The sequence below is a fragment of the Acomys russatus genome, chromosome 19 (assembly GCF_903995435.1).
Source record: "Acomys russatus chromosome 19, mAcoRus1.1, whole genome shotgun sequence".
NCBI lineage: Eukaryota > Metazoa > Chordata > Mammalia > Rodentia > Muridae > Acomys > Acomys russatus.
In genome coordinates this window covers 23418392-23490480 of record NC_067155.1, presented here as the reverse complement: position 1 = coordinate 23490480, position 72089 = coordinate 23418392, and the positions used below count along the sequence as shown (strand labels likewise).

Genomic DNA, 72089 nt, shown 5'->3' with positions numbered 1-72089 from the left:
GCAGAACCGGCAGGGGTTGAGGGAAGAGCGGTGAGTATGATCAAAGATGTTGTATGAAATTCTCAGAGAGTTAATAAAATGTTACTTAAAAAGAGAGCAAACCTAGGAGGTACACAACAGGAAGTACACCCTGAGGATTCTGTGACCTTTCATCACATACTAGAAAACTTCCTGGGCTATGTACATTATTGAGCCTTGAAGTCTCTCAAAATCTTCAGTGGGTAAACTAATGCGAACTCCACTGTCTATCCTGACATGGGGTGGTCAAAGGAGCAACAGAAAGAAAGCATTTCAATAAATGAGCTTTTCCAAGGTCTCCAAGATTGCACCATGCAAAATCTTGTGCTGAAAACAGAGAGGACTAGTGTATTTTCTCTCAACCTTAAAAATGAGTGATCTGTATGTATAAGGTGGTAGAACCATCTCTCATAGCATGGACAGCCTCTTCTGTTCTACATTCCTGATTAAAAAAAAAAACAAACCAAAAACCAAAAAATCAACACTTCCTCCCACAGCAGCCAATAGCACCTCAGATAAGGTGCGACTTCCGGCTTTCCTGGTCCATCCATCCTGCGATTTGGTCTTGTGCATGCTGTCACAATCGCTGTGAGTTCTTACGTGCAACTGCCCTACTGTGTGTGGAAAACACTACTTCCCTGTAGTCACCCACTGTCTCTGACTCTTACGATCTTTCAGACCCTGCTCCCCTTCTGTGATGGTCAATGATCCTTGGGAGGGCAGGTGAGATATAAACGTCCCACATGGACCTGGGTGAGTGAACCTGCTTTGAAAAGCACAGCTCCTACTAGGAATCATGGTGATTTAGATTTGCTTTTGTTTCTAACTGCTAAGAACTTACTAGTATTTAAGTTCACATTTTTCTGTTTAAAAACACCCAGTTCCTTTGGTTTAGCCAAATATTTATTTAGCATTTACCTTCTTTAATGTCAGAATACCTCTTTCATTTGGCTTTACCTTTATTTGGGGGAAGTCCATCACTCTTGAGTGCCACTGTTTCTTCTCTCAGCTGCTTGTTTTTATGTCTGAGAATGTTGGAATGAGGTCCCCAAGCACAGAGGGTAGGGCTTGCTACCCATTCAGGCCTCACGGTCTTCACTTTCTGTTATCCAAGGAACAAACTATCAAAAATAAATGATAAGATGATAAATGTCTCAGCTATTCAAGTCAGTTACAGCAGTAATAATTTTTCATCAACTTCATATATTTGTAAATATGAATTATTCATGAAGCGCCATTTGGGGTAAAAGTCAGCACAATGATAAATTTGAGCCAGCACCAGAAAAATTGCTAAAGAGAGCTGTAAGAGAGTAGAGCTTCAGGATTTTGTCATGCTGTTAAAAAAAAATGTCCTTGCTTCTCTATGCTTGAATTCAAATTCTTGAAGTAGGTAAGTTAACATTTCAGAGTGTACCAATTATTTTTTCAGGCTGGCATTGATCCTTTTTGTTGAAGTATTGATGACAGAAGCTTCTAGATATTTGCTAAGAAAGAATGATGTACATTGGACTTTGTACAATCTCTGGTACTTAGTACAAAAATTAGTTAACTTTTCCTTTCCTAAGTAGAGAAGCAGACAAAAATGGTGAAGCAATCACCCACTTAGCCCACCAGATGCACATTTAGCCATGATCTAAGTCAGTGCTATATGGGAATGTTCCTTTGGCCTTACAGAGCAAAGAGGTGACTGTTATTCATGCCGTCCTGGAGAGGTTCCATATTCAGACATTGTCTGCCTAAGAACTTGAATGACCTTGAAACCAGTATCACCAGCAAAGGCTCTAGACCTCTCAATGTTTCTAAGCTGCAACATGCTGCATAAACCTGGCTTTATGTTTAACTCAGGTCCCTTAAGGGAAGGATGTCAGGCAAAGGTGCATTTGAAGATGTGGGGTGACCACAGTTGCTCCTAGTTCACGAGTGCAGAAGCTCTGTCCTGTGCAGATACCAGCACCAGCCATTCACACCTCTCCTCCCATTCTTCAACTCTTGCATTCTTTTCACCTCATCTTTCACAATGTTTCCTGAGCCCTGGGCAGGGGTGTGAGGTTTGGTGGGGTGGCATAGCTGTCCCAACATGACTGACCACTGAGAGTAGTTTATTTTCAGCATTTTGAACTGTTATGTCTCTGCATTAACAGTAAAGACCAAGGTTGAGAGTAGCACAGATTGATGGATATAAACATAAATATTTAAAAGTTTGATAACATGATTATTTAACAAACAACATCAGTAGGTTCTCCCTTAGGACCTATAGTCTTCCTAGACATGGATTTTATTATGTTTACAACACTAGGCATGAATTCTCTCCTATGAAATAGGCCTCAAATACAATCAGGAGTGTGGTTGGTTTCCCTACCAACAGTTTTGCCACTATTGCACCAGTGGGCACATCTTGCTACACACATGTGCATATGGTCAGCATTAATGAGACTTAGTAGGTTATAAAAAATAGAAGAAGGACATGAAGGAGAGATAGAGATAGATAGATAGATAGATAGATAGAGACAGAGAGACAGAGAGACAGAGAAACAGAGAGAGAGAGAGAGACAGAGAGACAGAGACAGAGAAAGAAGAGAGAGAGAGAGAGGTGAAAGGAGGGAGGAATGGGTAATGACTGTGACTAAGGCACAGGGATAAAAGTTTCAAAAATTGCAGAGAATTCATAGTAATTTTTTTTGTCAACATATTGAGTTGGAAGTCAGCCTGGGCTGCACAAGACCACATCTCAAAAAACTAAACAAACAAAAATCATAAATAGACAAATACTTAGGTATTATCTTTATAAATTATCCATAAAGTAAACAAGATTTTCTCTTTTTATTTTTTACATATACATTTATATAATTACACTATATACAATAAACTACCTACATCAAGAAGAACCATGAAAGAATCAGGAATTATATAAATGTTACATTCATAGTGTTTTGTCCATTTGTATTTGACAACCTTGAAGAAAACGTCTTTCCTATCTTGGTGTGTCTAAAATTCTGAATGTAAATCAATATCTACCACATCTTATCTTTGTCAACTTAAAACATCTATCCAGACATAAAAACATCTCAACTCCTAAAGAACCAAGCTTAATTGTAAAACTAAACTATCTGGTCTTCAACCCCATCAGAGACTTGAGAAGGAATAAAATTAATTACCTGAATAGACAGGAAGTGCAGATTAGCTTCCAAAATGAGAAAATGACAGAGACAGTTTGTTGCCTGATCAGACACCTAAAACTCTTTATAACATTGGAACATCATCTTCAGCCTTCTGGCCCAATATATCTCACAGACATATTTGTGAGGCAGGAACTATTGAGGGTTTGCTTACCCTGTTTTGGCAAAGTTTGGCCATTGACTCTGCCTGTGTCCAAGCTTGCCCCTTTTTAGGCAAAATTCTGTTTGTGGCTGAAATGAGGACATTTTGCCTAGTGGCTGGTTTGTCACATTTGAAGCCATCTCCACAAGGAGGTTGTTGATGCTCATCATCTTCTTTGAGGTAGGCTGGATGTTGCCAGGAGTTAACCTGTCTTATTGTCAAAGAAGCTTTAAAATAATAACACCATCTTTAAATGCCATTTGCTGTAGGTCTCTGAGGCACACCTCAAACATTTATAATTTTAGGACTGTATAATGCTTGTGAGAAATTATATGTTTTCAGGACAAAAGAACCAGACACTGATCCTGGAGCTGACCTGACAGGATTCATTCCTCTCAGCATGCTGAACATTGACATCCTGAATCCTTCATGTTCTAGAACCAAGTGCTTCAGTTGCTATTCTTCAGCAGAACAGGACAGCTACTAAGACAGCTGCGAAGAAGCTTTCAATCCCAATTGGTACAGCATTTCAGACTGTCTCACACAGGACTTTAATTAAGCCTGGAATTCCTCAACATTTAGAAACTGGGCCACAAATGCTATTCCTGCTTGTTTAACCATTTTCCCCAATTTTATTTGGGTCCCTACAAAGGTATTATTTGTCCCAAATCAGCCAGAAGAAATCTTAAGAGAATGATGCCCCATTAACCTTAAAGGAGTTGGATAGGTTTTTGGTTGCTTTCATAGATGTTTATTTTCATTGGGAGTCAGTTATAAGTTGTTATTGGTCTTGTTAAGAGACAAAACAAGCTTGAACTCAGAGATGTCTCTCTCTTCCTTTATCTTTGTTTCTTAGGTTTGGAGATAGGGATTGAAAAGAGAGATGGGGGAATAAAGAAATATATAGAAATGATAGGACAAAAAGTAGATTATTGAATCTACTCCTCAACAACTTAATGCCTTAATTGTTGCTCACAAGGTTATTTTCAATTCACCGGTATAAAATTTTGTATATTGAGACAAAATAAGTTTAATTTTGATACATTGGTCTAGAATTCAAATTTAAGATTATTCTTGACACACATTATATATATTTCTACTCTAATATGAAGTATTGTGCCTATACAATTCAGCTATAACACAAGGCTTACTCCAAATACGTTGAAAGTGCTATTGCAGACTTCTTAGTATAATTAAGTAATATACGTTAATTAGTAGTTGATTAAACATGGTCATGTTAATTACTAGTCTGTTTTTATCACAAAAATATACATCCTAGGTCAAACAGATAGATATGATGGTGTCTCCCTTTCTGTGTCCTTCCTGGGAAAATGGATCTTTCCCGAAGTCCATAGTGAAAATGGTCAGAGATGCGTGAGAAAAGAATTCTTCAGCCAACTGTAGACAACACTTGCTGAGAGGTAAGCATGCGCCCCCTGGAAACATTGAAAAGGAAATGCAAACAGATGTAAAAGAGGGACAAGCAACTGCCTGGGCAGAAGCCAAGCTTGCCACCCTGAAGCCCCAGCTGATGGACAAAGACAAACAGCCTTGAAACTCACAGTTTAACAACCAGGGAAGGGGACTGAATTGACTTGAGTTGCAGGGAGGTCCTGCATTAAAAGCTTCAAACAAACCAGGCTCATGTCACAAAGCTGACATCTCGTCTCTCGTCCTTTATTTGAAAATTTGTATACTATTCTTCCAGAAAAAAAATGACTTTGAAATAGGATATTTCAGACTGTCAAAGAATGACCTTTCTAGTAAGACCCTCTTCTGTCCCTGAAGGCACCAAGCATGCATATGGCACACATATAAAAATGCAGACAAGTGGAGAGTGGGGTCTGACTTTCACATGAACTCTGGTGCCTCATATTTGACCATGTCCCCTGGATGGGGAGACTTGGTGGCACTCAGAGGAAGGATAGCAGGTTACCAAGAAGAGACTTGATACCCTATGAGCATATAAAGGGGGAGGAAGTTCCCCTCAGTCACAGTCATAGGGGAGGGGAGTAAGGGGAAAATGGGAGGGAGGGAGGAATGGGAGGATACAAGGGATGAGATAACCATTGAGATGTAATAAGAATAAATTAAATAAAATAAAATTTTAAAAATGCAGACAAAGAATCTTTCTCTCTCCCTGTCTCATTCTGTCTCTGTCTCTCTCTGTCTCTGCCTCTCTCTCTCTCTGTGTTGTGTATGTATATATTATATTATATTAATAATAAAGAAATCTTTTTAAAAAGTGACAAAAGATGAAAACAGGACTTCCATCAAAGAGAATGACTGAATAGCAGATGTAAAAATCGCTGTGCTGTCACTGATAGGCATTAAACACGTGTAAATTAAGTCCACAATAGGATACCTCAATATAAGGAACAAAATGGCTAAAATAGTGTAGCAGCCACAGCTCTGTAGAGAGAGAGAAACAATTACTCAGACACCACTGGAGGCCGTGGAAATGGCACAGCCAGTGTAGAAAATTGCTTGTACGTGACTCGTAAAATCAAGTGTGACATGCCAAGTCTACTCAGCAGTACCACTCCTACACATTTACCCTGGAGATAGAAAAAAAATACCACAGTGTTCACATCAACTCATAGATTAGAATATTGATGGCGTCTTTATTCATAGCATCCCCCAAATTGGAAAAATTTCAAATATCTTTCAAGAAGTGAAGTGTTACATAAATCACGTAATGCCCACACCATGGAATATTACTGGGCAATAAAAAGGAGACTACAGGCAATGGCATTGATATTCACAGTGCGGTAGGCAGATGAATGCCCTCATAAAATATATAAGCTCTGCAATTCTTTGGCTTCATGAACACATTGAACTATACAGCTAAAGGTTCTTTCCAACACCAGTAAAGGAAATGGATTTAAAATGGGAAGATGATCCTCTATGAGAGAGAGGAATTCAGTGAGGTTGTTTTCTTTCGCTGGAGTTGCACACATTTGGGACATGAAATTCTAGAAGGCTCCTAAGTGTGAAGGGGCTGTATCTGCTGCTGGAGGCGGGCCACCCTGAGTGTGAGGAGGATGCAAAGGCTAGCTTCCTGGTGACCACTACCAAGAACAGGGACACCCGTCCCCTGATGCGAGACTCTGACTCTCACCAAGGGCTCCAGCGAGCTGGAAGCAGTTTTATCAGTGAAGCCTCTGGAAGGTTGGTGCAGGCTTGGAGAGAGCCTAAGAGGACAGGCCAGTTGAGCCACTCTGTACCCAGCATAACTCATTTATTTCCGTTGGCAGGAAAATAATGCATGCAGCAACTGGGATGGATCCCAAGAGAACTGCGCCAAGGAGGAAGAAACCGGCTTAAAAGGTTATATACTGAATGAGTCCATTTATATTATGTTCTTAAACGGCAGAATCATACAGACAGAACACAGGTTAATAATGGTTGCTGGAGGATGGGGGGAGGGAAGGGAGGGTAGCATAATGAATCCTTGTGAAGAGGAAATTATTCTTGTCACCTGCCTGCAGTGGCAGATGAGTGAACCCACATATGTGACAGAGCCGCACACAGATAACTATGTACACACACCTTTGTACTTACATATATGTACACAAGTGCTCACCAGTGACTGCAGGGTTCCAATAGCTTTCCAATAATTTCCCAATCTCAAGAGCTTCTATTTAATCACACCTGCGCCCTTTTTCTTGTTAGTTAGAGGTGGACATATTTATAATTTTTAAGATATTGGGATGGGGAGTTTGGGTGGGCTGTCATTTTATAAGATGCACTGTCTTATGATCTGTAGGATGTATGCTGACGTATGAGGTTGCCACTGTCACCACCTCTGCACAGACTCCAGCCCTGTGTCCCAGGCAGACTGCAAAAAGGCAACAGCTTTATTATATGTGTTGAATATCATCACCAAGTCACACTGTTTCTGGGTCTGGCCTCTGCGCTGGCCTAATTTTTTTCTACTTGACACACAGTACAGCTACTTGGAAAAAGAGAAAGTCAGTTGAGAATGACCCGAATCAGATTGGCTCCAGAGGGTCTGTGGTGGGAGACTTTTTTTTCCTTTTAATTGCTAGTTGACATAGGAGGGTGCATCTCACTGTAGGCAGCACTCTTCTTAGGTGGGTCTGGGCTTTCATTAGAAAGGTACCTGAGCAAGCCAGGGGGAGCAAGTCAGTAAGCAGAGTTCCTCAGTGGTCTCTGCATCAGTTCCTGCCTCCAGGCTTTTGCCCTGAGTTCCTGCCTTTATTTCACCTCAGTGGCACACTGTTACCTATTAGCTAAAAGTAACCCCCTTTCCTGCCCAGGTTGCTTTTGGCCAAAGTTTTATCACCGCAACAGACTGCAAATTAGGATGCTTATACATAATTATATGGAAATCTTAGCACTCTTTTTTTTTTTCCATGTTTCAATTTGTTGCTTTCCCAACCCTTGAGGTGGATCCCAGTTGGAAGCCACTGACTTAGACAACCACCATGTCATGAATCCTTACATCTAGACAGAAGTACACAATTTCCAGATTGCTTTTCAGAAAGCCCATTTGGAGTGCTACAGCACAAGTGCCACCGATACAGTGACTTCGACAAACTTTCCTTTTTAACAGTTTTAGAACCTGGAAGTCCAAGGTCAAGATGCCACAACTGATTCCAGGATGCCATCCTAGAAGAAGAGTGAGGGAGCCCTCTAGGGTCCTCTCCATAGCTGGGCAGGTGGCATGTGCTTTTATTCCCAGCACTCAGGAGGCAGAGGTGAATTTCTGTGAGTTCAAGGCCAGTCTGGTCTACATAGCAAGTTCCAAACCAGACTGGTTCAAAACACTGACTAATTTCATACTTACCACAGAGATATCAAGGATGTCAACCTATTGAAAGCTTATAAGACCAAGACTCAGCTCAATGCCTAAAACTGTTGTGTTTAGAAGTCAAGATGCACAATAAAGAACAGCTGTATTGGGGACAGGAGAGATGGCTCAGTGGTTAAGAACACTGGCTGTTCCTGCACAGGACCTGGGTTCAATTCCCAGCACCCATGTGGAGGGTTACAACCACCTGTAACTTCAGTCACAGGGGAATCTGATGCCCTCTGCTGGCATCCTCAGGCACTGTATGTACAAGGTGCCTATACATACTGGCAGGCCAAAACACTTGTATACTGTAAAAATAAGTGAAAAGAGATTTTTTAAGGGAAAAGCTGTGCTTCTTCTGAGCATATTTTGAGGTCACAAATAGTTGCAGTGTTTCTACTTCCTTTCAAAGGACAGAGTTCTGCAAGAGATGTTCCTTCTCATTCTGCTCAGAGGTTCCAGAAGACCCGGGCTAATGGTAATTATCAAGTCTTCCGAGCAACACTAGGAAAAGACTCGAGAACTAGTCTCCTTATGGAGGGAACAGATGCATTCTTAAACAATTATGCAAAGAAAGCATATGTCCACAGGGAACCAGGGAGTACAGACATAATTGCACTAAGGATTGCAAAACAGGATATTAGAGGTAGTTTTTGTCCAGCATGCTTGAATAGGGGGGAAAAAAAAAAGGAAACATAATTACTAAGCATGTGTGGCTGGGCCTCATTTGGAAAGGTGGTTTAAAAGATCTCATGGAGAGATTTGAGGGTGGTGGCAATGTTTTGACACTGACTGTGATACTAATGTTGGCTGCCATTGGCCGATTGGAAAAGAGGGAACCTCAACTGACGAACGGCCTCCATCATGTAGGTGGTGTGAGCCATTTTCTTGCTTGGTGATTGATTAGAAAGGCCCAGTCTCCTGAGCACTGCCACCCCAGAAAAAGTGTATTGGGGATTTGATCTGGTGCTATGTTTTCAAAGGCTAAATACTGGCTCCAAAGATCTGGTTGCAGTTGAGACAAGTACATCCTCATGTATACCAGTTTTGGTTGTGTAAACTTTGCTGTACCCAATATAAAGTTAATTGGTTAATTAAAAGGCTAGACGTCAAATAGCTGGGCAAAGGAGAAGTAGGTGGAGCTTAGGCTCCTGGCCTGGGGTCAGATGGAGGCCTCGAGGCAGGAGAAGAAGCTGGGTGAGAAGGAAGTGGCCATGGTGCAGTAAGGACCCTGAGCACGTGGGTGGCCATGAGGGCTGGCCTGATGGAGCAGAGGCAGCCCAGGCAGGAGCCATTGTGGCAATAACTTGAGGTGTGTAGTTGCAAAACAGCAGAACAGCTTAGAGGGTTGATATCTGCCCAGCTCTAGTGCTTTAAGGCTTATTATAATAAATCTAAAAGGTCTCTTTTATTTGGGAACTAAATGGTCTGAAGTGGGGACGAAAACCTAAGTCGATATTTAGGAGCAAAGTTGAGGTGTAGCAACCCCCTCAGATAGTGATTGCTATACAGGTGGTCCTGGCATGTATAAGAAAGCAGACTGAGCAAGCCATGAAGAACAAGCCAGTGAGCAGCATTCTCCTGTCATTACAGGAACTGAAAGCAAACTAAAACATGGACTTATTTTAATATTTAACCAAGTACTAATTTTGGTGCATGCATTATTTCATGTATTCAATCCATTAGTTGGAAGTATTGGTGTTTACTTTATTGGAGAATAAATTAATTAGGCCTCCAAATAGTGACACTAGCTTGCTACGTGTGTGTGTGTGTGTGTGTGTGTGTGTGTGTGTGTGTGTGTGTCACGTTTCAGGTTGTATTTACAAGAACTACATATGCAACCAAATCTCCAAACCAATTTACTTAGCATCGAGGTCACATTACATTAGCAAGAGGAAATGGAAAGTAGAATTAATTAACTTGATCACATAGACTAGAGTAAACAAATGCTGCTTCAATTATCTGCTTCCTTGAGATGAGACTTCCGGGGCTTAAGTGACCTGAATTACATTATTGCATTGTTACCAAATTCTACTTTGTCTGATGTGAAAGACAAATTGCCACATAAAATAGTTTTTTCTACCTATCATCTTTCAGTCTATCTGTCTGACTGTCTATCTTTATGCCTGTTTGGGTACAGTATTGCTGTGGAGTCCACACCACATTGAATCAGGATGAATATTTTTTACTGTTCTTAGAAAGGTTTTGCTGTTTGCAGCAGCGATGGCTTGAGACTTCCCAACTTGATGGTTTTTGAAAATTTTAGGAAGAGTTTGACTGTAAATACCCAGAATCAATGTTTTCTCAGAAGATTGAGGATACAATCCTCCTTCAGTACTCCTGAGGGATTTCTTCCACCTTTGCCCCTGTGAAGTTGTATGATGTCCAAGTCTCCTGTATAAAGTATATTTGCATAGGTTCTATACACACTTTGTCAAACACTTTAACTTACTTCCAGATTGCTTGTATGTGTGCAAGCACATGCGTGTTATATGCATGTGTGTGCATGTGTAGGGTGTGTTGTGTGTGATGTATATAGGGGTATGTTTTGTGTGGTGTGAGTGTAGAGGTGTGTATGTGTAGAGTGTATTATGTGTATAGGTGTGTATGTGTGTAGGTGTGTAGGTGTATGTTTGTGGATGTGCGGATGTGTATATAGAGGTATATGTATGTTTGTGCAAGTACAGGGGTGTGTGTGTGTGTGTGTGTGTGTGTGTGTGTGTGTGTGTGTGTGTGTAGGGGTGTATGTGATTGCCCATGCATGTGCTTGTGGAGACCGTAACTCAACATCGGACGTCTTCCTCTACCACTCTCATCTTTCCTTTGTTTTAAGACTTTGTTATTTTGGCTAGTCTGGCTGACTAGTAAGTACTGGAATCCTCCTGTCTCTGCTCTCCCAGGAAAGGGGTTACAGAGCATGTCATCTTGCCCAGTGTTTACGTGGCTCTTGAGAACCTGAGCTCCAGTTTTCATGCTAGTAAAGCAAGTGCTCTTACCCAAACCACCTCCCAGCTCCCAAGGAGTAAAATATAAGTGTAATGTATTGTTTAGCGAATAAGGATGAGGGGCTAGTCTGGGCATGCTCGGGATAGTTTTTGTTTTTCAAGTATTTTCAATCTGCTGTTGCCTGCATCTGCAGAAATGGAACCCTTGGGTACAGCAAAATGACTCACAACCCAGAAGAAATTCTTTAGCATCTGGCATAATTTCTTCTCATTTTTCCATGGGCTTTTATGTTGGAACTTCTACAGCTGCTGGATTTTAATCTAGTGATATCTACGTACTGGTCCTTAAGCCTTGGGTACGACTGCCTGCTTATAAATGTATAATTCATTTCCATACCTCCGTTTTCTGAGTGAGCATGCCTCTGGGCAAGGTGCTGGGGTGTGTAGTTTTAAGGGAGTCCATCTTCTTGCTTCCCATCTGGGGAAGCCAGATATGGCTTTGCACTGGGCAGGGAGATGAGGAGACTCTCAGTTAGTTCCTTACAGTGATTTCTGTCCCCTGGCTTCAGCAGTGCACATGGCTGCTGCAGTTCTCTCCAGTCCTCTGTCCTCTGGGCAGCTAGAGGAACATCTGTGTCCCCAGCAACTCCCCAGACACTTCAGTACACTACACCACAGCCTGGGTGTTTCCTTCCTGCAGAGCATTCAAACACAGAGAAGAATTTAGCTGATAACTAACTTGACCACTGAATCAGCTCTGCAGATAAGGAAATGGTCTCCCTACTGGCTTGTTCCTTCCTCTAGCACATTCTTATGCTTATATTCTTCAGCATGGCTTTCCCACAACATCTCATATAAGGAGGAGGTGTGTGTGTGTGTGTGTGTTTTTCTCTCCTTCCTTCTGCTTAGCCTTTCCTATCTGGAAGGATGATGGGATTATAAACACTGACATATACAAAGCCATGCCATGGCGTCTTTGGTACAGGCTTAACACTTTCACATCAAATCTGCAGATGGCCTAGGTGGCCAAGTGGTAGCTACTTTAGCATAAATGCAACAGCGCCACCTTGTGCTTTATTTTGGGGATAATGTACCACCAAGCACATTGTTCATTAAACATTGTTCTCAGTGATGATTTGGGTTGTCAAGATCAAGATAACAAATTAGTGGTTCTCTGTCTCAACAATCAACTGGAAAAAAATGCTTCTGAGTTCCAGAAAAGCTTATAGGGATAACAAGTAGCAAATCTTGAGCATCTGGGTTCTATCTGGGAGTGATGCTGTGGAAAGCCCTAGGTAAGCTGTGTGCTTAGATGTATTTTGACTTCAGGTTGTAATAAAAGGGTTTGTTCCATTATTTCAGTATTCATGCAGACCTTATGGTGCATGCCCATAGTGCTAGATAGACTATAAAGATGAAGAGAAATCATCCTGAAAAATTCATGGTCTTTCAGGAGAAATGACCATTTCAGCAGCATGCTTTGACTGGGCCCATTTTCAGAACAATTTTTTTTAAACCATTTTTTATTCCAGTTATGTTGTCACATGATTGGTTAAAAATACAGAGTTGAAGTTATGAAGAGTATATACTACTCAAGTACTAGTCATAAACTTGGTGGGCATCCAGAAACGTCTGGTGACAAATGTGCCATTTCATATCAGTGTGAAGAAAATGCTTCTCTGCCCTCCAAAGAAAGGCAGTATGAAAGACTTCCAGGGGATGTTCACCTGTCTAAGACTCACTTGAGTTCTTTCCCTGATCACTGTTGAGGTCCTGGCCCTTAACCATCTTCACAAGAGCAAATAGCCCCGCTAGACTCCCAACTCTGCACCCCATCAGACAGAGCCAGCTGGCAACACCGTGGCCCATAACACCCTTCTGTTTTTGTTAGACACTCTCTTGGATTTCCATATCACTAAAAATGCCTTCTTCACTTAGCAGAGAACCCTTTATAACCCTCATCAAGTCCATGAACCCTTAGCCCTCAGTCTTTGCAAATGAGTTCTCCTGTCATGTCAATTGCCTGCAGAAGCTAGGCTCTGACTGACGGCAACATGTGGATCAGTTCAAGTAAAGCATAGGAGACAAGGAACTCTCCCTGTAAAGTTTCTACACTGCATTCCATAGTGAAAGGGAGGCATCTCTCACGGCTTCTTCCTTGAGTTGCATGCCTGTTTTGTCTCCATCATGACCATTAACTATCAGTTCTTATCCAAAACATAACTTTGGCATAGATCACTTATAGATCACAACCTGAATTTTTGGATCTCTTAATTCTACAATGGCAGTCTGCATAGATTCCATCCGCACCACTTTCTTTTTAAGGGGCAAGAGATTACCATGATCTTCGTGGGCTGCCATGAGGAAATATCATAGACAATGTGGGTTGAAAGTTTCTTTTTCATTTTTTAATTTATTTATTTATTTGTGCCTATGCGAGTGTAAGACATACGGTGTGTATGAGTGAGAAGGCCACATGCCCTGGGATGGAGTTATAGGCAGCTGTGAGACACTTCGTGTGGGTTCTGGGACCTCAACTCTGGTCCTCTGGAGTAGTAAGTGCTCTTATTGACTGAGCCAGATCTCCAGCTCAAACAGCAGCTTTTTGTCTTACTCGGTTTTCTAGTAAAAATGTGTTTTCCTTTGCCTGGAACCTCCAACTGTAAGAGGCCTCTATACAGACGTTAAAGTGTGTGTTGTGCTAAATAATTAACATAATTTTGTTGACATTTGATTTTGGTGGAGAACATATCTTCTACTCTACACAGACAATGAGACTTTATTAGTTATTGTATAGGTATCAGATTCTCTCAGGGGCTGGGATTCTGAAAGTGAATCAATGCAAAGTAAAGATGACGTGGTGGTGGTGGTGGTGATGGAACCTTTAGTTCTCTCCAGTTTTATTAATGGTTTGATTAAAATATTCTGTGGGATGCCAGATCTCATCAAGATCTCTAGGCACATTTGAACCCACAGAGACTGTGGTAGCATCCACAAGATCAGCACAGGTTCAAACTAGACAAAATCCCAGCAATGAGGGGATAAGAATGGACACAGATTCCTAGCCCTAACCAAGAAGTCATTTGCAATAGATGACTTCTGGGAAAATCAGTTTCTCTAATGAGGTGACACTGGAGATATCAACCACACCCCAGGGCCTGTTGGTAGGTGGGGAGGATCTGGGAGGAATTGAAAGAGGGAAAAGAATATGTTCAAAATATATTGCATAAAAATATTTAAGCTGGGTGTATGTGGCGGCACATGCCTTTAATCACAGCACCTGGGAGGCAGAGACAGGCAGATCTCTAAGTTCAAGGCCAGACTGGTCTACAGAATGAGTTATAGAACATCCAGGACTACAGAGAAAAACCCTGTCTCAGAAAAAAAAGCTTAAAATAAAAAGATAAGTAAATCTATTGAGTGTGCTAGCAAAACAGCCAGACAACCAAACGAACAAACAAAACAAAAGAAAACAAAAAACAAAAAACCCAACAAATGATAAACCCTTAAAATCTCTTGTCAAAATACTTAAAAAAGAATTAATGTTCTTGAAAGATCAAAACAGTTTAGTTCTATGTATTTGTCACAACTTATATCAAGTTGTAATGCCTCAGCTGGAGGTGACTATGAGTGGGGTTGGCACACAGGCCTGTACAATGCACCCTCAGACCATGCTCCAGGGAGCCTTTAACTTCTGAGCTACTGCAGTGAAACCTGGGAACTCAGTTCCTGATTATGGGGAGGTTGGGTGGACATGGGAAGAAATCATCTGAAAAACTGAAAACGTCTAAATATGATAAGAGCAATGAAAATAAAAAGAGACGTAGGTACTTCCACAGAGGAGACTCCACCATTTGTCAAGTATAGCACAATCTTCTCATAGCTTCTAATTTACAGTCCACTCCTGGGGTACCCTTATGTAACAGTGCCTCAAGACCCACCTAAAGGGAAGTTGGGAGAAAGTAGTGACAGAGCATCCTTCTTTCAGTGTGTATTATAGTGCAAAAATGAACCTCTTATACAAATTTCTAAAGCCTAAAGTGCACATTTCAAATTAGCCATGGGTTCATGTCAATTCTTCCTGGACCACAGATCAAATATCCTTATGTGGAAGAGTAGGCATAATGTTCTCAGAAGAAAGGTGGAGAAAGTACCTGTTACACATCTATGATGGTATCAATAATTTCCAAGAGGCTTTGGCTGCTTGGTGGGACAAAGAAGGTGCAAGAGAGACAGACTCCGCTCTTGATGTCAGCCTTTGGCCCCAAGCATGAAGAATCTAACTAACTGAATTCCTGGCTTCTCTCTGTCTAGTCCACCCCCAAATGCTGCTAGCCTCGTCCTTCTGACCTGGGCTTCGCTGGCACAGTTCACCACTGTCACAAGAGAAAGCTGGCTCCTTTACTGATGCACCTTCATCCTTGTTCAGACGAAAGGCACGCTGCTGGGCTGAGGCCATCTTGTTATCAATCCACCTTGATTTGAAGAGGGGGACTCTTTGGCGGAGCTGTGCTTGAAGTGCCTTCTCTGATGAAAGTCAAGCATCATCAGCTGGTGTGTGACTAGATGCTTTCAATCATGCTAAAGACTGTGCCTTCTCAGTGTGAGAGGCAGGGACTGTAAACAAATAGTATGCTATCTTGGTAAATGTTGGGGGCCTCCATCAGTTTGAACCCGTGCACCCACTTTTACTCACAAAACTGAGTTGGTGTTGGCGACCTAGGAGCCATTGGAGATGTTGGAGCTGATGTTGATGATTGGTCCAATTTGACTTCAAGGGCATTTGAGGGGAATTGAGCTTTTAAAAGCCAAGGCTGTGGAGAGATGAGCCTCTGGGCATCGATCCATCAGTCTAATGGCCTGAGAAACACTTGTAACATGGCAAGTTGTAGGATGCATTTGCCTATCTCTGCATAACATACAAGCCAGTCCTTCTGGCCATCCCAGACTTCTTTCTTGTGTCCTCCCCAGGGCCTTTGGGATGTGTAGTGGGTGCCTCTAGCTTTGATGAATATTATTGCCTGCTTGATAATTATGCATTCATAGTGTGACATTTATTTTGATACAGAAGAGTCAATTTTGCCATTTTAGAAAATCTCTCATCTCAGTAACTGCCTGTACAAGCTAAGAGCTTTAGGCAATAAATGTGTGCTATTTCCCTCACCTGCTGTATGTAAGGTGCCTAGTTAACAGCAGCCAGCAGAACATGACCGTATCAATGGTGGGTGGCAGGAGAACAGTATTTTACACAGTGTGTTGTCATTCTGCAAAAGACTGATCTTGATGACATTTGTCTAGTGCATGTTGTGCACCCCCAACCCCCCGAGAGTTTCCCAACTTGATACACTTGGGAGTAAGGACTCAGTTGAAAAAAATGCTTTTGTTATATTGGCCTGTAGGCATGACTGTATGGGGCATTTGCTTGGTTGTTGATTAATGTAGGAGGGTCCAGCCCAGTCTGGGTGCTGCCACCCCTAGGCAGGTGGTCCTGAGAGGTATAAGGAAGAGAGATGAATGTCAGTCTGGAAGCAAGCCTGTAAGTAATGTTTTTCTGTGGCCTCTGCTTCAGCTGCTGCCTCTAGGCTCCCACCTTGGCTTCCCTCTACTACAGAATGTGTGGGGAAGTAAGTAGAAGTTGAAAAAAACCCTTTCTTTCCCCAGATTGGTTCTGGTCAGCTCAGCAACAAAGAAGTTCTGAGTGCAGTGCCCATCACTGTAAAGAGAAAGAATTATAAGGAACAAGACCAACACTCTGTGTTAGCGCTTTGCACAGTCCCTTCACCCTGTTTTGAAACTGAAGCCATGTTAGCTTTCCAAATCTAACATAAATGAAATAAATGCATCTTAAGCTCTATAGCCAACAAACAGCAAAACTAAAAATTGTGCTCTGGGAAGTCTGTCTTCAAATGTACTTTGTTGGAAGCTCCATGCTCTCACCCTATTGAAAAGAGAGCCAAGGAAGGGTCCATGCTACCTTCCCCTGACCATCGACACAGGGTGATACACAAATCAGTCTTCATACAAGGACACATTTAAGACTGAAAGAAGGCTTATTAGTGAAAGACTTATCTAAGACCACAGGACAGACTGTCACTCACCAGATCATACCAATTGAAATGAGTTGGCAACATTTTTAGCTTCCTTGGCCCTGATGCATTATAATGGTGGTGATGATGATGATGATATGGTGATTGGCACATGTCAATCACACATACATTTCTAGTTGTTGTTGAAATTGTGATGTCCTTTCTTGTCATAGTTTCTATCTCCTTGACTTCTGAGACACAGCAGCCTCCTTAAATCCAGTATGCTTAGTGTGATCTTTACCCAACTTTGAAATAATGGAGCCCCTTGTGGCTTCGTCAGACCTTTCTTCCCCATTCTCTTCGTTCTATCTGCCTTCTTTTACTCTCCTCTTCATTTGGAAAAATTTAATTTCTTTCTATATGCTTACTTTAGGAGCGTTACGTTTAAGAACGATGACATTCACAGCCATTAAGTCAACAACATCAATTTTATAAAGCCCAGAAATTTTGGTGGAGGTCAAGGCCAGTTGTACACTTAATGTTGGATTCTTGAGAGTATTTTTGGAAAATATTTACTTTCATTATTTCTAACCATGTGTCTCTGTGTATGTCCGTGTTTGGGTATGTGCACATGAGCGCATGTACCCATGGAAGCCAGATGCATCAGATCTTACTGGATCTGGAGTTATAGGCTAATATGAGCTTGACACAGATGCTAGGAATCTGGATTTGAAACTGAACTCAGGCCCTCTGCAAGAACAGCAAATGGTCTCAGCTGCAGGACCATCTCCCCAGGTCCACATTACCTCACTCTTAGTCAGCCTAAAGCATATCCCTTATCCCATCCCAGCACAGCCCAGTGTGGGAAGGATTGTAAGCTTTGTCACAGGTGAAAGCAGTCTTGGCGGGCTTTGCCCTTGGACACACCATGGATACTCTTTGAGATTAACCTTGAGATAGACTAGGTGGAGCCATCCTGGGCCTGGGATTCAGGAAGGGGACTGAGAGACTCCACCTGGACTATTGTGTTTCTAATGAACCCTCAATGGGAGGCAGAGACTGCCCTTTGCACATGAGAGACAGACAGGCGGAGAGGAGAGAGGAGCAGCAAGTGCAGACCTGGCTTGAGCGCACATGGATCGGGAAAAGGATCAGCGAACAGGCCAGACCAGTGCACAAACCAGAGATACCTAGAGCCCCATCCCATGGAACGGATACTGGAAAGTTCACTCCTTTTTCCCTTTAGCCTTTTCTCCCTCTTATGTAAGCTAGCTGGGTTGTATAATAAAGTTTAATTGTTAAGAAACAGAGCCAACAGCCCAATTTCTCCAAACGACCACCATCTCTAACCAAGTGTTGAAATCAGAAGCATCTGGCTTGACTTCCCTAGACATGGACAACTACCTGTCTTTATTTCCTCTGCCACCATCTTAGTCTAAATCAGACATTTTGGCCTCAATTATGATAGCCTTTTTAACACTCTTTCCTCATTCTCTTTCTGAACTCCTCTTGTTTCGGCTTACTGTTCCCTACACCCCACCCAGCTCTTGAATTGCATTCTTATTTCATTTTCCTTCTTACTTTAAAATCTCATAGTCATCCTTCAGTCTCTGCTTGGACATCTTTTCTTCAGAAAAGCTCTTTAGACCTCTGCCAGTGCTTTATGTGTTAAACATGCTCATGGATTTCTATAATCTTGTGAGGTTTGTGTTAACCTTGTTACTTAGTCTTCATATAATTATTGCCATTTAAGTTATCTCTTTTAACAGCCTAATTCATCCAAGCACTTATATTTTATATTTCTATTATTGCTAGGTATTTTAAAATCTCATTTATGGGTAATTAAAATGCATGTTTACGTTATGAAATCACATATTCTGTTAAAGACATTTTAAGTGTCATGATATAACATAAACATTCTACTTGTACACTGGGTTCATGGGGGGGGTGGCCAGTAAGCTGTGAGATTGGGGAGCCCATTTGCAGCAAGCATGAGGTTGAGACATGTCCAAGTCCTGAAAATCTCATCCTGAGACTGGCATGTCCTGGCACAGGTAGCCTTTATAACCCCCACCACTGCCTCCCTTGAGGTAGTCATGTAGCCTGGTAGCCAGGTTTTAGGTTAAACTTCCTCTCTCCTTATAAGGACATGTCTAGCTAGTACCCAGAATTTGTCTTCATGCAAATGAAGCATTCCCTGAACCTTGGCCCCAGCCAATGACGCACACACTTACCCTGAAATCCCCTACTCTCCATCCAAATTTATATAACCCTTATTCACCTACAATAAAGAGATCTGTATCACTGAAACCATCTCCAGAGAAGGCTGTTTCTCCCACACTCAATGCTGCCAACCCATCTGTCCCAGGCTAAGTTTCATTCCTTCTAGGCCAGCCCCAGTACAGTGAGGCCTGGACACCTTGAGAGAAAAATCAGACCCAGGATAGCAAGTTCATAGCTACCAAAGGTTGCGGTGGTATATAAATTGAGCTGGCTTGATGTTAACATACACCAACTCAGTTTATTCTTCAGAAGGTTAAAGCGTTCTTGTCAAAATTTCACTGAGGATCATCACTAAGGAAGCTTTAGCACTAGGCTTGGGGGTGAGCAAGGCTGGGTGGAGAGTTCATAGATAAAGCCATACTTCCTGGCTGCCCACCGAGTGAAACATAACTACAGCAGAAGCAATGAAGGCAGGTTGAAGAAGGGGTGATTGACATGAAGATCACCTCAAACTGCCTCCATGTAGACCCAGATGCCCCATGAAGAAGCGGGTGCCCTGTGAAACAAAGGGCACCGTTAGAGGGTCTGAGGGTCAAATATAATTTAATCTGTCTCCTAAGGTAAACGGACCTTGAAGAAAACCTCCATTAACCTTGTCACTGTTCTGCTGGAGATGACTGTATGTCACTTTGCTCACCATCTCTCAAAGTATGTATTTAAAATCTTGAGCAAAGAGATGCAGCATTATCTTGGCATCTAGTTGATGTCACAATGAAGTGACTTTTCAGGAACAGTTAAAAGATGACTAAAATAGTCAGTTAAAGGGGAAACACTCTAATGTTGATTAATAGTTAAAGAGATGGGTGAGATATGATCTCATCATAATTAATTAACATAATGACTCTAGTATATAATGCCAATAATTAATTGCATTTGCTGAATAAACTGAACTAATAAGAGTATAAAGCAGCTTTATTTTTTATATCTGTTATCTGCTAACCTTCCTGTGTTCAATGGCATTTTCAGTCTCTCTAGATGAAATCTGGAATTGCCAGCGTTCTTTTTCCAGTTTGGGACAGTCTAGTAAAATACAAGATCATGTTTCCCTTCTCCATATTATGGAGGGCTATACCACCTGCTACTTTCATTCTTTTACCATGTCTCAGGACCATCAGAAGTGGTTGGTACATACATGGCCTAGCTTGTCTGTGATAGCGTGAGAATATATGACTTCAAATGTGGCACCTTTTCATGTCATTCTGACTCCTCACCTTTTTCTCCCTTGAAGTACATCCTGAAAAGTAGGAAGGTTATGACCTTCCTCTGAAACTGGTCCCAAGCACTTCCTTTGCAAAGTGTCCCTGTGTCCAGAGTAAGGTGCTCCAAACATAGAGATGTGAGGAAGGACTGTACACTGGAGCCCAGAAGAAGCCTGTTCTACTCTCTGTTGTAATAGGGCCACAGGTGAGGGAAGAATGGACACCACTCTTGGAAATAATCCTCAGAATTAGACATTTCTGTTACAGAACAGAAACAGGGTGTGTTTGTATAATAATCACCTAATTCCATTTTGTCCTTGTTAAGCATGTGTCTAACAAGTCATTAGGATGTATAGTATTTGATGTTGGTTATTTCTTCTCCATCTATCATTGGGCCACTGCTGATGTTTTAAGAAAGCAAAAACCTGTTTGAATTCCTATTATGTGTAGATGGCTGAAGGCCTTGCCACTTGTCATGGTAGCAGAATTCTCACTGTCCCTGGATCACAATGTTTATTCAAACATCAATCATGGCACTGCTCAAAAGTATGATGACAGTCACAATTGAGATCACTAATCAGCTGGGTTCAAAAGATGTGCTTATCGTGGATTATATAGGTAAAGCCTAGATTCTTAAGTTAGAAATAGGAGGTGGGGTGTCACTCAAGGAGAGGCAGTGGCAGAAGAAAAGTAAGGGAAACTCTTGGGAGCCAGTGTGGGAGGTGGAACCTCAGTCCTGCAGTCACAGGGAATTGAAATTTGTCAGTAATTCAGGCAAGCAGAGTCTTCCCTGGCACATTCCAACAGAAGCCTCATTTGTGGGGCTGTTTTGGTTTTGTGAGACTCTAAGCAGAGAGATGAGTCAAAGCAGTCCAGGCTTCTTAGAAAACTGGAAGACAGTGTAAGTGTGTTTTTGAAGCAGTTAGCTTCATGAATCTATTGTGCACATCCTCTCCAAAGTCATTGGTCACATGCATCTAACATATCTGCCCTCTCTCTCTCCTATAGCTGATGAAAGTTGGGAAGCAAGTGATGAAAAACAACAACAACAACAACAACACAAAAATATCCAAAACCCCCAAACCAAAACCAAAGCAAACCAAAAAAAACAATAGACTTACACATCCTCTTATGTCCTGAGGACAAAACAGTACAATAGCTACACAAACCAGAAAATCCTTGTATGATCCAAACTTGCTTTTTCCTTTCTGTCAGAGACTCTGCTGCCTGTGTATTCTCTTAGGCCTTTGTCTGATGAATCTTCACTCAGAATCAGAATAGAAGGCAAGGGACTTTCTCTGCTTGAAATTTTATTGATTAGGATTTTCAATCCTATCCAGAATGTACCAGAAAGATTAGTGGATTATAGAAAGACTACCTGGGGGAGAGAGAGAGACAGAGAGAGACAGAGACTGAGACTGAGATACACACACACACACACACACACACACACACACACACAGAGAGAGAGAGAGAGAGAGAGAGAGAGAGAGAGAGAGAGAGAGAGAGAGAGAGAGAGAGTTGAGAAATGAGACCTACAGCAAACCCAAGCTGCAGGACAGACAGCAGTCATGTGATTATCAACTTGATTGAGACATGCACTCCTGAGGTGCTCTGAGACAAGTAAGTCAGGAGGGCTCTGACCTACTCAATGGATTAATCTCTGGATGGATTCATAATCTGATGGCATTACCAGGAGTGGGTACCATGAAGAATGTGAGGAAATAGGTATTTGGAAGTATGCTTTTGAGGGCTACACCTTACCCAGTATCGTCCTTGCTAAGACTGCTTCCTCTGCTTTCTTTTTACCTTGATGTGAGTGAGTGCTCTCTTTGCTTCTTCTCTGCAACAGCTTGTTTCTCTGTCAGGTGTTCCTGTTGTGTGCCACAGCTAGCCTCTCTGTCATGTGTTCCTGCTGTGTGCCACAGCTGGCCCCTCTGTCATGTGTTCCTGCTGTGTGCCACAGCTGGCCTCTCTGTCATGTGTTCCTGCTGTGTGCCACAGCTAGCCTCTCTGTCATGTGTTCCTGCTGTGTGCCACAGCTGCCCTCTCTGTCCTGTGTTCCTGCTGTGTGCCACAGCTAGCCTCTCTGTCCTGTGTTCCTGTTGTGTGCCACAGCTGGCCTCTCTGTCATGTGTCCCTGATGGCACAATGTTCTGTGTAAGCCCTTGATGATCATAAACAACCATGAATTATGCCCTCTGAAACATGGATCCAGATGAGCACTGTCATGTATATTTCTTAGTCAAATTGTCACAAAGATGAACAGGAGCTAATGCAATAGCCATTTGGCCAGGGAACCCTAGAGAGTGACTGGAACAATCACAGAAGTCCTACATGGCTTAGGAGGCCTGAGTTCTGTTATGGAAAGAGGAAAGATAAAGACAGGCCTCATTTGAAATCTTACGCTCTCTAACTCTCTTGTTCCCTTTGATAGAGACAAGTGTCCATGATTCCTGATGATCTGGACATTTGGATTTGTTAGGGAATCAGCAAATATTTGCTGATAAACCAATCTGACTGGAAGGCAACCACTTCTCAAAGCCTTCTTTTTCATTGCCCACATACTATTAAGTCAGTGACCCTGACATAATCTCCCAACTACCTACCTATCCAGTATGACACCTTACATTGCAAAAATAGTTTTAAAGTTTCCAGGAAGCTGAACTCAGTAATTAAACACAAAAATGTAAGCATTTCAAGAGGAAATGTGTGAGAATTATCTCATTGTTAATTTCATGTTAGTAGTGTGAAGTAGCTCTTACCAGGACGCCATCAAAGAGAGATGGGCTGTGAGCATATTCTGTTGGCAGGTTGTTTGCACCTGAAGACACCTTTCTACAGCTCAGCAAAGTTGTGTGAGTCTGGCTAGCTATTGCTTCCATTTTTTAATTAACACTTCTTGAGATTTCAGCAGAAACACAATAACAGGAAATTCTGAAAAAAAAAAAATGGAAGATGTTAACTGAAAACGCTAAGAAGTCCACAGGATAGACCTTGGGTATAGGAGGAGAGAAAACCAGCTATGACATTTCGATTTATCTTTCACTGTATCGTTTGGCGGCTATAATTTGGCCACCTATATCGTGAAGTATTCACAAGAAGCTGTCACAGGAGATGTTGGTGGAAACAATGATGTCATCTACCTACTTGCCTTGATAATTTAATGTTGTTCCCCAAAAGAGTGTTATTTAAAGTCTGGCCAAGAAAATTTCCTATGACTCAGTCTAAGGAACTAGTAGGACATTTCCTGGGAAGTTCTTTGGACAATAATCTCCTTTGCTACTAAGAATGCTACTTGAGGTCACCCAGATTTTCTCACTGTTCATCTGGAATACAAGACTTTGGCTCCAATTTTCCTGACCACAACCAAACAAGTGCTATCACTCAATTTATGTGGGAAATACTTTGAGTGCTAGCCAAAGCCTGAAATCTGAGTTCTAAAGAAATATTGGTAGGGAAAAAATATCTACACAATTGGGTAGATGAATAGATGAGGTTCATTCTTAACTTAGTCTCTAATCTTTCAATTTGCCTGCTGAAGGTCATTGGTGGGAACAGGGGTGTAGGAGTGAAGAATGTGATAAAAGACACCTCCATGTTGGCTTGCCATTGTTTGGCAATGACTCTGTAGAGAGACAGTTTTTGAATCATCGGGGAAGAATTAGCTTGCTGGGCTTGTTGTCAGTAAGTACCATGAACTAGGTGGCTACAGCAACAGCAGTTACTTCATAGCTATGGGTGGCAAAATACCAAGCAGCACGTGGACCAGTGTGTCAGTCAGACGGCTCCTTTTTGAGGGCTGTGACAGTCCTTTGCCATCCCCTCCATTAGCTTACAGTGCTTTTCAGGCCATCTTGGGCATTCTTGGGCTGCCAGATGCATCACCCTTGTCTTAGGTTACTGTGATGAAACATCATAACCACAAGAATTTGTGGAGGAAAGGGTTTATTTGGCTTATACTTCCACACTGTAGTCTATCACTGAAGAAAGTCAGGGCAGGAACTTGGATGTAGGAACGGATGCAGAGGTCATTGAAGGGTGCTGCTTACTGGCTTGCTCCTCATGGCTTTTTCAGCCTGCTTAAAAAAAAAAAAAAAAAAACCTTAGGACCGCCAGCCCAGAGATGGCACCACCAATAATGGGCTTGGCCCACCCATATCAATCACTAATTTAAAAAATGCCCTACAGGCTAGTATACAGTGCTACCTTATGGAGTTATTTTCTTGATTGAGGTGGCTTCCTCCCAGATGACTATAGCTTGTGTCGGGTTGACATAGAACCAGGCAGCCATCCTTCACATGGCGTTCTTATTGTGCAGATGTGAATTTTTCCTTTCTAAGGCCACTAGAATAAAGCCCATCAGCTGTGAGGAAAGGTTCCTGTACAATTAACAATATTGGCAATTATGGTTGAATACATAGAGGCCGTTTATCTGAGATGCTTTAAATATGAATATTAAGGTAGCAAGAACTTCAGTGCGTGAGGCCTTCTTCCATGCAAGCCGAATGTTCTAGTCTCACAAGAATAGCCTGTGCAACGTTATGACACTTTCATTAACCTAAGCTTGAGAACCCACTAAGGTTTATCTGGAATCATCCATAATCTCAGTTGCCGAAAGGGGGGCTTAACAGCTTTTGAGATGTAGCTTGAAAGTCTTCAAAATCATGTCTGCCTACCACTAAGACACTTAAGCAGGACTCTACTGAGAAGCAGCCATCCACATTTGGATGTGTCTCTTCCTTTTCCTGAGTGCCTTGTTCTTTCCCCTTGATGATTAACATAAAAACCATGTGTTTTTGGTGGTTTTCATTTCTTTTGTTTGAATCATATAGACATGTAATTTCTATTTTTAGTTATTTTATTTTGTACATATACATTTATATTATTGCACAGATATGCAATATGGCAAGAAGAACCGTGACACAATCAGGAATTACATAAATGTTACATTCTTAGTGTTTTGGTTATTTGAATTTGACAGCCTTGAAGAAGACATCTTTCCTATCTTTGTGCATCTAAATTTCTGAATGTAAATCAGTCTCCATCACATATTGTCATTATCAATTTAGAACACCTATCTAGACCTAAAAACATTTAGCCCCTAAACAATTAAGCTTCATTGTAAAACTAAGCTACCTGGTCTTCAACTCCATCAGAGACTTGAGAAGGAGTAAACTTGATTATTTGAGTATGCCAGGAGAGTAGGTTAGTAGCTTTCCAAATGAAAAGTTGAAAGAGACAGTTTTCTACCTGAATTGTCACTCAAAACTGTCTATAACATTGGAGCATCTTCTTTAGCCTTCTGGCCCAATATGTCTGACAGACATATTTGTGAGACAGGAAGTATTTAGGACTTGCTTACCCTGTCTTAGCAGAGTTTCGCTGTCAACTCTGGCTGCATCCAAGCTGGCCCCCCCCCTTTTTTAGCCAGAATTGTGTTTGTGGTAGAAACAAGGACCTTTTGCCTAGTGGCTTGTTTGCCACATTTGAAGCCTAAGGAGGTTCTTTGATGCTCATCATCCTCTTTGAGGTAGGCTGGGTGTTGCCAGCAGTTAGCCTGTCTCATTGTTGATGAATCTTTAAAGTAATAAAAAAATTTTAAATGCCATATTCTGCATGTCTCTGAGGTTTTTGAAGACCTTGTCTTTTTATAGAGTCATATCTATCTGCTGTACCTAAGATGTATATTCTTGTGACAAAAGTAGACTATTAATTGATATGACTATGATTTAGTCTACTAACATTTAATTTGTATAACTTGTTTCTCCTAAACAGCTTGATAGCACTTTCAAAGCATCGAAAGTGATATATTTATATTATGAAGAGTAGTCTTACATTTTAATTCTCATTTTAATTCTATACCACTGTATCTGGAACTTATTTTGCATCTATATACAAAATTCTATATCAGTGAATTAAAAATATCTTGTGAGTGACAGTTGAAGCATTAAGTTGAAGAGTAGATTCACTAGTCTACTTTTTGTTCTATCTTCCATGTCCATTTCTATATCCCGCTTCCCCTCGCTTCTTTTCAACCACTTTCTCCAAACAGGATGCCAACGTCCAGTATGCTGTCAGGAATGCATCCTGTCAGGTCTGAGCCAATGTCAGTGTCTGGTTCTTTTGTTTTGAAAGCATATAATTTCTCACAAGCATTATACAGTCCTAAAATTATAAGTGTATAAAAGCTGTGAGTGAGGCATGGAACAATTAAGGCTGGATTTCTGCTTTTTGTATGAGCAGGAAAAGAAGACATCTGTAAATCTTCATTCATGCCATATGAAGAATGGCATCTAATAGTAATTCATAGGGCATTCTTTAAGTCAACAAGAATCATTGTCCAAGCCTAGACACTCACATTTCAGCCAGTCTCAGAGCTAGTCCCATATGGTGGAATTAGCAATATAAGTTACCTGCTTGTTCTGTAATTTAAGTTCTTCACATCCCAATTGTAGCCCCCTCCCTCATTCCCTCCTGATCCCTGCTCCTTCCCAGCATGTGATGCCACCTGAGTTTTTGATCCTAGCCATTTGGATAGGTGTAAGATGGAATCTCAGAGTTGTTTTGAGTTGCATTTCCCTGATAATTAGGGATGTTGAGTATTTCTTTAAGTGTTTCTTGGCCATTCGATATTCCTCTATAGAGAATTCTCTGTTTAGTTCTGTACCCCATTTTTAATTGGATTATTTTGTTTGGTGGTGTTTAATTTCTTCAGTTATTTATATATTTTGGCTATTAGCTCTTTGTCTGATGCCAGGTTGGTGAAGATCTTTTCCCAGTCTGTAGGCTGTCATTTTGTTCTGTTGACAGTGTCCTTTGCCTTACAGAAGCTTTTCAGTTTCATAGGGTCCCATTTATTGATGGTTGATCAGATGGTTGATCTTAGGGCCTGAGCTGTTAGTGCTCTGTTCAGGAAGTTGGGTAAAGCCAGCACAGAGAGACTAGAATTTCAAGCTTCCCAGGAAGCAGCAGCGAATGTGGGCTGTGGCCTGCACAAATCTCTGGTCTGTGAACCAAGTGGATCTGGCCAATAGGCTGTAGGTAGGCAGGGTGAGATCAAGGCCAGACACTGCTAGCAGGATTGCAGCTAATGAGTAATGTGGCCCAAGCTGGTCTCTGCTCAGTGGGCTTCACTTGTGTCTTAGCTGTATCTCAGTGGTATGCTTCAGGCGGGTGTGTGTATACAGACTGAGACCTGAAGTTGCTTGTACGATGGCGGCTACCTGGATTCAGCTCCGCCAGCCACAAGGTTTGTTCCCAGCTAGTAGGCAGTTGGGGGTGTTGCAAGAGATCAGGTCTCCAAGCTGCTCATAAGTTCCACAGGCCCTCTTGGGATGGCAGGGTTGTATTTGTCTGTTCTGAGACCTAGCCAGTTTAGGCTAGCAAGCAGCCGGGGGTCTGAGATAGCTCAGGGCTCAGAGGTACTTGGGTGCTGCGCCCTCTTTCCTGGGAGGCAGCTAATGTGGATTGTGTCCTGTGCCAGGACTAACCTCTGCCGGTTCGCTCCCTATCCTGGATCCAGAAACAGAGGACGGAGGCTGGGGGGGGGGGTGGGGTGGGGGAGGAGTGGGGTGGGGGGCTGGGAGACTGGGGGGTGGGACTGAAAGCCTGGAGCTGCAAGTATACCCCACAGTTTTTCTGCCCGGGGCCCCGCAAACAGTAGCCGGTACTGCAGGGATTTCCCACAGTTCTTTCCAAGATGGCGGCTAATGTGGGCTGTCCCCAGGGATTTTTCTGTGGGTTAGCTGAGTGGCCAGGGGTCAGACCCACCCATGCCCCACACAATTTGGATCCTTCTCACCTGAGAATCAGAAACACTGGTGTTTTGTAGTTCTCAGTTTGGTCTTTAGGTCACTGTGCAGTCCTGTATTTCCTGCTAATCAGATGCAGTGTGCAATCGGTGCCGCCATCTTGGAAAATCATAAAACCATGTTTTAAAAAGTCCCTTAATAATTCAACCCTGTGGGGCTGGAGAGATGGCTCAGCAGTTAATAGCACTGGCTGCTCTTCCAGAGGAGCTGGATTCAATTCCCAGCACCCATATGGCAGCTCACATCTGTCTGTACCTCCAATTCTAGGGGATCTGGCATCTTCAGACATACATGCAGGCAAAACACAAAACTAAAATAAAAAAAAAAAAAATCTAACTCTGTTTCATACTAGATGATCCTGAACTTCCTGTCTGAAGCAAAGTAGAAAATCTTTGCTTCACTGACTCTTAGAATAGAGCTCCTTAGACTGCTGCAGGAAACAACAACAGTCCTTGGGCTACAGCTCATTGCTCCTGACAATATGGGTGCCTTCAGACAGGTAGACTCAGATACCAAAGGAAAATGAGTTTATGGGCAATCAAGCAGAAGTACAATAGGAGGAAAAGGATATAATCTAATGATAGCCAACAGGGTGCAATGGTGGTGTTTGACAATGCCTTTTTGTTTAGGTTCCCCTTGGTCTGTCTGAGTGGCATTTAAGGAAGGAAAATTGTCACAGGAAGACAGTCAAAGGAAGAAGCAAGGGCTAGAGTAAGCCTCTGAGATTTTATGGTTTGCTTCAAGGATAGACAGATGTAGTTCCTGCCTCCAGTTCCTGCCCTGACTTCCCATGATGATGAATTGTGACATGGAGGTGTGAGCCAGATAAGCACTTTCTTTCCCAAGTTGATTTTGGCCAGTGTTTACCACAGCAAAAGAAAGAAAATAACTAGAACAGTATGCCAGTATGACATTCTCAAAGGTAGAATAGCAACACTATTACAAATGGATTATTTCATATTTTGTTACCCTTAAATTAAATAGGTAAACAAACAAACAAACAAACAAACAAACAACTGGGTACTAAATATTGAATTCCCACAAAACTCCAGAACAAATGCCTGGAATACTCCACATAGTGCCTTTAGATTTCAAAAGAATGTTTGAAACAAAAATCCTTCCACTGTGCAGTGTGTGCCCAGCTATTCACTGTCTATGTTGGCAAGGCTGTCAACTAAAAACCCTGAATTTATGTTTGTTGTTTGGATTCTCTATATATTCTGATTTGCAAAAAAAGGATATTCAGAACTTTTGTCTCTGTTCCAAGTGAGTGTCTTGGGACTTAGCAGCTGTGTAAACACACACAGTCCAAGGAACTGACACCAGGGATTAATGACAAATACTGAACACACATTTCTAATCTTATTAAAAGAAAGGCATGTGAGCCCACAGAGAGGGTTAGGATGACAGGATACCTGCTGGGAACACTGGGACTCTACCTGACAAAATGAGGAGCATGAGCTCCGCTGCATAAGCACACGTCTTCAGGTCAGCATGTGGTTGGGGAAAAGCCCACATTACTAGTCCACAGGAAGGAAAGAAAAATTATGGCTCCATTGTTGCCTTATGTAGAAATGGACAATTCATGGCCCATTTAGCCAGTCCCACTGCCAGATGCCTTTCAATATTGCAAACAAATACTGAAGAGCTACAGTAGCCAAGGGCATTCATTTGAATACATTCAATCCAGCTGCTGTCCTGGGAAAACTTTCTCACCACACATTTTACACTCTTTGAAACAGCTTGTGAAGATGTTTGGACAGAGGAGTATACTGTGAGACACATTACAGCTTCCATGATGATATGTTTTCTATACGTTGTTCTGTTTTGTTAGTTTTTTTGTTTGTATATTTTTTATTTTGTTTTTTTTTTGTTGGGGGGGAGGTTGCAAGGGTGGAGGGCAGATACGAGGAAACTGGTCAATGAGTGGGACTGGCGTACATGATGTGAAGCTCACAAAAAAATCAATAAAAAGTAACAAGTAAACAAATCACCCCCGCCCCACCCCCACCAACAACACCAACAAAACACCTTTGCTTAAGCCCCCACTTTACCCTTAGAAGCTTATTGCTTTTAGCTGTCATCTCTCGGTGTAAATGTCTTGATGCAGAGCTGTATCCTACCCTCCTTTCTGTGCAATCTGTAAAAACCTTGCAACAATCCCGTTGCACTATTGGTGCTTCTTCTGACCACCCTCTACATGCTCCATTTAACAGGAGGACCTGTTGTATAATAATACTCTCTGCCGATCATCCATCAGCAAATTGCCAAGAACTGAACAAAATGATAATGAGCCACATTGCCATGATGGGAAGAAGTGATAAACCTGTTTTGGAGAAAGGCAGTTGTATAGGAAATTCAGAATTTCATGGTAAATTAGAAGGTCATTGTAGAGGAGTGACCACAATAGCGCTGGAGTTTTATTTAGCATTGCCTGTCTGCAAGATAGGCAGAAATGGTGGCAAATTAGGCTTGGGTGATAGCTCAGTGCTTAAGAGCCCTTATTGTTGTGTACAGGACCCAGGCTTGGATCCTAGCACTGACATAGCCTCTGGAAGAACTGTCAGTATTCTTGACTGCTCAATCATTTAGTGTGTGTCTTCTACCTGCGCTCCCACCCCACGATGGGATACGCCTGTTAATCCTGAAATTTGCTGGAGAAAAAACCCTTTCCAGCATTTGTAGCTAAATTTAAAGCAAGCTTTATTAAATATTAAATACTGACCAGGAATTTCCCAGCTGAGATGGCCTTGAGCCACATGCTACAGGGGTTTATAAGGACAAATCTATAGGCCACTGTACCTTCCATGAGGCGCTGCTGTTTTCCAAGAACTACAATTCCCAGCATTCCAGGAAGTTACCTGATCCCTTGTCAGGTGGGGGCTTACAGGTTAATTTTGGGCATTACAAAGCCAATTCCTAAATTCTCTTTGATCATAACCATGGCAGCAATCTCAGTGCTAGTGAGCCTGACAGGGAAGAATTCACACTACGGCACAGGTAGTGTGCAAGCAATCAAAGTTTTATTAGCAAGTGAGGAGAGAAAGCAGAAAGTATGCCATCCAGAGTAGACAGAGGACCCACATGCCTACCTCTATCACCTCGTCATACAAGGCTTGGTCTATCATTTTTTCCATCTCTTCCCAACCCCAGGTAGATCCATGTTGTCTTTCTTCTTCTGAGTTTTTCCCCCACACTCAAGCCGCAAACTCTCTGTTTTGTTTTACTCAGTGTTCCTGGCCTTGTGCAACACTGGTTGGAGGGTTCTCAAATCTTCTTACTGTTAGATTTCACTCTTCATTTGTGCCATCTCCATTCTTACAGTATTAAACATTATGATACAGGTATTCTGGCCATTGTCCAATTATTTCATAGATATTTCAGTCCACCACAGGAGAGATGATGTCTCCTCCTCTCTACAATTTCTTACACATGAGAAGTGCATTTTAGTTTGGCCATGTGGTTGGTTTTTGGAGGACTTGCATCGATAGCACACAGCTACTTAGCATCTAGATACTAGCACTGGTTCAGACAAACATTTATGTGTCCAAAGCTGTCCAGGTAGAGGCTATCTTCTCCCATTCCTCACATGTCACAGCAGCAAAAGTCCCAAACCTATGTTTCAAATCATTAAACATGAGAAAACAACAACAACAGCAACAACAACACAGGTCCTCGAACACAACTGATCCCAGAACCTAAGCAAGGTCAGGCCTGGCTAGTACTTGAATGGGAGAAAACAAATGATTTAGGAAGACTGGAACTCATTGCATCAAGTTCCCACAGTAGTGTACTTAAGTGGAAGTCTATTTGCATCAAGGTTTGCTTTTGTAGTTTACAACAATAATACAACGATTGCATTGAACTGTGGTTTTGTATTTGTCTGCAGGGAGATCATCTTACTCAAGCCTTTCTAAGTTACTAAACAGCCCAAGAGGCTAGAGCCATTTTACAAAGTTAAAAAAAGCCTTCTTTTTCATACATGAAGGTGCCAACTGGACTGATGATACTCTGAGGAGACACTGTACCCTCCCTTTACCTATTAGGCTATCGAGGCAATGGTCCCTAACATGATGGGATTTTTCCAGGAACATTGTGCTGGGAGAGGGAAAAGCCTGAAGCCTACAGCTGGCTAGAGGGGGAACCTGGTTGTCAGGAAGCAGTTTCACATGTTTGTTAGATCATTCTGTGGGATAGACTGGAGCCAAGACAGAGATCGGTCAATGATGAGCCAGACCACAGCTCAGCCAGAACTACTGAATGACACTACCCTTCTCTACCTAAACCTCACGTGTACAAGCTGACTTAGGGGGAGGAGGAGTCCCTAACTTCTTGTTCCTCTTTCCAGTTGTGGCCACACAGACATAAACTTTTCTCTGATTTTTCACTATTATTTTTCTTTTTGATTGGCCTATTGAGAACAAATGCCTGGGCTCTAGCTTATTAGAACTTCCAAGGCCTAAGTTCTAACCCCAACAACTCTGATTACAGTTTTGACTACTTCATGTTCCAGGAGCAAATTCAAGATCAAAGGAGGTGAGAACTACAAATCCTTGCTGCTTTCAGGTTCTCCATTATATTATATTAATCTCTAGTTGTACTTGGTGGCACAACTGCTGCAAAATGCTCAGGCATAGGTTACTAACACACATTAAGATAGATGTAATATAGATAGAAAATGATATAAATGTGTATTTATATAAAAATGAAGAGTACAGAAAGCCAATATTCCCTGTTAATGTTTAGCTTGTGTTGTATACAGAAATCTAATTTCTAGGAGGTATCATGAAGGATATTTTTTATTCAAGTAACTATTGTGAATTATAACTTATTTGTGAGCATTACTTTTTTTCAACTTCAAGAGTAGTATAAAATCTCATAATAGGCATGAAAAAAATACATATGGCTAACTATGCATTTCTTGTTGAACCATAAGGAAGTCAATGATAGAACATGAGAGTTTGAAATAGGTCATAAATATTTCAGATGAAGCCAAGATGAAATTGAAATCTTTGTAACTGCTTCTTTTACTGGACCCCTTTCCTGGTTCTTTTATAGAAAACTGATATTTTTTGGGCAAAGTATTGAATCATTTTACTCCATGTATATCTAAAAGCAACTTGCATTTTACTTTTTTGTTTTTGCCCCAAATTTCATTATAAGCAAAAAGCTTAACACACAACTACTTTGTTGGGTTGCAGTTGTTCTCAATTTTAGTTTTTTCAGTCTTAAGTTGTTTTCAGGCTAAAAATTAGACACTAAAGAAAGTGAAGTATATTCACATATGCAGTCTAGCTGGTGTTGGTATTAAAACACTGGGAAGGGTGGACTGGAGAGATGACCTGGCTCGATAGTTAGAGAGTGCTTGCTGCTCTCACAGAAGAAAGGGTGCCATTTCCAGCCCTTAGACGTAATCTTTCATAGTTGCCTTTAACTCCTGCTCCATAGGCTCCAATGCTCTCCCACACACTCTGTAGGTACTGTATGCACACACACACTATATGTGTGTGTGTGTGTGTATGTATATGTATATATATATTAAACACCCATACATATAAGCAAACTAAAAAGAAACAAACAAAACCATATGGAAGGACATCACTTTAAGTCTAAAGTTCTATAATCCAGTCCTGACTTTACCAAGGGATGGGACTGTGATTCTGACCAACGCTCATAGCTTTCTGATTCCCTAGGTGCTTATCTATGAAATGAGAAGATAGTGAAAAAAGATTTTTGTGTAATTCAAATGCTGATTTCTGGACATCCTCTCCCCAATTGTCTCCTGATATGCCAACAGGGCAGCTTACAGCCAATTGGTGAGCAGGGGAGAGAATGGGACTGGACTTTCAGCCATGTATTGTTGGAGGAGTTAGAAGAAGAAGTAGGGGACTGAGGCAAGGGCAGATGTTCAGGGCAGACCAGGAGAGAAAGAAAGAGAGAGGGGGGGGGGGGGAGAGAGAGAGAGAGAGAGAGAGAGAGAGAGAGAGAGAGAGAGAGAGAGAGAGAGAGAGAGGAGGGTGGAGTGGTCAGCAAGAAAACCCACAAAGTGTAAGTATTTCTGGGATGCATGCTGGGAGGAAGCCAAATTAGCTTAGAGGGTTAAGAATAGAGTGATAACTGAACATCTATTGTGTTGTGAAGCTTATTATTAAACAAATATAATAGAGTATCAATTATTTGTGTGATAACCAGGTTAAGAGAGAAACTGAGAAAGAAAAACAATATTGAAGTGATCTTTTCTAGGCTCACTCTCCTTTTTCTGAATTCCTATGGCTCCTTCATTAAGTATCATGAGAAACAGGGCTTTACAGTGTAATCTCAGGGATCATAATGGGGTCAATGACAGAGTTTTACAGTTCACAATCTCCGAGATCACACTGAGATCAAGTACCCAGCAATAGGTATTTGATTATTACATCTCAGCTTTAAACAATACATTAATAAGCCAATCTCAAAGAATGTGACAGTTCTCAGTCTAATGGCTGAGATTTCAGCATTTGTGACCAATTATCAGAACCAGAGTAAAATAAAAACTAATAAAAAGGGATTCCATTATAAACACTTGACTCAATGGTTTTTAAAGTGCAAATCAGCCCCAAACCCTCATGCTTTCATGGATAATGGATTCCTTGTGGCTGCTAAAGAAATGACTGAAGACAGAGTACATTATGTTATATATTTTCAGTGGATGAGGAATGTCTTTCTTACTATGTTTATGGATTACATTGTCTTACACAAATTTAGATAACATATGGTTTTTAAAGAATATGCCCATGCTTGTTATAAGCAAGAGAAAAATCAGTCATCAGGAAACACTAAATAACTTAAATTTAAGCTGGAGTGGTAGGGTGCTCAGAAGGCAGAGGTGGGAAGAGCTCTGTGACTTCAGGCCATCTAGACCCATACAATCATCTTGATATCTCCAAAAAGAGCTCAAATTTAACTAGTACCACCTATGCAGTGTAAGAAAACAGTTATGATTTTTACCCTTTGGTACTAACTCCCCTTTCCCTTCATTACTATGGTTCATCTTACTTTTAGAGACAGGACTTTGTCTACCACTACATATATAAGACCTCCAATTTCATACTGTTGTGGGCAGATCCTGAGACCCCCAAAAGACCACCAAGACTTGAAACTTCTGTAATTGTAAGAGGAATCTTTAATGTTTCAACTCAAGCTGGAATGTACATGGCACCAATTTAATAGTATTGAGAAGTGACCCCTGGGCGTTGATCTGAGGACCTTTTATAAGTCCTTTTCCTTCCAACACACCTAAAGTGGGGGCAGGGTCTTAGCTTGGCAATCATCTATTGGTTGAGTAACATAAGGGGATCTAATGTCCAAAGGTGAGAGGCTACTGAGAAAAGCTCTAAGACTGCCCATGGCTTAGCTTTCTCTGTTCTCTTTGTTCACTACTTTGTCCAGGAAGTGTCTGGTCTCTTATTAACTCTATCTCTTGTTGTCAGGAAGGAATGTGGCCATAAAACTGGGTCTTTCAGCAACTCTATCTCTGGTGGGTCCTTCAGGTCAGTTGCTAGGTAATGCTATCTCTGGTGGGGCTGCTCTTTGCAGCTATGAGCTCAAATCTCCTTGCAGCTGTTTTCCTACCTTTTAAGTCTGTTTCTTCAAAGAACTTTATGACCCTAAGATAGGCACCGAGGTCATACATGGTTCTGGTGGCCAAATTTTTAACATCTTTTAGGTCTCTCAATGCCTTCTTTTTCACTGCTGAACATTACACACACACACACACACACACACACACACACACACACACACACACACTGTTACTTTTCTGTTGTGATAAACACTCCAAATACAAACAAAAGGAAGAATAAGTTTTATTTTGACACATACTATTAGACATTAGAAACCATAGTTGTAGGGGAGGCATGGCTGCAAGCTCCTGGAGCAAAAAGTTGGTTGTCCACTGAAAAAGAAATCGAGAAGTGGATAAGGCCACAAATTCTCAAAGTTCTCATCAGATACATGTAACCTCCAGCAAGTCTCCACCTCTTAAGAGTTCCAGGGCCTCCCAGATATGATCACCAGCTAGGGACCAAGTGTTTAAAACATATGAAGTTGAGCATTTAGGGGAATTTCTTATTCAAACAACCATATCCTGCTTCTCTCTCAGGAATGCTTAAAATCTTTTAGGGCCAGACACCTATGCTAGGTTCCCAGTCTTACCATGGGAGGTAGAAAATGAGTTTTCCATTGAGTGTTACAATTAGCTCTTTCAGAATGAGATTGCTGGTATCAGATGGCAGTAGAGACTCAGGAGCTCCACAAGCCCATGATGATTACAAAGTGTTAGAGCTCTTTGTGTCACGCTAAGCATGGCAGAGGAAGGAGATTGAATCTTGAGGCAAGTCGGGAAGCAGGTCTGGTGGGATACAGGCCTGACATGCTATGTGCATTGGTCAGTACTGAGCTAGTGGTGGCAATGGAGAGGGCTTCAGTAGCTGCCAAGGCAGCTACCACTGCCTGATCACTGGCATCAAGCCCTGGGCATCCAGATTTTCCCCCCAAATAAATGATAAGGATCATACAGTCATGATGGAGGAATGGCATGAACATGAGAGAACAAGCCAGCTAATCTTTATTTATAAACCTTAGGCAGAGGGGAGTGGTTTGTGGGTCTAATGTGTCTAATTTGAAAGGGCTAGAGGTGCCAGGATACTTAATCTACATGCAGTGGTACAGTACCTCATATAAATGAAGTAGCAGAAAGTCCTATCACAAGAAGGAAATATAGAATTTAACTATCCTATGGGTGGGGGAAGAACTTCTAAGTATGATTAAAAGTCATTTGCTGAAGGCTAGGATCTCCTTACTGTAGGGTGAGATATTCCCAGGAATGTCTAGGTGTTTGTTGAACAGGTTCATTAAGGAAAGGGATGGGCCTGTAATCTTGCCTGAGGGCTATGTGACACTCCACACAAGATCTTGTGTTCCCTAGATCAGGTGAAGAGAGAGCCATGCTAAGAAAAGGACTCCATCATAATAGATTGAACTCAGTTGGCTATCCAGAAACCCCAGACTTTGACCTTTCCAGAAAAGGCCCACATAAAACATTCCAAGTAGAAAATATTATATGAGTGTGTGTGTGTGTGTGTGTGTGTGTGTGTGTGTGTGTGTGTTTGTACATATGCAAACCATGTAACCAAAGGGACTAGCCTGGAGCAAGAGTGAGGTCCAAATGTGTTCAAATCCTGAAATATCTCAAATGAGAGCAGCAGTATTAAGAATTGCTCACTCTCTGTTCTGGGCCTGCATGTCCTGGTGCATGTAGTCTTGTGGCTCCACCTCCATTCCCCTGAAGGTCACATAGTTTGGTGACCAGGTTTCAGATTTTCTCATAAGGACATATTCAACTAGCACTTGGAATTCTTTTCCATTCAAATAAAGCATTCCCAGCACATAAGTCACAGCCAATAACATATGCTCACTCTGAAAACCCCTACCTACTTTCCCAAGGTTTATGTAGCCCTTATTCCCATCCCCCCAAAATAGAGCTGTATCACTGGAAGAGCTGTGACATTGAAAAGGCTGTATCACTGAAAGAGGTATATCAGAGAAGGCTTTTACCCCACCCCAGGCATTCACTGCCAGACAGAGATCCTGCTCCTAGCCTGCTCTGTTAAGCTTCATTGCTTTGAGCCAAGCATCTGCATGAATTGATGCCTGGACACCCCTGTTACAGGATATTTAATCCCATTTTGAACCCTGAGATTGTGAACTATAAAACATGTCTTTTGTTTGGTGCAGTTGAGCCGTTGAGCCCTAGTACAAACTTTTAGTCCAAGAGCTCTCTGTACACAGGATTTAATAAAGTTAACCCTAAGTCAAGAGGCAAAGCAAGAAACCAGTTGACAGGTATTAAAGAGTAGGAGGGACTTTCAGTTGAGTGGTATTTAAGACAACGTGGAGAAGGAGAAGGGGTTTTTAGCTCTTTAGCTCTTGAGCTCCTCAACTTGTTGGCCTTTGGCTTTTTGGTCTTTGAGCTAGCAAGCCTTTAGCCTTGAGTTGGAATGTTTTGGCCATTTCCTCCTGGGCTGTCAGTTGAACTAGTGAGCCTTTTGGGCCTTTTCCATCAGGTTATGAGCTGAGTAAGAAGGTCAGCTGGGTGTTTTCTCTGCCTCTCTGAGCTAGTGGGTTTTCACTCCAGCATCTGACTCCTAAGTCTTTATTGGTAAAATAGAACATTTGGGATTTTAAAAAAAGAAAACAACACACCCCAAAGGGAAGAAGCAGGACCTGGGCTATGGAATGATGTGTGTGTGTATGTGTGTGTGTGTGTGTGTGTGTGTGTGTGTGTGTGTGTGTGTGTGTGTGTGTGTGTAGTATATATTCTTTTCACATGGTTTTCTTGGCACTCTTATAAAAGTGGATTAAATTAACTCCTTTAATCAAAAGCTCTGAAAATAAGATATAATATCATTGCCATTGTCATCAGGTAACAATAGCAAGTAGGACATGCTATTTTTGTAGATAAACTACAAAGTACTTTTCCTAGTTTTATATTGCAGATGTTTGGTGACTGGTATAGGCTCACAATTACTGGCTGTGAATCTAAAGTACACAAGTGTTTATAATCTGTAATATATAATTTTAATGACAAGAAGATTTTAGTTTTTAGACACCCCATTCCTCGCTATATGTTTTCTGTCCTTCGTTCTTGTTTTTCTCTTCAGTATTCCCATTCCTTATCCCATTGATGTCAGGTGCTGATCTGAAAGTTGTTTGCTTTGAGAGAATTATTATCTTAGTGTTGAATCTATAAAATAATACCCAATGGATGCTTTGGTGGGAAAGCAGACATGTCACTGAGCACATTGTCTTATCTTACAAAACTTATCTTTCTGTTTGATTAAACTATAAAAATCAAGCATTTGTCTTCATATTTTCCAATCTTGTTTCACATAGTTAAATGGAAAGACATTGTCTTCTTGTCTGAAAACCAAACAAGACTTTTACTGCAATTCAAAATTACACATGTGATGGATTTTTAAGGAGAGTAGTCAAGTGAGGAACAAAACTGTAGTATGAAGTAACAAAGTATTCTCATTCATTCTCTAAAGCTTCTCTGTCATAGAACTCAAAATGCATTATTTAAATCTCACTTAACATTTATGCTGGAGGAAAACATGCCCTAAACAGACTTTGGTTTTAGACAGAAAGAGGGTAAGATACAAGATTGGTCTTTAGATTAAATGAATTTTGGCCCTTTTCAGCACCATAGTCCCAGCTTGTCTTCCCCAGAAGACTTCTATGTGACAGTCTCCTTCAACCAGCATCAAGTTGGATATTTGATAAATGACAGATTTAGCTCTGACACCATGAATTACTAGTGTGGAACAACCTTCCATTTCTCCACTTATTTAGCTGCTGCCTTGTGTATCTGACCTGTCTTTAAGAGTGGGCACATGCAGATGATCCAAGATGACGTTGTTGAACACAACATGGTAGGGTGAAGACTAGGGACCTGCCTGTGAACTGCAGCCATGATCTATATCATGGATTCAGTATCTGGGACTGAACTGTGGGTAGTGAAGCATCAGAGTCCACATCTTCTGACCTGGGGAGAACCTAGGAGAATGGGTAGATCTGACCTCAGACCACCCCCAGTCCACAGAAAGCCCCAAGGGCATGATATCCAAAGCCCAGTGCAGCCTATTGTGCCATACCTGCTCTCTCTCTCTCTCTCTCTCTCTCTCTCTCTCTCTCTCTCTCTCTCTCTCTCTCTCACTGAACTGTGGGATACAGAGAAACAGCGTCAGTGTCTGCTGGATTTGCTATAGATCTGACCTCAGATCATCACACCAGTCTACAGAGGGACCCAGGGCCCATTCAGAGGCCCAGGTGGCTATGGGCACATTCTCCAGCTACAGCTCCATAGCCACACTCTTGGACTGACTGATCTAAGGTGACACAGCCTGAATGGATCAGTCAGAAACCAAGTCAGCTGCACCAATTCAGTGGGCTGTTCCTGTACTCTCTTGGATGGGCTTAAACCAGCCTGAGTGGGTTAGGTGGAAGCTTAGCCAACTGCCACAACCCAGCAGGGGTTCCCACACTCTCAGAGCAGACTGAACCTAGGCCATAAAGCCCCAGTGCCTGAGAGCAGGGTTTCCAAAGCCCAGCAAAAGGCCATATAACCAGCTGTATCTACACTACCTTGAACTGAACCTTGGGCTGCAGAGCATAAGAACCAGCCTCTGATGGCCCAATGGGGAGCCCAGGGTGTGGATAAAACTCCCCTGGAACTAAACCAAGTCACCCGCCTGATCCAGGGAAGGGTTCTCTGATCCCCACAGGTGAGAATTCTTGATCTACAGACACTCACCAATGAACTGTTCTCAATGATCAATGAAGGGCACTAGAAAGTACCTACCAGTGTCAGAGACAGCAAGATGACTAAAGACCAGCATAAAAAACACCACCACCACCAACAACAAAAAAAAAAAAACAATATGGCATCTCCAGAACCCTGTTATCCCAAAGAATTCAACACTGGGACCTCAAATACAACTGAAGCACAAGAAAATGACCTCAAATCCTTAGTAGTGAAGATGATAATGGAGGAAATGAATAAAATCCATAAACAGGAAAACATAGCCAAACAGATTGAGGACATTAGAGAGGCCATGACAGAAAACTATAGAGAGGAAATGAAGAAATCACTGGAAGAAATTCAAGAAAAAAAAATCAGATGAAAGAAATCAATAAAACAGTTCACAATCTGAAGATGAAAATGGAACCAATGATAAAAGCAGAGAAGAAGAAAGCCAGTAATGAGAGAACTTAGAGAAGAAAACTGAAAATGCAGAGGCAAGCTTCGCTAACAGAATTCAAGAGATGGAGGAAAGAATATCAGATGTAGAAGATACAATAGAAGAACTTGATGCAACCATCAAAGAAAACGGTAAGTCTAAAAAATTGCTGACACAAAACATCCAAGAAAACAAGGACACCATGAAAAGACAAAATTTAAGGATAATAGGAATTGGGGAAAGAGAAGATGCCTGGCTCCAAGGCCCAGAAAATATTTTCAACAAAATCATAAAAGAAAAATTCCCCAACTTAAAGAAAGAGATTCATATAAATCTACACGAGACCTACAGAGCACCAAATAGAATAGAGCAGAAAAAAAATTCTCCTGCCACATAATAATCAAAACACAAAATGTACAAAACAAAGAAAAATATTAAAAGTGGCAAGGGAAAAAGGCCAAGTAACATATAATGGCAAACCATTCAGAATTACACCTGACTTCTCAGCAGAGACCATAAAATCCAGAAGGGCTTGGGCAGAGATTCTAGCCACCCTAGCAGAACACAGATGCCAGTCCAGACTACTATACCTAGCAAAAAATTCAATAACCATTGATGGAGAAAACAAGGTATTCCATGACAAAAACAAATTCAAACAGTTGCTGTCCATAAGTCCAGCCTTACAGAAGTTACTAGAAGGAAAACTCCAACCCAAAATGTCAAACTACAACCAAAATAACACAGGAAATAGATAACTTCACTGTTGTAAGACATAACCACTAAAACACTCTACCAAAACCAACATCAAAATCAAGGGATTTAACAGTAACTGGTCATTAATATCTCTCAACATCAATGGTAAAAAGACACAGACTAACTGAATGGATACATAAACAGGACCCAACATTCTGCTGAATTCAAGAAACACATCTCAACCATATTAATAGACATTACCTCAGGGTAAAAGGCTAAAAAAAGGTATTCCAAGCAAATGAACACAAAAAGCAAGTTGATGCAGCCATTTTAATATCTAATAAAATAGACTTTCAACCAAAATTAATAAAAAGAGATGAGGAAGGATTCTTTATACTCATTAAAGAAAAATTCAACCAAGATGACATCACAATTCTGAATATCTACACCCCCCAATACAAGGGCACCCACATCTGTAAAAGAAATATTAACAAAACTTAAACCACACATCAATCTCCATACATTAGTAGTGGGAGACTTCAATACTCTACTCTAATAGGTCAACAAAACAGAAACTAAACCTAGAAATAATGACACTAACTGATGACATGAATGAAATGGATCTAACAGATATATACAGAATGTTTTACCCAAACACAAAAGATTATCCCTTCTTCTTAGCACCTCATGGAACCTTCTCCAAAATTGATCATATAGTAGGTCACAAAGCAAGCCTCAACAGATACAAGAAGATTGAAATAATATTTTGTATCCTATCAGATCATCATGGATTAAAGCTGGACTTCAACAACAACAGAAATATCAAAAAGCCTAAACACCCATGGGAACTAAACAATTCTCTACTCAATGACAACTGAATCAGGGAAGAAATAAAGAAAAAAATTAAGGACTTCATAAAATTCAATGAAAATGAAGGCACAGCATACCCAAACTTATGGGACACAATGAACTCAAGGTTAAGAGGAAAATTCATAGCACTAAGTGCTTTCATAAAGAAATTAGAAACATCTCATATAGGCAACTTAACAACACATCAGGAAGCCCTAGAAAAAAGGAAGCAGAAACACCCAAGAGGAGTAGACAACTGGAAATAATTAAACTCAGGGCAGAAACAAATAAATTAGAAACAAAGAGAACAATTCAAAGAATCAACAAACCAAGAGCTGGTCTTTGAGAAAATCAACAATGGCCATCTTACCAAAAGCAATTTACAGATTCAATGCAATCCCTATCAAAATACCTACACAATTTTGTAAAGAAATTTAAAGATCAATTTTCAACTTCATATGGAAAAGTAAAAGCAAGCAAGACAAAACAAAACAAAACACCAAACCAACAACAACCAACCAACCAAACAAACAAAACCCCAGAATAGCTAAAACAATCCTGTACAATAAAAGATCCTCTGGAGGACTCTTCATCTCTGATCTCAAGTTGTACTATAAAGCAACAGTAATTAAGACAGCATGGTACCCATCCTCCTTGGAATATACCCAAAAGATGCTCCACCACACAACAAGGACATATGCTCTCAACCATGTTCATAGCCCCCTTATTTCTAATAGTCAGAATCTGGAAACAATCTAAATGTCCCCCAGTTGAAAATGGATAAAGAAACTGTGGTATATTTACATTATGGAATACTACTAAGCTATTAAAAACAAAGAAATCCTGAAATTGGCAGGCAAATGGATAGAACCAGAAATGATCATACTGAGTGAGTTAGCACAGACTCAGAAAGATACATATGATATATACTCACTTGTAATTGGACACTAGCCCAACAGATATGTCCCCTGAAAGTCTTCACTTAGCAGGAAATTTGGATAGATGTGAGGACTTCCTATTGGGACTCCAGGTGAGATAGGTATGGGAGAATAGGGAAATAGAAGTATTCAGAGAGTCCTAGAAACCTATAAGAAGACCATCAAGGCTGGAAGATCTGGATTGAGGGGAGTCTGTTCAAAATACTGTACCAACCAAGGACAATGCATGCAGTAAACCTAGACCCCCCTATTCAGATCTAGCCAATGGTCAGCACATTCTCCACATGCCTCTGACATGAACTCTGGTGCCCCCTATTTGACCACTTCTCCTTGGTGGGGAGGCATGGTGGCACTCAGAGGAAGGGTAATCAGGCTACCAGGATGAGACCTGATAGGTTGTGATCCTTTGGTGGGGGAGGAGGTCCCCTTCTGTCACACACCTATGGGAGGGGAATAGGGTGAAAGAGGGAGGGACAGGGGAATGGGAAGGTACAAGTGAGGGGATAACAATTGAGATGTAATCTGAATAAATTACTAAAATAAAAATAGAGAGAAAAACCCAGCATGATACTGGCATAGCAATAGGCTGGTTGACCAATGAAATCGAATTGAAGACCCAGAAATAAATCCACACACATATGGACACTTGAGTTTTGACAAAGAAGCCAAATCTATACAATGGAAAAAGGATATCATCTTCAACAAATGGTGCTGTATAACTGGATGTCTACATGTAGAAAAATGCAAGTAGATCCATATTTATCACCATGCACAAAATTCAAGTCCGAGTGGATTAAAGACCTCAACATAAAACCAGAGACACTAAATCTGTTAGAAGAAGAAGTGGGGAAGAACCTTGAACTCATTGGCCCAGGAGAAAACTCCCTGAACAGAACTCCAACAGGCCAGGTTCAAAGGTAAACAATTAATAAATGGGATCTCATGAGGCTGAGAGGCTTCTGTAAGGCAGAAGACACTATCAACAGAACAAAGCAACAGCCTACAGGTTGGGAAAAGATCTTCACCAACTCTACATCTGACAAAAGTCTAATATCCAAAATATATAAAGAGCTCAAGAAATTAAACACTACCAAATTAAATAACCAAATTAGGAAATGGGGCTCAGAATTAAACAGAATTCTCAACAGAGGAATATCGATTGGTTGAGAAACACTTAAAGAAATGTTCAACCTCCTTAGTCATCAGAGAAATACAAGTCAAAATAACTCTGAGATTCCATCTTACACCCATCAAAATGGCTAAGATTAAAAACTCAAGTGACAGCACATTCTGGTGAAGATGTGGAGAAAAGGGAACAGTCCTTCATTGCTGGCAGAAGTGCAAACATGTACAACCACTTTGGAAATGAATCTGGCATTTTTTTCAGAAAACTGGGAATAGGGCTTCCTCAAAACCCAGTTATTCCACTCCTTAGATTACACCAAAAAGATGCTCCACCACACAAGTGCATTTGCTCAACTATGTTCATAGCAGCCTTATTCATAATAACCAGAATCCGGAAACAACCTAAATGTCTCTCAGTTGAAGAATGGATAAAGAAACTGTGGTACCTTTACACTATGGAATACTACAAAGCTATTAAAAACAAGGAAATCTTGAAATTTGTAGGCAAATGGATGAAATAAACCCTTTCCTCTTCTCAAGTTGGTTCTGTCAGTGTTTTAACACAGAGATAGGAAGTCAAACAAGAACAGCATATCCTTTTTTCCTGGAAAAATGTAGTTGGCATTTTAATAATACATTTGCATGGACCTAGAATAAAAGTCAAGCAGTGAATGATAGAAAAGATTTTTTAATTGAAATGATCAATACTTAGCTTGGAATATACCTGATATTCCACAACAATGAAGGAAAGGAAATACCTTCAAGTCATCAGACTCATTAATGACATCATTGTCTCATTGATGTATCAAAGAAGAACTCAGCTCATACTCTACTGTTCATCTCATCCCCAGTGCTGTTGATTTCATCACATTTTGGTGCCCCTGGTCTGAGCCTTTCTGAATAACAAATAACACACGGATGGCTCTCTTCTTCTGTCTGATATTTTTATTGACTCATTGTGCTGGGGTATTTCAGATATTGGCAAAATGTTCCTGTGGAATGTGTACAGCTTACCTTTGTTCATTCAAATATTGATTTCTTTACTCCACTCTCTGGATCAGTCTGAACATTGCATTGTGTTGTTTATTCTAAGTATTTCTTTTGGGATGAAGGAGCCTCAGTTGAGAAAATGCTACCACGAGATTGGCCTGTGGGGGTGTCTGTCAATCAATTAATCATTAATCTTGGTTGTTAGTTCACATGGGAGTATACAACCTATTGTAGGTGGTTTCACCCTTTGGTAGGTGGCTCTGGAGTTTATAAGAAAGCAGGCTGAACAAGCCGCAGGGGAGCAAGCCAGTAGGCAGTGTTCCCCCATATCCTCTACTTCAGCTCCTGTCCTGAGTCTCCTTAGTGGTGGACTGCAGCTGTAAGATGAAATGGAGTCTCTCCTCAACAAGTTGCTTTTGGTCATTTTAATCACAGCAACAGTGAGCAAACTAGGACTGTGTTGTCTATGATCGAGCTATATAGAAAGTTAACATTCATGTTGCTGCTAAGGTTGGAACTTCTCATTAGCTGCTGGGGGAGCTTGGGCCCTGCTTTGTGGTGGTTATTACATCAGCATTCACACTGGATGGTCTGTCCAGTGCTGATCGTCTGGTAAGAAGACCGACCGTAGTGCAGGATGGAGCTGGTGTGGTCCACACGGAGAACAGAAGATGCTAATCTTCATGCAGGACATATAGCCCATCACTCATCACCTACTGAGGGGAAAGTGTGTCTAGAAAGTAGGTGTTTAGAAAGGTAGCAATTTCTGTGCTTATCCACTTTATAGTTCAGTGGACTGAGTAACAACATGCACATGGTTTGTAAAAGAACTACCAACCTTATTTTCAACATCTTTTCCTCAGTTAGTATCTTAGCAATATTCCACCTGACAAAAGTAAGAAGCAGTCATGGGAAATATATGGAGAGAAGTGCCCAAGAAAAATTTCCAATTGTTAAAACCCTTGTTTAGCTGCAGCAGGCACCTGACTGGCCCTGATTTATTCCAGGTTTCCAGCACTCATTTGCGTTGCTGTCTACCTCACTTTCCTGAACTAAAATAACTCCAGTAATTTTGTTACAGAACAGCAGGGAATATGCTTCATTTGTGTAACTTGCCAGCCGTAGGACACTGACATGGTGCTAAAAAGTCTCTGTAAATAGTTCTTATTTAGTAGAACTGAGCAAGGAAAGGAAAACAGCTGGAATAGAATATGGGCTTTGTGACAGACCATGCTGGATGAGATCCTTTTATGTCTTCTCAGAGACCTCTCATCTCATTCCCACACACTGAAGGGCCAATTTACATATTTGTTGTGTTCTTTCTTTCTTTCTTTCTTTCTTTCTTTCTTTCTTTCTTTCTTTCTTTCTTTCTTTCTTTTTTTAAGGCATGGCTCAGTCACTATGTAGCCCAGACTGGACTCATATTTGTGAACCTCCTATCTGCCTCAGCCTCCCAAATGCTGGGATTGTAGATGTTCACACCAACCTTAGTGATGCCTTGTGTTGGCAGCCACAACACAAGGAAGCCAAACATAAGGCATGGGACCTAGTGGGAGGAAGTCAGTACTCTTGAAGGAGATATTTGGACCTTGTCCCCTTCTTTTTGCTTCCTGTCTGCCCCATGAGGTGAGAGGTTTCTTTAGCTATATTCTCCTTCTTCCAAGACTTTCATTCAGAAGAAATGAGGCCAACTAACCCTGAGCTGTGTCCTCCAAAGCTAGGTGCCAAAACAAACCCCATTTCTTGGTATGTTGTTTAATCCAGGTACTTGTTACAGTGATAGAACGGTGACTAAAGGGCATTGTTTAATGCCCTTAGAAGTCCCAGAACTAAGGCAATCCTGTGGTGATTCACCTGAGATCCAAATTCCTGAAGCATGAAATTGAACAGATCAGTCCCACCACATCTTACATTAATACATTCAAGCATCTCTCCTTTCTCATACTCTCACTTTGCCTATATTATGTGATGTCTTTGCTTAGATCAAAATTATACTTCTTATTGTCCTTATCTTCTCTTTCCTTCCCTCTTATCAGGTCCCTGTTAAGCCTTCCCATTGTGTCTTGGAACAGCTGATGTAGTAAGCCAAAATCTTTGGCATCCTTACCTGATGTAACACTATTTTTCTGGCTTCTGATCCTTCCAACACAGCGTAAGACATCATTATACAATTTAGAGCATTAAGCTTCTTTCTCAGCTCATCCTGCAGATTTATGCTTGTCTTGGTGTGGAGCTATGGGGTACTCAAATCTTCCAGAAAGTGTACCAGCCTGTGGGACAAATCAAACAGGGTTCCCTGGAAGAGGGAGTGGGATTGAAAGTGGGGGACAGAGACATGAGAAATATTGAGTCAAGTCTGGAGATTTCTGATCCAGACTCACTTTAATGCAGGTGAGTAGACTTTATATAGCAAGGTCACTAGAATTTCTATTGTAATCTCACTTCTCCTAGCTCCCAGGGATGAATACAATCCTCTGAATAGCTACATGTAAGAATTTCCTTAGTCCTCTGGGTAGTTCCCTGTAAGAACATCCTTAATCCTCTGGGTAGTTTCCTGTAAGAACTTCCCTATTTCTTTCAAAGGTAAACAATCCAAAGATAGCCTAAAACACAAGACCTCCTTCAGCAAAGGTCAACAACTTGAAAGTCATAGCATGCAGCCTAAGCACAGGATTTCTAACATATCTGAATTTAGCATGGCTCCCCACAAGAAAAAAAAAAAAAAAAAAAAAAAAAAAAAAAAAAAAAAAAAAAAAAAGGCTTGATGCTATAGCTCTTGGGAGTATAGACATGGGAGTGTCTAGCTCAGCTGTAGAGATGGATCTCATTTAAATTTATACTTATCCAAGGACAATTATATCTAATGTCAACCGATCATGACAGGGCATCCTGATCTGGTCATTTGAGTCAAATATGAAACATCTTTGAAAATAACTCCATTGCACGGGTCCCACTTAGAGTATCTCTTAGTATTTTTTCAGGAAGGCATAACATAATAGTTTAGCCTGACTGGGCAATGTATAAACAGCAACAATTTGTTCCTAACTACTCTGGAGGCTAAAAAATGCAAGATCACGGAGTCAAGAGACTGGCCCCTTAGTGAAGGTTCATTCCTCTTAGTAGATAATGCAGTCTGTGTATCATTGCAAGGCAAGGGCACAATTAAGGTTCACTAGAGTATGACTGTAAAAGTCATAAAAATCCATTCAGAAGGCATAGAACCCTCATGGCATCACTGACTGGGTTAAATTTCAACACAATGCACATGAGCATCACTTCCTGCTCTCACGTTGCAGTTTGTCCTGGTTTTGTCCATTTGTTCAGATTCATTCTGACTCTGACAAGTGAATTAAGATTGCCAAGTGACAGTGAATCTTGAGTCTCCCTTGCCCCAGCCTAACTTTCCTTCTTTTAAGTCTACCTCTGATTAGGGGTCCTGATGTTAGAGAGTTGACATCTGGTGCCACTGTGTTGGAGGCTGCTTCCTGGGAAACACCAACTCCAACAAGGAGCGTGTTTTCTGTTCTCATGCAGCAGGAAGGCACATATGCCTCACTTCCTGTCCTCACACTGCAGTTTCTTTTGTTTTCCTTTTTCATTTTAGCAACACTGACTACTTTTGGCATAGGGATCTCTATCTCCTGTCTGACCTCCCAAAGTCCCACTCTGAAGAGACACCATGACCATGGCAACTCTTAGAAAGGAAAACATTTACTTGGGGCTGGCTCACAGTCTCAGAGGTTTAGTCCATTACTGTCATTTATTTATTTTTATTGTTACTCATTCAAGCCACCACACTTATATTGACAGTATAGATTTTGGACTCAAGGAAAGCAGGATGACTTACCTTAAGTCACCAAAAACGCCTAACCCAAAGCCTGCTGCTGTCTGTCTTTGGCTATATTAATATTCTAAGAAGCTCCTTTATAAATCCTTGCCAATCAAACTGCAGGGAACTCTTTGAGCTTTAGGGACTATTTTTTTAGTACCAAGAAATTCTGCTTTCTAGTTATGTTTTCCTCTTATAATTGTCACAAAGTACCAGGCAATATTTATTTTGCCCTGCAGGAAAAAAAATAGATTTTTTTCAGTCTGCTATTTTTTTTCATACGAAATTTGGGGGCTACTAATTATCATCCATATGTTAATGAAATACCTGCTGTGTATTAATACAAATAATTTTCCAGAAGCAAACAAAAAGAATAAGACATGAACTTTGTATAAAATGGGTTTTAATAGGAAGAGTCATTTCTCTTCTTTGCATTTTCATGCTATTTTCTTGGTTAAGGGGTCTGGCTTCTGGGACATAAATCACTCCATATACTGGGTGCAACTGTTTGTTTGTTTTCATGTTCAGATGTTTTGGATATACTTCGGTGTTCTTGAGCAGTAGAGTCTTAGTGCATGCTTGATGATTATGTAATTTCTTCATTAGCTGCTTCCAAGGCATAGCTTTTACATGAACCAAATACCTATGAGAGCAATTTATGACATGTTCTTTTGATTACATTTAAACAAGCACATATCGACTAAACATTGTGGGATGGATATTTGATCATTGGAGTTTGGTATAATATGTCATTATCTTAATGTTTTCATGAATGTCATGCCTTCTCTGTCCAAAGATTTATATTCCAGGATGGATCTCCAGAACAGGACACAGGGGTTTTTTTGGGGTCTTGGTGTTTGGCTGTTCAACCCTCCACTTCGAGAAGTTCATAGAGACTGCTCCAGCATTTTGGGGCTCTGGGTTCCGGCTGCAGTTCCAGATTCTGGCAGCAGCTTTGGTGGAATTGCTTGCTGGTCTACTGAAATCCTGCTAACTATACCAGGGGAATCATTCCTAGGAACTGAATCCAGCAAGGTCTACTTCTCCTGTTCCCATAAACCTCCTTTCTCTCCTATCTAGGGTATGTGGGTTGGAAGGGAGGTATAAACATTTAAAGAACCCCAAATAAAGTAGGCTTGGAAAAGTTGGAGCCTACACCATCTCCAGTTAAACGTTTCCTGGTGTCTCTTCACAGCAATAAAACCCTAGCTAAGATTGCCAACATGTGGGTGCTGGAACCAAATCCAGGTCCCCTGCTACAGCAGCCAGTGAAGGTTGAGATCATTTGATCGTCATCAATACAAAAATTTTCTTCCTTTTAAGTACCATAGGATTATAGCAGCAGATGAGCAACTGAAAGGGTATAGCTATAGCTTAATGTGGTAACAGAGATTTTCTGATTTTTAGGTGTGTGTGTGTGTTGTATAAGAAAACGCATTTATCTGTATTTCTACGTTTGAAGATTAATCCATTTTAAAATTAATAACAGATGTTCAGAATGATACTCAAAGATAAAACAGAGAGCATCATGCCAATTAGTCATTTATCTGCTGTCTGGAAATCAATCCTTAAGTGGAAAGAAAGTTCTGGAAATAACAGATCCAGGAATATACTCAACTTGATATATTTTAATAATGAGCAATATATTAAAGCTAATAGCTATCATACTATGGAGCATAATCATTTTTCATTATACATAATGTGATATATAAGAGTTAGGAAAGGAACCTAATAGGATGTATTGATTTCTCTTCTGTTCCATGTGTCACTTCTTTTATGTCTCTGATCATTTTCTTTCAAGATATTCAACTAAGCTCCTTATCCCTCTATATCCCCATGTTAGAATGACTAGAAATCACTGACTCACAGAAGGAAGTTTGAATTGCCACATCTTTTACTATTAAGGTTTTGAATATTCATCATCAATAATTTATTTTGAAAGTGAAGTTATGTTAATTCATCAGTTTGAAGATACTTCTGTTCTTCAACATTTTATTAATATCAATTAGCATCTCAAATTTTGTTAGTTATCATAAGAAAAATATTCCTATAACTAGGAAATCATTTTGATGGTATATTATTAGTCTGCTCTCATGCCTTTTAAATAGATGTATAAGATAAGAAAGATTACCTACTGGTAATTTGTGTTTCTATTTTGAGCAGGGCTTATTATCACATGCTTATACTCCAAGTACTCAGAGATGGTAAGCTCAAGGCCAACATCAGCTAATACTAAAGCATGTCTCAAAACCAAAACTGAACACAAGCTCGAAATTGAAATAAACAGTTTATTAAAGGAGCATTGAAAACAATAGCCAGCTAAAAGCAATGCTGACCTGGTACTGATGTCATTACATCTGTCTCTCAAATCCTAGCCAGCTTTAAGTAGGATAGGCGATCTGCTAGAAAATTGACCCCAAGGTATATATCATGGTCGGAAAGCACAGGCCTTTTTCTCTTTTACAGTCAAGCTGAGGGACTCTGGCTCACACAAATGGCTTTTCTATACAGATGTGAATCAGTCATGGCCTCCTTTCATCTTTTCAATGGAAGGCTTTCATGGTCACAGTGCTTGTCTCTGATGGGGCTCACTACATGACACTCCCTCTCCCTCCAACATAGCAACCTGAATACATAAACTGGCCTTCATGTGAAGCATATTACAAACCCTCATTGGGGAGATGCCTTGCCTACACCCAAAGGAAGTATCCTGGCTTCTGAGAGTTTGAACACCAGCTCTGGCTATCTTCCTTCAGGCAATGATTCTCACTTCATCCTCTATTATCAAACTATAAAAACTAGCATTAAAATATGTAACCTTAATTTGGGAAGCCTCCTGTGACACATAAATCTCTCTCTCTCTCTCTCTCTCCCTCTGCTTTCCTCTGCCAAGCTGTCTTTCCTGATGTAGTTTATAGGGCTGTAGTTAATGTTCCTATGATGAACAGAAGTAAAGATTTAATTCCCCTTCTCTTCTAAATCTAATGGAAAAAGAAAACTTACAGAGTATGACCTATAGCAAGTTTGTTTGAGCCTGGATTTGTTGGGGGATGGTCTAATGTATTTTGATGCTAATTACTTCTTGCTGTCTCTGTGATCCACCTTTTGATTAATAAAAGGCCATCCCACCTGGGCAGGGCAGAGGAGATAGAGGTGTGGCTAAGGTTCCAGAGGGAGAGAGAGGATTCCTGGGAAAAAAAGAGAAGGAAGACAGGAGAGAGACCCAGAGAGAGGAAAAAGGAGGCCATGGGTTAGCAGGAGGTGAAGCACATGGCTGGCGTGGATGGAGAATCTGGCTCAGATGAAGAACATGAACAAGTATATGGGATTATAGATGGGAGGCAGCTTGATAGAAAGTATTGGAAGCAGATGGCATGGGATTAAGGCAGGGATCCCATTGCCTGCCCCCCCCCCCCCACTATGAGAAGTAGTTTAGAGGATTAATGTCTGCCCTGCCCCAGGTTAACTAAGGCTATTTTAAAATATAACCAGTGTCAATGTCTGATAATACAGATAATTTAAGAATAATATGGATTGACAGGGTTTGCTTCATGGCTGGTTGGCTAGACTTAGTGATGGAGCCATGTCTAAAAATGGAAACAGGAAGAAAACAACATAGTTTTAGAGGTCAGAACAAAAGGAAGTAGGCTTGGAGAACAGAGAGATAGCTTGTGCCACACCTGGTATCTGTATAAACTTTGTGATCTTTGCGAAGATGTCAAACGATTTAGTAGTGGTAAGGCACAGACATTAGGTTTATCATCAGAAAATGTAAGTTGGTGTTCATTGTATTTAGTTACTTTTTAAAAAATCCCTCAATAGTCTATGTATAGATGTTCAGTCTGCAGGTGTGGCTGCACATCACATGCATGCAGTGCCCACAGAGGCCTGAAGAGAGCATCAGATACCTTGGAACTGGAACTGGTCATAAGCTGCCATGTGGGTTCTGAGAGTGAACCCAGGTCCTTTGTGAAAGGAGCTGGTGCTCTTACCCTCCATTCTTTAATTTATTTATGTACTTATTTATTTAACCAGTTTACAGCTGGATCTCAGCCCTCTCCTTCTTCTCCTCCCAGTTCCATGCTCACACTCCCTTCTCCTTCCCCTTTCCTTTCTTCTCAGAGAAGGGGAGGCCCCCAGGGGTATCAACCCACCCTGGCAGCCAGTGCTCTGAACCACTGAGCCATCTTTCCAGTTTCAGATGATGCTTATTTTAATATACGAGAACTAAAATCCGAGGATAAGAACATAAGAAAAACCTTAGTAGGCCATTAATACACAACACTTACTACTATAGGAAAGTAAATCTGTCTTCTTCCAAATCCATCATCCACCCATAATCATGCTAGAGTTATGTATTTGTTCTTAAACAAGTCACATATTTTAACACAACTATCCCAGCGTACCACAAACAGCCCTTTGTTATGAAACCCAACTAATTCTCCATCATTCTGTGCCTCCCTCACCCCTTAGTGTGTGCCTATTTGGACAGATGTTAACAGTTGCCTGTTGGATATCTAAGCTCTCATTTTTTTCTTATTCTTAGAACTCTATTTTTTTTATTTTTATTTTATTTTATTTTATTTTTTTGGTACAACCACCTGCTGAGCCATCTATCTCTCCAGCCCTCATTAAATAGTGTTAAATGAATGGAGGTATTGGGAACTGTTGAAACATCATGACTTCTCATTTTTATTTCCTAAAACAAACACAAAATCACCCTCAAAATGTTGCCTGTGTTCCTTGCATATCTCCTCTCTTATTACCATGCTTTACCTTGGATATTTTCATATGCATTCACACACACACACACACACACACACACACACACACACACACACACACATATATATATATTGTTATTTATGGGTTTGAAATAGGACTCCATGAACAATGGAAAGGTTTTACAGCCTGAATGGTACTTCCACTGTTGAGTGAATTATGCTAAGGTCTCAGCACCTACTAATGTCTGGGGCCCTATTACATGTATTATTGGAATTTGTTAGAATGACTTATAGGCTGCTAATCCAATGATGGGTGGCTATGAATGAAAAGTCCAAGAACCCAGAAGTTGTTTAGCCCATGAGGTTGGATGTTTCAGCTGGTCTTCAGTAGGCCATGGAAATCTCAAGAACCAGGTGCTAATGTCAGTGAAGGAATGGTTTTGCTAGCAAGGCAAAAGCAAGCAGGTAAAGAGCAAAAGCTTCCTTCTTCCATGTCCTTCCATAGGCTTCCAGCAGAATATGAGGCCTAGATTAAAGGTATATCTTTCAGCCTTGAGATCTAGATCAAAGTATGTGTTTTCCTTCCTCAAAGCTGTGAACTAGGAGTGGATTCAAATGAAGCAAAATCTCACAGGTGTGCCCTCCATTTCTGTATTGTAGTTCATTCCAGATGTAGTCAAGCTGACTATCAAGAATAGGTATCACAGTGGGTGACTGAGTCTTTCACAGCCCAGTTGTGCAAATCCAAGGATCTAAGTTATCAGATACTCACATGTTTAAAAAGATAGATGACCCAGACCAGTGGCTCTGACTTTGTTTTTATATCCGTAAAAATTAAAGATGTGTGCTCTCGCAGAAAAATGTGAAGCAGAGGTATGTTTCATTAAGAATTGTTGCCAAAAAGCGAGAAGTTGAGGGTTTTTTTTTTTCAAGAAAAAAATGAGAAAAAGAGAACTCAAAGAAAACTAATAAAGAAATGAGAGATACAGATATAGATAGATAGATGGATAGATAGAGTTCCAAGAGAGGAAAACTTGTCTCAAATTCATTGGTCACAGATGTTATAGGGCATGGCAAGAGCTGAACCAAAGCTTCCAAAGCTGTTGTAACCTCTACAGAGACTGGGGAATTTTTTAGGTGATTATGTGTTGAGCCAATGGAGGGTTCATGTGTTTTGTAAACATCCTTTTAGATTAACCATAGAGGTGACTGTGTAATGCTCCCTGGCCCCACAGCCTGGTGATAGAAGGCAGCTAACAGTCTTTACAGGTTAGAAACCATCATCAACAAGGGGGCCACTGGGAGGCCAGAGGTGCAGGAGTGTCTGGCAGGATGCAGAGGATGGCCCAGCCAGACTTGCCACAGGCACAAGAAACAATAGAGCTCTCACCTGGAGGGACTCCCTCCAATTTGTATTTTATTGGCTGCTGATCTTTGCTTGCTGTTAGGCACCATATGGAGTTGCTACCTCCAATCTTGTAGGCATATCAAGTGCTGTAGTTGTATTAAGTTCTCTTTGTTCTCGCTTTTGTATGACTGGCTTTCAGCTCTCTCAAGAAGTAGCTGTAGTCTTTCTCAGTTACTTCAGAGTCAGGTTCTTGTCTGTAAAGTGGTCTTGTAGGTAAGTGGAAGCCTCTTGTTAGAAGCCATATTGGTTTACAATTTAGTCTGTTAAAATTAGCTGCAGCAAAAGGAAGGATGTATACAAATATAATAGTTGCTTACACATGCTCTTCAAGGATGCTAGGAGGCCGGCTGGCCTATTGTCTGTGGCTCAGAGCCTTGCCCTAGGTACCTGCTTATTTTGATTTCCTCACACCCAGAGCAAGCCATTGTATGAGTTACCTCAATGCTCTAGGCTAGGCTTGTTTTAACCCTAACATCTGTTCTCATGGCAACATCCATGAACAAATTGCAATCTGCACCATGGTCCCTCTTCCCTTAATAACCTCAGCGAGAAGCTTCTTTGTCAGTTCTGCCTGTACTTAGGGTGGGTTTCCCTACCTCAGTTAGCTTTTACAGACACACTCAGACATTTGTTTCCATAGTGATTCCAAAGCCTACTGGACCAGCAAACAGGGCTGATCATCACAGCGTGCTTCCAGGTGTCTGAAAGTTACTTCTGAAGCTCCTGCAGGGAGCAGAGGGGAGCTGTGTCTCAGGCCTTGGCCCAGTGCCTACAATGTGAGGACTCTCTCCTTCCTTTCTAGCCACATACCAGGTCTCATAAATTGGAGAATTCTGAGGATGATTGTAAGATAAAACCACAGGACACCCAATTAAAATTTAATTTCAGATAAAACAAATTTCAACTGAAAAATATTTTGCCTGGGACGCACTAAAATATTATCTGAAATTCAAATGAATGGGGCCCTGTGTTTTGGACTTAGGAAATCAAGTAAACCTAGATGAGCTCCCCCACTTTTGTTCTCTCCATATTCTTTCAGTCTTTTAGAACACAGCACTAAAGCACAGACCTTAGGATAGACCGCGACCTATCTGTTCTTACTGAAGCTGTCTGTCATGCTGCTGGGCACCACTGCCAAAGCACAGCTCGTTGTGGCATCAGTCTCACTCTCCTCATTTCCAAAAGTCTTTCCATGATCACAACCCCTGTGTCTATAAACGTGGCCCTTCAACGCCTTTGTTTCTAATTTCCTTTGCTTTCTCACTTCAGAACTTGCCTCTTCATTCCAGTTCAACAATAGAGTATGTGAAAGGTTTTCTTGGGCAGCTAGAAACGTGTCCCTGAATACAGGACAGGGCTGTGGGAAGAGCTGCTTAGAAAGTACATTTGTTTCTCACCATTGTAAATGCAGATGTCCCCAGATTTGTTTCAGAAGTTTCTTGAAATCAGGAAGTAGATCCTATAGTTCAGGCGTTACTGATTTCTCTCAGTGATATTTTATCTACCCAATAGCTCACTTAACATGATGGTTCACAGGTGAACACAATCAATTCTTGTCTAGTATATTGATAGAAGGCTACTAAATGTATCTGGAAACCAATTCCACTTATGAAAGATTTTCTAATCTTAAGACAGGATTCTGAGTAAGGACGCAAAACAAAAGCACATGTTAAATAAGAAATCAGGGGGTAGGAGAGATGGCTCAGTGGTTAAGAGCCCTTGCAGCTACTGAAGACAGCCTGCATCCACTCGCTAGCAACTCTTAACCAACTGTAATTCCTAGTCTAGGGCATCCAGTGTCCTCTTCTATCTTCCATGGACCATGCTCGAACATTTATGTCTTAAAGCAAATGCAACCAGCATTACAACTAGAAAAGCACATTTTGAGAGGTGCAGCTGAGGGGCGTTGTGATGGTGTGGCCTTGAGATGCAGAATATTTTCTCAAGTGTTTCACACTTTTCCTTTTAAGTAAAAGGCTTTCAGATGTTCTCTATAGAAAACAGCATGCTAATCCTGTGTCTACTCCCCTACTGCTCTTCTGTAGTCTTTCTTGCTTCCTTTTATTTCTTCTGTTTTCAATCCATTACGAACTTTGTGTAGTGGAGATAAAAAGTAAAATAAAATGAAGTTTAAAATTGTTCTTCCCTCCACTATTTTTTTTTTTCTATAAATTCTACTGGGTGCCTTACAGTGACAAGAACACAGGTCTGCAGGTAGAGAGATGGCTCAGTGGTTAAAAGTATTCGCAGCTCCTCTAGAGGACCTGGGTTCAGTTCCCAGCACTGACATGGCAGCTCACACCTGTCTGTAACCCTCATTGCATGGGAAATTGTTATCTTCTGACCTCTGAGGGCACCAAGAACTGACACAAATAATCATTGACATTTATTTATTTACTTATGTACATATTCACTCATTGATTCATTTATTAAAAAACAGCTCTACAGCCGGCCGGGGTGGCGCACGCCTTTAATCCGAGCACTCGGGAGGCAGAGGCAGGCGGATCGCTGTGAGTTCGAGACTAGTCTGGTCTACAAAGCGAGTCCAGGACAGCCAAGGCTACACAGAGAGACCCTGTCTCGAAAAACAAAACAAAACAAAACAAAACAAACAACAACAACAACAACAAAAAACCCGAAACAAAACAAAACAAAAAACAAACAACAAAAACAAAACAAACAAAAACAGTCCCATTCGGATTCCGTATAGTCCCTGTCCGGAAGTCGAGCGCTGCCGGAAGTGACGTTTTTAAGGGCTGGCGCCCGCGGGAAAACTGGTCGCTGGCTAAGGCGGTCTCACGGTTGGGACTTGGAAGCAGCCATGAGCCTCTGGGTGGATAAATACCGGCCGAGCTCCCTTACCCGGCTGGACTATCACAAGGAGCAGGCGGCACAGCTGCGCAACCTGGTGAGCAGAGTGGGAGGGAGGCGGCCGCCGCGCTCAGCAGCTTCCCGCGAAGCAAAGGGGAAGGGAGTGAGACGCGGGCACCCCAGTGCTGGTGAGGGAGTCCCCAGAGTGCAGAGTGTCTGTTGCGGGGTTCCCGTAAGCCTGGCGTGGCGATCTGAGAGAGGGCGTTATAATGGAGACTACTGAGCTAGCCCGGGCTGTAGGAGTCGGGGCAGGGGCGGGGCGAGTGTGTTAGTGCAGCGGGCAGTGATGGAGGCGATTGTGCTCTGGACTCCGTTCCTAGTTACTAAACTCTTGAGAATCATAGCGAAGTGCTTTCCGAAAAGGAGACATTTGAACACGTGCCTCTATCCTCTCAATATATGATTTTTTTTTTTGAAGAACCGAGAGTGAAGTGGAAGATACGTTTTTGTTTTTAATCCATGGAAATAATTTAAAGTAGAGCATTATACTTCGTTTATATGCATACCAGTTTTCCTTACAGTAACGTTAATTTTCCTAGCGGCAGGATGGATGCATCTTTTATTGGATTTCTGTGGCTAGTCGTACAGAGTTGGGGCTATATTTTTAGAGCAGGCTTTAAAATACTATTCCTACCTGTTAGTAAGTCTGCTTTTAAACACTGTCTTCTTAACAGATCAAGACCCCGTGCCTATATTGCTCTTCAGTTTGATAGCACTCTCTTACTGCTGCCGTTTCCATAGCTTTGCATTCGTGGTCTTAGGAGACGTTCTCTTGTGCTTCCCAAGTGGCCTTGCAAGGAAATTAGTGCACCTGCTTCTTAGGAAGAGGACCATTTTGGGGGACCCGGGTAGGAGGAGCATCTATTGCAGTTACAGAGATTGATTCTGCATTCCATCAGCCCTTGCTTCCAAAAGTTCCCTTAAGATAACTTAAGGAGTTCCTATGTTTAAACATTTAAGCATATAGTGTTGTGCCTTACATGCTCTGTGTTGTGCATGTAAGTTTGGTTAAATTAGTGCCCAGAAAATAGTAAACATTCCAGAGTTTGGCAAATTTTCTATTGGAGTTGGATGGTAAACAAAATGCTTTGGTACTTTAAAAGTAATTTGTTTAACCTGGGTCACCTCAGTGTGACTAGGGTAAAATGTGTTATTCTTTTTTTCTTAGGTGCAGTGTGGAGACTTTCCTCACCTCTTAGTCTATGGACCGTCAGGTGCTGGAAAAAAGACGAGAATTATGTGTATCCTACGAGAACTGTATGGTGTTGGGGTGGAAAAATTGAGAATTGAGCATCAAAGTATCACAGTAAGCATCTCATGTTGAGGGTTGGCAGATGTTTCTGGCAGGGATTTTCAGTCCTGGTCATGTATGTACCTCACCCCACCCACCAAGGCTGCCTAGTGTGTGACTTAAGAAGTAGTGTGTGTGTGTGTGTGTGTGTGTGCATATATGCGTGAGCGTGTGTGCATGTATGGAGAGCTCATGTGCACTCGTGCTCCATGTGTGTATGTGATGAGTAGGATAGCGGCTGTGTATTCTCTCTTTTCCATTTTGCTTAAGACAATTTCTTTGCCATCTCCTGCAGCAGGGTGGCTGATCCAGAATCTCCTGTCTCTGCCTCCCACCTCCCTGTGAAGGTACCCTGGGATTTTCACTAGCGCTTATAGCTTTTATGTAGCTATAAGCTGGGGATTTGAACTCAAGTCATCATGCATGCATAGCAGGTACATTCTACTCAGAGACAGACAGACAGACACACACACACACACACACACATACACACACACACACACACACACACACACACACACACACACACCTGCCGTCCCTGACTTGCCCTTCTCTTAAGTGCTCCTCAGCCCAGCAAAATTGGCAGTTCATTACAAATAGTAGTTTGTAACTTGTCTTGATTATACTTGTTTATCTTTTACTTTGTTAAGTTGTATTTGTTTTGAAGTTATTAAGAGAATATGCCACACCTTTTTAAAGTCCTCTTGGCCTCTAATAGAGTGTCTTATGGTATTGTGTATTGAAAAAGGAAAAGTGCTTAGTGTGAATGGAATGCTCTTAATAGAATCTTCAAGAGGGTAATGTTGAGTTACCTCAAGAGAAACATTGTCTTACAAGACAAAAGAGATGAGCAAATAGAAACAAGAAGTATCTTCTCACTTGGGAGACTTATTATTTAAAAGTGTTTTTCAATTTCAGTCAAAATCCTAATGTTTTAAAACTGATGTCATCCTAAATTCCCTATGGAGAATACATTTCTGAAATGAGTTAAAGTTGTAAAGAGGATATTTAAAGTGTATTTGTTCCCTTATCTCATCTGTGGAATCAGATTGTGTACCACAAACTAGCTTAAGGGAAGGTGAATCTATTTGAAAGGAGAGAGGGGAGGGAGGGAGGGAGAGAGACAGACAGACACAGAGACACAGACAGAGACAGACTGACTATTGAGATATATTGATTTTGAGAAATAGTAATAGCAAGTTTTCTGGTAAAATATACTTCACCAACTTGAGTCCTGAGTTTGAACTAATTTCAGAAGGTTTAGTCTGTGGTCAGTGGACTGTGTCTTTAGGTCCATGGTACAGCAGAAAGTTATAGGGGTGGGGTGTGAGTGTATGAAGGAGGAGCTTCCTCTGTCAGTGGAGGGGTAGCAGAGCTGGAGGCAGGAAGGAACCAGCCACAGATCTGCCCAACGATCCACTCCAGTACCACAGTCTACCTCTTGTAGGTAGGCCTTACTCCCTAACATTTCCAGAGCATCTCAAACACAGCACTGTCTGAGCACTTAAGTCTGTAGGGACATGGCATATTCACACTGACATGGGCTTCTTTTACAAGATGGCAAATCAGAGTTTGACTGTAAAACAGTAAGGTAATAATTTGACCTGTGAAACCAAATAGCCCACAAACATGCAGGGTGTATTTCAAATTAGTGGAAAGAATGAGGCAGCATAGCTGGTCACCTATTGGAGGAAAGTAAAGATGAACCCTGTGTCATACAGCTATGGTTTAAAGACTTATGATGAAATACTGTCTTAGAATGACATGTCTTAGACTCTGTGAGCTCCCCATGGGCAGGGAAGCCATGGAGAACATGGAAACTACAGAAAAGATGTAGCTATTTAGTGCATGTGAGTTTAGGTCTGTAAGACAGGGGATAAGCCGAATTAGCAGAGAGTGATTGGCAGAAAGTATTCCAGTAAACAGTAGGAAGATAACTTGGTCAAAACCAATAAGTAATCACAGTGCAATGTGAGTGGCCAGTGACGAGTAACTGGAGCTTTGGGGTGGCCCAGCAGTGTGAGTCTGTTCTGTATTAGAAAACAGCAAGATCAGAATCCAGTCAGGAAGCTGAATAGCCAGACATGTTAGATTCTTGCTCAGCTGATGGGGCTATAGTCAGGGGACACAGATGCACAGAATGTCAACAGAGTGAAAATCCATATGGGTAATTAGCTGTAGACTGTGCATGTTATGAGTTGGTACACATACAGTCATGGCCTCCAGCAGTTTTCCGGAAAGGATTGCAAAGACATAGTAGGAAAAGCAAAATAGGTATGTGTGAAATTCCCTCTTTTTATATTTTTTTTCCATGAAACACTGGTCCTATTAATGTATTTTTCCTTTATTTCTCTGTTAATATGGAAGACTGCAGATAGTTGACAGTGGTGATTTGGTGATACATAAAAAAGGGAAGACAGCCAATCAGTAAATGTTGAGGAGTTTCTTGTTTCATTCACAGACTCCATCTAAAAAAAAAATTGAGGTCAGCACCATTGCCAGTAACTACCACCTTGAAGTTAATCCCAGGTAAATTCCTACTAAATATTTTTTATAAAAGTAGCTAGAAATTAACAATGTTAGCAGAAAAGGAGGTTGGCAGTCTCTGTCCTCCAGGTTAGAGTTTTATTTTTTAATAATATTGTCCATGCAGAAGCACAGGATATAGGCAGATTAAAGTAAAGCAGCGTGCTTGACACAGCCTGGTGCTTGGCCTACTGTGCTCTTAGTGCATTCAAGTCTACGCCAGCAACAGGGCTTACTGTTTTCCCATAATTCTTGCATGAATTCTGTTAGTGATCTTGATTTATTCAGTGCTGATGAGCATGCGCAAAGCTATCTAAAAAGTTGATCCTGTTTGGAATGAGCATGGCTGCGGGCCACACTAGTTTGTGTTTCAGTGTCCCAGTTAGAGTGGTGTGATAGCCACCAGGCATTGCCGGGATGCCACTGAGATAAACATCCAGGTCCTACTGGGGACGGGTGCACACCGGGGACGGCCGTTGCAGATGAGAGCTGGGAAAATGGTCAGGGTTTTGTGTGGCCTAGGCATCCTTGGAGGAGTACAGGTCAGAGGCCCTTAGGTGAGTGCTTGCTTAAAGGAAGGGGTGCAGTGGAGGGTGCGGAAGGAGAAGGTGAAAGATCTTGCACATGTGGATTTGGCGGCAGGACCCTTGTGTGCTGTATATGAACCTCAGAGTAATCCTGAGAGGGTTCATCAAGGGAAAGATTGGGAATAGATCAAATTATAAAACTAAACATGTTTGCTCTATAGGCAACTTGGGAATTATTCTAACTTCTTGGCTGGGAAAATGGTCGCCAGTGTCCAGCTGTTATGATCCAGCTGTGGCAAGCGGAGGAAACCTTAAGGGCTGTGTGGGTAACAAAGTAATTGACAAGTAGGATGTAATTAGGTCTTCACTTTCTGTACTGAGTAGCGTATCAAGATATTTGTTAAACTGTTAGTTTTGTTGTTCAAGTAATAATAAATTACTGTGAGAACACACAGAATATTTTTAGTAGTAATACATTTTAAACTTGTTAATGAGCCTAAAACATCTCAATTTTAAAGGTTTATGAGTATAATTAGATATTACTAGTTTCAACAACAACAAAAAAGATGTCACCACAAGGCCTTCAATTGTAGCCAAGCATGATGGTAAACTCTGGAGGCTGATGTCAACACGCTTTCCAAAACAAAGCAAAAGAAGGCAAACTTCTGGCATTTCTCATGTAATAACAGATTAAGAATGAGAGTGTACTTTACTTGGTGAGTATTTGCATCCATATAACCATCATTCTGCTGTTGTGCAGTGATGCGGGGAACAATGACCGTGTGGTTATTCAGGAGATGCTGAAGACAGTGGCACAGTCACAACAGCTTGAAACCAGCTCACAAAGAGACTTCAAAGGTAGGTGGTGAGGAGGCTTTCTGTGAGGCTGTGGAGTGACAGGGCTCTTTTCTTATTGGAGCTAGAAATGAATACATGCTGGGCATCCATGTGTACGTCCTTAATTACAGCACTAGGAAGGCAAAGGAGTTCAAGGCCAGCCTCGTTTACAGAGTGACCCAGCTGCAGGATAGCCAGGGCTGCATAGAGAGATCTGTCTCAAAAGAAAAGAAAGAAAAATGAGTGTGAGCCCTGGTCTCTGCTTATGGTGTTTAGTCTTACAGTATTCAGTCTTCTGTCTGTGGTGCCTGTTTGACATTTCAGAGCAAGGTAATGGGAGCCCACCTCATTTAAAGTAAAAAACAATGTCATTTCAAAATAACTGGTCTATGACCAAAGTTTCCTGTTATCAATTGTGAACAAAGAAAATAAAACTAGCTGCAGTTGCATTTCCTAGACAGCCACTATTGACAGTGACTTTTGCCTGCTAGTATTTTTTATATACATGTTATTCTTACACATAAGAATTTCTGATGACAAAATGGCAGCATTTGATGTCAAATTCTTCTTCTGGGGGACAGTATACATTTGTATTTCTCCAAAACATTTATCTAATCTCCATGTTACTATTTTTTACCTTTGTCATTTTGGAGAAAATAGCATTTTTGTTTTTATATTTTCTTCTGTTATATATTTATTATTTGAATTATTTGTAGTTATTCTTAGCCCATTTCTTTTGGGTATACATGTTTGTGGTGTGTGGGGCCGTGATGTGATGATGTACAGTGCACATGTGTGCAAGTGCACGTGGAGGATGGCAGTTGACACTTCCTGTCTTCCTAGCTCATTCTTCACCTTGTGTTTGAGGTGGGGGTCTCGCTGAGTCTGGAGCTCATTGATTTTGGCTCTGCTGACAGGGCAGTGAGTTCCTGGGATACCCCTGTCCCTGCTTCCCCAGCTCTGTACGTGGGCACTGGGCCTGAACTCAGGTACTTGTGCTTCCAAAGTTAGGTGAATGCGGTTTTCCATTAAGATTATGGCTATATGAAAATAATGGTTTTCTTAGAACTTTGAATTCAATTGGTTCTTTTCTGTTGACCATTTTTTAAAAAAATAAATGTGAATTTAAATTAAAAAAAAAAAAAAAAAAAGGCTTTCTGGGAGTGTTTGAAAGTAGGAGGCCAGAGAGGGATTGGGTCTCAGGTGGGCCCCATATTTATTTTCAGAAAGCAGTGAAGCGCATAACCCTGTGCTGCGGTCTCTGCCTCTTTGTTTTCCTGCCACTCTGCATCCTTGTTCTTGTCTCGTTGTTGCTCTGCTCAGCCACTTCCATTGCTGGGCTCTGTGTGGAGGGTCATCGTAGCATTTTCAGAACCAACCACTTGCCCAGGTTTTACTGTGTTGGGTCCTGTGTTCCCATCTGCAAGGTTGGGCCCTGTGCAACCTGCTCCTCCTACTTACAACTTCTGCTTTGCTATTGGCTGTGATTCCCAGTGTGTCCTGTGGGTACTATGGGGCTTCACATCCTAACAGCTGGGGCAAGTGTTGTGGATCCCTCCTTTCTCTCCCATTTGAGCACGATGCCGCTTCGTTATCACTGTTTGTTCCTGTCAGCTTCAGTGTGGATGTAGTGTGACTTAGATGCTGAGGCGGCTGTGTCTGTGAGCTCGTTTAAGTGGAACCTGCTGCCGCTGCTATCCTTTGGAAGCAGCTTGTTTTTGAAAGTTAGATTTATCCGCTGCCTATGCATTGTTCCTGAGCCACTTAAGACTGACCGGTCCTAGGATGCATCCAAATCCTCCTGTTAGCTACACCCAATGGCTCTGACTCTTGTAATGGAGATTTGCAAAGTCTTAGTGAGTTTTTTAGAATTTACGATGCAGTGCAGCACATTCAGGTCTTATAACTTTGTTATCAGTGGTAAAGGCTGTAGTGACATTCCTAATTTAACTTCACTGTGACCAATGTTTCTTAGTCTTTTTTATTATAAAAAAAATTAAAAAATAGTCTTCTAAATCTAATTTGTTCCTTTCAAAGGTAAAAGTGGACTATCAATCATCTATTTAGGATTAAGGCCTTGTCTCTCAAGCCTTAATGTGAAGCTGGTTTCTTTCTTTTTGACCCAGTGGTATTATTGACAGAGGTGGATAAACTCACAAAGGATGCTCAGCATGCCTTGCGCAGAACCATGGAAAAGTACATGTCCACCTGCAGGCTGATCTTGTGCTGTAATTCCACTTCCAAGGTGATACCCCCGATCCGCAGTAGGTGCCTGGCAGTTCGTGTGCCTGCTCCAAGCATCGAAGATGTAAGTGTGGTTAAGCTTTTCAGAAATACTTGCTCCAGTTTTGCTTTCTGAAATACAGTGACACTTACTGGTCATTGAAGGGCAGCTACAGATAGAGCTGTAGGCCAGCCATTAGTAGGTGCGGAGGGATAGTGGTGTGTTTAATGGTGAACGCAAATACGGAACGTGCTCTCTTTCACTAGTCTTTTACTCTTAACAGATGAGCAATCACCAAGCTATGTGAAGTCTCCTGAAGCATTTAGTATCTTCTACCTCAAGCTGATTTACTTAGTTATAGGGGAAAATGGGAGCATCAAGGAAGGAGATGACATGAGAATCCTGGTCCCTCTGGGGGAGTCAGCACACGATTTCCCTTTTCATTTTAACAGCTGTTAGTCACATGCACTAGTTTCTCACAGTAGACAACTTTCCCACTGACAATAGAGAGTGGAAGATTGTGTGCATCAGCTCCATGTGTCACTTTCCTGCTCATAGTAGATACTGAGAGATCACACACAGCAGCAGCATATGGTGCCCTGCGGGAGGCAGAGCAGCACTGACAGAGCTGCACATCAGTGTTAGCAGGAGTTAAACATCCTCATTGTGATTTTCCTCTGTTAATGTGTCTCACAGATTTGCAGTGTATTATCCACTGTCTGCAAGAAGGAAGGTCTGGCCCTTCCCTCGAAATTGGCTCATAGACTGGCCGAGAAGTCGTGCAGAAACCTCAGAAAAGCCTTGCTTATGTGTGAAGCTTGCCGAGTGCAGCAGTGAGTGAGCTGTTCCCACAGGGAGCGTTCTGGGATGTGGGAGGGACTTGGTCATTGATTTCTTTTTGTTTCACAGATACCCTTTTACTGAAGACCAAGAAATCCCCGAGACAGACTGGGAGGTGTATCTGAAGGAGACTGCCAATGCTATTGTCAGTCAGCAGACGCCACAAAGGTAAAACAGTGTGAGGGAGGCAGAGATACCATGACATTTACAAGTATAAGCTAATCTTGAGCCTTATTTGAAAGGAAAAAAAAACAGCACTTAAGATCTAAAATATAGTAGCCAAAGTACTTAGTGTGTGGTTTTCCGTGATCTGTCAACATATAAAATTGAACCGTACTTAATAAATTTTGGACTGTTTTCTTTTTTGTTCCAGAATGTTCAGTAGCTTAGTTTTAGTCCATAGCATGGAGTGCCTAGTGTGCTTAGACTGAATGAACAATCATAATTGCTGTACTTGCTTTGAAATTGATGCAGAATGTGCTAGAAAGACACTGTGCTTCCAGCTCTCATCCTAATTTAACCAAAGATCCTAGGCGGGTAGGTGCCTTCACATTAGGTTCCCAGCCTTTTCATTTGCTGTTGTGCAAGGGTACTTGTGCTTTGTTGCTGTTGTGCAAGGGTACTTGTGCTTTGTTGCTGTTGTGCAAGGGTACTTGTGCTTTGTTACAGAGAACAAAGAGTCTGTGCGATGCAGCTCTGGAGCTAGAGAACATGCCATGTCCAAGGATAGGCTCTGGGAAGAGAAATACAAAGGACTTAGAAAACTTCATTTTGTCACGAATTCTAAAGTTGTTCTTGCTCCCGCCTGTGGGTCCGTTACTCACAGAGTACAGTACTGAGAATGCCTCCGTTGCTAGCTTGCCTTATGGCAGCTTGACTGAGACAGTCTCTTCATCTGAACAACTTGGTCAGGTTTGAAGTTCTCCTAATACTGCAGTGTAGCATTTCTTCAGGCTCGTGGGAGCACAGCCTCATCCTTGGGCCTTAAGGGGAGTTGATCATTTTAGGTGCAGAGTAGACCTGAGTGCTGGCACCAGAGAGAACCTGACTGTCCTGCTTGAGATGAAAGCCTTGGTGAAAGCAGCGAGCATTTCTCTTGTCGGTTGTGTCTGATGAGTTAGGGTTTTACAGGCCTCTTACCAGCGTCACTCAGTGGAGCTGGGCGGTGAGGCATCCTGGGTACTCCTGTACCCTAACCCTGGGTACTGACTGTGGGATGGAAAGGAGCTTGAATGTTTACTTTTAAGAAAACTTTTAAATCCCTGTCTTGATTGACATGGAGTGGAATCGGCAGTAGCTTACTGAGAACCGTGGGTAGTTGTTTTCACTTTTGGTCAGAACATTGGGGGAATATTGTTGTTTATTCTTGTTCTGACATGCAATGTGCGCATTTCCTTCACCCACTCCTGAAAGTGTCGTCAGGAAGGCTTGAGTTAAGGGTTCACAGGTTTGACCCCCGTGTTGGCTTAGCCTGGCTGTGCTTCCCTGGGAGCTCTGGCCTGTCCCTTCTATACTAGTCAGCTTTGTGTCCCCGCTGTGTTGTTTATATACTTTATGCTCATATCCCTTCATCACTTGGGTGATTGATGGTGGCTGTCCAGTCTTCACAGCCAGTCTGGATACTTAAGTCGTACAATTCAGTTGTGTCTAGAGAAGATGCATTAACATAGTGCTTGGTGTGTCAGTAAAGTGAGTGTCTTCAGGTCCTGATGTGAATGAGCTTAAGCTTTACATTTCAAGGTCGTTTTTCTTCTTAAAGTTATCATCTCTCTCTCTCTGCATGCGTGTGTATACAGCCATGACTGTGTCAGTATCTGGAGGTCAGAGAATGACTTCCGGGAGCCCATTGTCTCCCTCCACCATGGGTTCTAAGGGATCAAACTCAGGTCCTCAGGTTTGTACAACAAACAGATTATCTACCAAACTTGGCAGGCCCTGGAATTTTGATTTCTCTCTAGTAGTCTTGTGAGTGATATAATAGCCCTTATTATAAATACCTACTGTTAAAAAGGTATGAAAAAAAAACTTTTTAAAAAATGAATTGGTCCATGACCATGGTGGTGTATCCTAGGAGGCTGAGGGTGGAAGACTGCTCCTGATTCAAAGCTAGCATGAGTTAGATAGTGAGGTCCAGGCCACTTGGGCCACCAAATGAGACTGTCTGAAAAGACAAACTAAAGTAGGTGGGGCTTGGGCTGTCTGTCCTTCATACAGCACAAGCCGTCAAGGTGATATAGCAAGTAAGAAAATGGACCTGTACTGGCTGATGCGTTAAAATTGCTTCTTGCTTTTTATCACAAAGTAGCAATTTCTTTGTTTTATATAGGCTCCTTGAAGTCCGTGGGAGGCTCTATGAGCTTCTAACTCATTGTATTCCTCCTGAGATAATAATGAAGGTAAGTAGCCCCGTTTTATGTCCTGAACTTTTATAACTGTAAGATGGACACTGGCTGCGTGATCACAGAACTTTTGAAATGCTGAGATATAACATTATTGCTAACATTTCAGTAATCCTGTGCATTAGGGGAGCACTGAAAAAGGAAGGGAGGACCCCAGTTGTGACAGTATGTTATAGGGAGTGACAAGTGGGACAAGTGAAGAAGATTTCAGAGTGTTATGAGTCTCTAGAGGAAGGAAAGTGAGATAATAATAATGGAAGTGAGCTATGCACAACTATGGACAGCTGCTCAGGGAAAGGCCCTCCTCAGCTGACATGTGGAGAAATGAGACTGAAGACAGGTACAGTCTAGGTCTTATAGGATTGGCCTCCTGGCCACTTGGCTAAGTTTACTGATTTTGGATATTAGGGCATTTGTGGGATTTTGTTTGTTTCTATCAAAATTGCACAGTAATGTGAATAAAATCAAATGATACTGGAAAGACAGAGAAAAATGTGCTCTCTTACATACAGGAGTTAATATGTAATTCCTAGTAACAAGTGCCGTGTGTGTGTGTGCGTGCATGCATGGGTGTTACTAGTGTGTAGTCTGTTCAATCTATTGAGTTTTCATTCAACAGTATAGGACAAATGATACCTCATTGTATGACCATGTCAGTTTCTTGAAGATGAGCTTTGTTGGTGAAAATTTGGATTGTCTACAGATTATTATTATTTTTGTAATGAATGTGGCAGTAACTACCTTTGTGCTTAGATCCTTGCACTCCTATGCAACTGCGTACAGCAGCTCTTAAGTTATGTTAGGTTTCTTCCTGATAAACACGTCATAAGTTGAACATGTTATGTCTCAGAATGGCATAGCCAGATACTGTGGCCACACCTCTAGCTCCAGCCACTGGGATGAAGTATAAGGATATTTTGAGCACATCAACCTGGGCAACAGTGAGACTTGGTCTTAAAGAGTAGAACATTTAGCACCGCTTACTTGCCCATCAAGCAGCACAGGTTAGTGATGATATGCTGTAGGGTATTGACTGTTGCCATCAGGATTATGTGGTACTGCCATTGCTCCCCGCTTGGCACCAGGGTCTCAAGAGAATATTATATTACATATTTCTAGCATGGAAAAAGAGTATGTGTGCATTTATAATTTATATATATATATATTCTTAAATACATATGTACAACCTGCTCAGTCTGCATACTGTCACTTGTATTAATATACAGTTTCTGCTGCATGTACTTTATTTTGCATTATCAGTAAAGCGAAAACCTCATGCTGTGGCAAGGGGCTTTCTGTGTTTGGCAATGGAAGACCTTGAATAAGTACCAGGTTTTATTATACATGTTGGTTTTAAGTTTTTTGGCTTTGATTCACACAAATGAAGTAACATGTTTCTCATACATATATACATATGCTTGTATATATTCACCTGCATATACATATAAAAACTATATTAAAGCTTTACCTTTTGTGAGCGAGAGGCATAAGCATGTTTGGCTATTTTTCTCATGATTGCGTTTTATGTCACCCTTACTTCCTGTAGGGCCTACTTTCAGAACTCTTACATAACTGTGATGGGCAGCTGAAAGGGGAAGTGGCACAGATGGCAGCCTATTATGAGCATCGACTACAGCTGGGCAGCAAAGCCATTTATCATTTGGAAGCATTTGTGGCCAAGTTTATGGCACTTTATAAGAAGTTCATGGAGGATGGACTGGAAGGCATGATGTTCTGACTCAGCCAACAGGTCTTCCAAACACCTCAGAGATTGGGTTTATGTAAATTTATGCTGGGCTGTGGGTACAATAAACTAGCTTTACTTATGGATTGTTATTGTTGTTTTAATTCTCTCCTAAGTATAAATCTAATTTTTTTATTTTTATGTGTATGAATGTTTGCATTGTGAGTATGTGTGCTTGTGTACCATGTGAATGCCTGGTGCCTCAAGAGGCCAGAAGAGGGTGTTGAATCCCCTGGAACTGGAGTTACAGATCATGTGACTACCATGTGCATACTGAGAACCAAACATGATCCTTTGTAAGAACAAGTACTTTTTATCCCCTGAGCCATCTCTATAGCCCCTGAACTATAAAAGACATCCATGATCTTGTCCTTAGTGTTGTGGTATATTGGTTGAAAGATGATCCTGTAACAAAAATGAGTGTAAGTCTAGAAGGTGGACACTGAAATTTCCGGATCCCTGTGATACTTGACAGTGAATTACACAGAGACTGTTGTACAGAGTTCACATAACTCACAGGACCTCTTTAGAATGTTTCCTTGGCTGCATGAAGCTCAGGGAGGTTATGAGCTGCCATTCTTTCTCTCCTGGAAGCCTTTCTTAGGTTAATCTCTGAATTTCCAGCTTCCAACCAGACACTGCAGAAAATACTCAATTCTTCTAGACTATCTTCTATTCCTTAAGTCTTTGAGTTTTGGTCATAAGAATAATGTAACACTTTGGACCAAAGATTTATCCTACTAGTCCTGCTCTGGAGGATGAGGCACTCTCCACAGCCATCTTGCCCTTGGTGCCATGGTCAACAGATAGGAAGGTGGCCCAGACACTAAAAAACCTGCATGCTGAATATCAGGAGCTTGGCTTTGAGTAGTCAGGAAAGTTATAGTGGGATCTCTCCAGGGACAGGGCTCCTAGGTATCCCAGGACATAGTAAAAAGCAATTGATTGATCCTGGTTGACTATGATAATTTTTCAACACAGGAACATCTCTCACCTTAAGGTGAATAAGACTATTCTGGAGCCAAATACGAGAGACTGCCCTGAAACATGGATTTGGGTCATTCCAAATTCCA

General features: G+C 41.4%; 1 protein-coding gene across 1 annotated transcript; it reads left to right on the top strand.

Annotated features, from left to right (window-relative positions):
- Positions 1–58510: 58510 nt before the first annotated feature.
- Positions 58511–71102, top strand: Rfc3 (replication factor C subunit 3). The gene is made up of 9 exons (XM_051162820.1): positions 58511–58665; positions 59797–59934; positions 62381–62448; positions 63733–63830; positions 65936–66117; positions 66730–66866; positions 66943–67041; positions 69200–69269; positions 70819–71102. The coding sequence occupies exons 1-9, from the start codon at positions 58579–58581 to the stop codon at positions 71008–71010; spliced, it is 1071 nt and encodes a 356-aa protein (XP_051018777.1). The 5' UTR covers positions 58511–58578; the 3' UTR covers positions 71011–71102.
- Positions 71103–72089: the final 987 nt, after the last annotated feature.

Bases quoted from the DNA above. Each gene is read 5' to 3' on its own strand.
- Rfc3 (XM_051162820.1), top strand. From the start codon at position 58,579: ATGAGCCTCTGGGTGGATAAATACCGGCCGAGCTCCCTTACCCGGCTG. The intron at 66,867-66,942 runs GTGAGTGAGCTG...TTTGTTTCACAG, and splicing joins GAAGCTTGCCGAGTGCAGCA to ATACCCTTTTACTGAAGACC. The intron at 69,270-70,818 runs GTAAGTAGCCCC...TACTTCCTGTAG, and splicing joins CTCCTGAGATAATAATGAAG to GGCCTACTTTCAGAACTCTT.